This window comes from Rhinoderma darwinii, chromosome 5, assembly GCF_050947455.1.
Source record: "Rhinoderma darwinii isolate aRhiDar2 chromosome 5, aRhiDar2.hap1, whole genome shotgun sequence".
NCBI lineage: Eukaryota > Metazoa > Chordata > Amphibia > Anura > Rhinodermatidae > Rhinoderma > Rhinoderma darwinii.
Genome location: NC_134691.1, coordinates 148,866,768 through 148,938,856, shown reverse-complemented (window position 1 = coordinate 148,938,856; position 72,089 = coordinate 148,866,768).

The window sequence follows — 72,089 nt, the reverse complement described above, 5'->3', positions numbered from 1 at the left end:
GGGAGCTGTGTGGTGCTATTTACAAGGGGGCAGTGTGGCGCTATTTACAAGGGAGTCTGTGTGGTGCTATTTACAAGGGGGCAGTGTGGCACTATTTACAAGGGGGAGCTGTGTGGTGCTATTTACAAGGGGGCAGTGTGGTGCTATTTACAAGGGGGGCTGTGTGGTGCTCTTTACAAGGGGGAGCTGTGTAGCTCTCTTTACGAGGGGGAGCTATGTGCCGCTATTTAAAAGGGAGGCTGTGTGGCGCTATTTATAAGGGGGAGCTGTGTGGCGCTATTTACAAGGGGGGTTTTGTGGCACTATTTACAAGAGGGCTGTGTGGTGCTATTTACAAGGGGGGGCAGTGTGGCGCTAATTACAAGGGGGCTGTTTGGCGCTCTTTACAAGGGGGAGCTGTATGGCGCTATTTAGAAGGGGGAGCTGTGTGGTGCTATTTACAAGGGGGGCAGTGTGGCACTATTTACAAGCAGGGCTCTGTGGCTCTCTTTACGAGGGGAAGCTATGTGCCGCTATTTACAAGGGGGGCTGTGTGGCGCTATTTACAAGGGGGAGCTGTGTGGCGCTATTTACAAGGGGGAGCTGTGTGGCACTCTTTACAATGGGGAGCTGTGTGGCGCTACCTACAAGGGGGAGCTGTGTGACACTACTTACAAGGGGGGCTGTGTGGTGCTATTTACAAGGGGGGCTGTGTGGCGATATTTACAAGGGGGAGCTCTGTGGCACTATTTACAAGGGGGAGCTGTGTGGTGCTATTTACAAGGTAGCAGTGTGGCGCTATTTACAAGGGACGCTGTGTGGCGCTATTTACAAGGGGGAGCTGTGTGGTGCTATTTACAAGGGGGCAGTGTGGCGCTATTTACAAGGGGGGCTGTGTGGTGCTATTTACAAGGGGGCAGTGTGGCACTATTTACGAGGGGGAGCTATGTGCCGCTATTTACAAGGGGGCAGTGTGGTGCTATTTACAAGGGGGAGCTGTGTGGCTCTCTTTACGAGGGGGAGCTATGTGCCGCTATTTAAAAGGGGGGCTGTGTGGCGCTATTTACAAGGGGGAGCTGTGTGGCGCTATTTACAAGGGGGGCTGTGTGGTGCTATTTACAAGGGGGGCTGTGTGGCGCTACCTACAAGGGGGAGCTGTGTGACACTATTTACAAGGGGGGCTGTGTGGTTCTATTTACAAGGGGGAGCTGTGTGGCGCTATTCACAAGGGGGAGCTGTGTGGTGCTATTTACAAGGGGGCAGTGTGGCGCTATTTACAAGGGAGGCTGTGTGGTGCTATTTACAAGTGGGCAGTGTGGCGCTATTTACAAGGGGGAGCTGTGTGGTGCTATTTACAAGGGGGCAGTGTGGCGCTATTTACAAGGGGGGCTGTGTGGTGCTATTTACAAGGGGGAGCTGTGTGGTGCTCTTTAAAAGGGGGAGCTGTGTTGCACTCTTTACAATGGGGAGCTGTGTGGCGCTATCTACAAGGGGGAGCTGTGTGACACTATTTACAAGGGGGGCTGTGTGGTGCTATTTACAAGGGGAGCTGTGTGGCGCTATTTACAAAGGGGAGCTGTGTGGCGCTATTTACAAGGGACGCTGTGTGGCGCTATTTACAAGGGGGAGCTGTGTGGTGCTATTTACAAGGGGGCAGTGTGGCGCTATTTACAAGGGGGGCTGTGTGGTGCTATTTACAAGGGGGCAGTGTGGCACTATTTACGAGGGGGAGCTATGTGCCGCTATTTACAAGGGGGCAGTGTGGTGCTATTTACAAGGGGGAGCTGTGTGGCTCTCTTTACGAGGGGGAGCTATGTGCCGCTATTTAAAAGGGGGGCTGTGTGGCGCTATTTACAAGGGGGAGCTGTGTGGCGCTATTTACAAGGGGGGCTGTGTGGTGCTATTTACAAGGGGGGCTGTGTGGCGCTACCTACAAGGGGGAGCTGTGTGACACTATTTACAAGGGGGGCTGTGTGGTGCTATTTACAAGGGGGAGCTGTGTGGCGCTATTCACAAGGGGGAGCTGTGTGGTGCTATTTACAAGGGGGCAGTGTGGCGCTATTTACAAGGGAGGCTGTGTGGTGCTATTTACAAGTGGGCAGTGTGGCGCTATTTACAAGGGGGAGCTGTGTGGTGCTATTTACAAGGGGGCAGTGTGGCGCTATTTACAAGGGGGGCTGTGTGGTGCTATTTACAAGGGGGAGCTGTGTGGTGCTCTTTAAAAGGGGGAGCTGTGTTGCACTCTTTACAATGGGGAGCTGTGTGGCGCTATCTACAAGGGGGAGCTGTGTGACACTATTTACAAGGGGGGCTGTGTGGTGCTATTTACAAGGGGAGCTGTGTGGCGCTATTTACAAAGGGGAGCTGTGTGGCGCTATTTACAAGGGGGAGCTGTGTGGTGCTATTTACAAGGGGGCAGTGTGGCGCTATTTACAAGGGAGTCTGTGTGGTGCTATTTACAAGGGGGCAGTGTGGCACTATTTACAAGGGGGAGCTGTGTGGTGCTATTTACAAGGGGGCAGTGTGGTGCTATTTACAAGGGGGGCTGTGTGGTGCTCTTTACAAGGGGGAGCTGTGTAGCTCTCTTTACGAGGGGGAGCTATGTGCCGCTATTTAAAAGGGAGGCTGTGTGGCGCTATTTACAAGGGGGAGCTGTGTGGCGCTATTTACAAGGGGGAGCTGTGTGGCGCTATTTACAAGGGGGGTTTTGTGGCACTATTTACAAGAGGGCTGTGTGGTGCTATTTACAAGGGGGGGGCAGTGTGGCGCTAATTACAAGGGGGTTGTTTGGCGCTCTTTACAAGGGGGAGCTGTATGGCGCTATTTAGAAGGGGGAGCTGTGTGGTGCTATTTACAAGGGGGGCAGTGTGGCACTATTTACAAGCAGGGCTCTGTGGCTCTCTTTACGAGGGGAAGCTATGTGCCGCTATTTACAAGGGGGGCTGTGTGGCGCTATTTACAAGGGGGAGCTGTGTGGCGCTATTTACAAGGGAGGCTGTGTGGTGCTATTTACAAGTGGGCAGTGTGGCGCTATTTACAAGGGAGGCTGTGTGGTGCTATTTACAAGTGGGCAGTGTGGCGCTATTTACAAGGGGGAGCTGTGTGGTGCTATTTACAAGGGGGCAGTGTGGCGCTATTTACAAGGGGGGCTGTGTGGTGCTATTTACAAGGGGGAGCTGTGTGGTGCTCTTTAAAAGGGGGAGCTGTGTGGCACTCTTTACAATGGGGAGCTGTGTGGCGCTATCTACAAGGGGGAGCTGTGTGACACTATTTACAAGGGGGGCTGTGTGGTGCTATTTACAAGGGGAGCTGTGTGGCGCTATTTACAAGGGGGAGCTGTGTGGTGCTATTTACAAGGGGGCAGTGTGGCGCTATTTACAAGGGAGTCTGTGTGGTGCTATTTACAAGGGGGCAGTGTGGCACTATTTACAAGGGGGAGCTGTGTGGTGCTATTTACAAGGGGGCAGTGTGGTGCTATTTACAAGGGGGGCTGTGTGGTGCTCTTTACAAGGGGGAGCTGTGTAGCTCTCTTTACGAGGGGGAGCTATGTGCCGCTATTTAAAAGGGAGGCTGTGTGGCGCTATTTACAAGGGGGAGCTGTGTGGCGCTATTTACAAGGGGGAGCTGTGTGGCGCTATTTACAAGGGGGGTTTTGTGGCACTATTTACAAGAGGGCTGTGTGGTGCTATTTACAAGGGGGGGGCAGTGTGGCGCTAATTACAAGGGGGCTGTTTGGCGCTCTTTACAAGGGGGAGCTGTATGGCGCTATTTAGAAGGGGGAGCTGTGTGCTGCTATTTACAAGGGGGGCAGTGTGGCACTATTTACAAGCAGGGCTCTGTGGCTCTCTTTACGAGGGGAAGCTATGTGCCGCTATTTACAAGGGGGGCTGTGTGGCGCTATTTACAAGGGGGAGCTGTGTGGCGCTATTTACAAGGGGGAGCTGTGTGGCGCTATTTACAAGGGGGGCTGTGTGGTGCTATTTACAAGGGGGCAGTGTGGCACTATTTACGAGGGGGAGCTATGTGCCGCTATTTACAAGGGGGCAGTGTGGTGCTATTTACAAGGGGGAGCTGTGTGGCTCTCTTTACGAGGGGGAGCTATGTGCCGCTATTTAAAAGGGGGGCTGTGTGGCGCTATTTACAAGGGGGAGCTGTGTGGCGCTATTTACAAGGGGGGCTGTGTGGTGCTATTTACAAGGGGGGCTGTGTGGCGCTACCTACAAGGGGGAGCTGTGTGACACTATTTACAAGGGGGGCTGTGTGGTGCTATTTACAAGGGGGAGCTGTGTGGCGCTATTTACAAGGGGGAGCTGTGTGGTGCTATTTACAAGGGGGCAGTGTGGCGCTATTTACAAGGGAGGCTGTGTGGTGCTATTTACAAGTGGGCAGTGTGGCGCTATTTACAAGGGGGAGCTGTGTGGTGCTATTTACAAGGGGGCAGTGTGGCGCTATTTACAAGGGGGGCTGTGTGGTGCTATTTACAAGGGGGAGCTGTGTGGTGCTCTTTAAAAGGGGGAGCTGTGTGGCACTCTTTACAATGGGGAGCTGTGTGGCGCTATCTACAAGGGGGAGCTGTGTGACACTATTTACAAAGGGGAGCTGTGTGGCGCTATTTACAAGGGGGAGCTGTGTGGTGCTATTTACAAGGGGGCATTGTGGCGCTATTTACAAGGGAGTCTGTGTGGTGCTATTTACAAGGGGGCAGTGTGGCACTATTTACAAGGGGGAGCTGTGTGGTGCTATTTACAAGGGGGCAGTGTGGTGCTATTTACAAGGGGGGCTGTGTGGTGCTATTTACAAGGGGGCAGTGTGGCACTATTTACAAGGGGGAGCTGTGTGGTGCTATTTACAAGGGGGAGCTGTGTGGCTCTCTTTACGAGGGGGAGCTATGTGCCGCTATTTAAAAGGGGGGCTGTGTGGCGCTATTTACAAGGGGGAGCTGTGTGGCGCTATTTACAAGGGGGGCTGTGTGGTGCTATTTACAAGGGGGGCTGTGTGGCGCTACCTACAAGGGGGAGCTGTGTGACACTATTTACAAGGGGGGCTGTGTGGTGCTATTTACAAGGGGGAGCTGTGTGGCGCTATTCACAAGGGGGAGCTGTGTGGTGCTATTTACAAGGGGGCAGTGTGGCGCTATTTACAAGGGAGGCTGTGTGGTGCTATTTACAAGTGGGCAGTGTGGCGCTATTTACAAGGGGGAGCTGTGTGGTGCTATTTACAAGGGGGCAGTGTGGCGCTATTTACAAGGGGGGCTGTGTGGTGCTATTTACAAGGGGGAGCTGTGTGGTGCTCTTTAAAAGGGGGAGCTGTGTTGCACTCTTTACAATGGGGAGCTGTGTGGCGCTATCTACAAGGGGGAGCTGTGTGACACTATTTACAAGGGGGGCTGTGTGGTGCTATTTACAAGGGGAGCTGTGTGGCGCTATTTACAAAGGGGAGCTGTGTGGCGCTATTTACAAGGGGGAGCTGTGTGGTGCTATTTACAAGGGGGCAGTGTGGCGCTATTTACAAGGGAGTCTGTGTGGTGCTATTTACAAGGGGGCAGTGTGGCACTATTTACAAGGGGGAGCTGTGTGGTGCTATTTACAAGGGGGCAGTGTGGTGCTATTTACAAGGGGGGCTGTGTGGTGCTCTTTACAAGGGGGAGCTGTGTAGCTCTCTTTACGAGGGGGAGCTATGTGCCGCTATTTAAAAGGGAGGCTGTGTGGCGCTATTTACAAGGGGGAGCTGTGTGGCGCTATTTACAAGGGGGGTTTTGTGGCACTATTTACAAGGGGGGTTTTGTGGCACTATTTACAAGAGGGCTGTGTGGTGCTATTTACAAGGGGGGGCAGTGTGGCGCTAATTACAAGGGGGCTGTTTGGCGCTCTTTACAAGGGGGAGCTGTATGGCGCTATTTAGAAGGGGGAGCTGTGTGGTGCTATTTACAAGGGGGGCAGTGTGGCACTATTTACAAGCAGGGCTCTGTGGCTCTCTTTACGAGGGGAAGCTATGTGCCGCTATTTACAAGGGGGGCTGTGTGGCGCTATTTACAAGGGGGAGCTGTGTGGCGCTATTTACAAGGGGGAGCTGTGTGGCACTCTTTACAATGGGGAGCTGTGTGGCGCTACCTACAAGGGGGAGCTGTGTGACACTACTTACAAGGGGGGCTGTGTGGTGCTATTTACAAGGGGGGCTGTGTGGCGATATTTACAAGGGGGAGCTCTGTGGCACTATTTACAAGGGGGAGCTGTGTGGTGCTATTTACAAGGTAGCAGTGTGGCGCTATTTACAAGGGACGCTGTGTGGCGCTATTTACAAGGGGGAGCTGTGTGGTGCTATTTACAAGGGGGCAGTGTGGCGCTATTTACAAGGGGGGCTGTGTGGTGCTATTTACAAGGGGGCAGTGTGGCACTATTTACGAGGGGGAGCTATGTGCCGCTATTTACAAGGGGGCAGTGTGGTGCTATTTACAAGGGGGAGCTGTGTGGCTCTCTTTACGAGGGGGAGCTATGTGCCGCTATTTAAAAGGGGGGCTGTGTGGCGCTATTTACAAGGGGGAGCTGTGTGGCGCTATTTACAAGGGGGGCTGTGTGGTGCTATTTACAAGGGGGGCTGTGTGGCGCTACCTACAAGGGGGATCTGTGTGACACTATTTACAAGGGGGGCTGTGTGGTGCTATTTACAAGGGGGAGCTGTGTGGCGCTATTTACAAGGGGGAGCTGTGTGGTGCTATTTACAAGGGGGCAGTGTGGCGCTATTTACAAGGGAGGCTGTGTGGTGCTATTTACAAGTGGGCAGTGTGGCGCTATTTACAAGGGGGAGCTGTGTGGTGCTATTTACAAGGGGGCAGTGTGGCGCTATTTACAAGGGGGGCTGTGTGGTGCTATTTACAAGGGGGAGCTGTGTGGTGCTCTTTAAAAGGGGGAGCTGTGTGGCACTCTTTACAATGGGGAGCTGTGTGGCGCTATCTACAAGGGGGAGCTGTGTGACACTATTTACAAGGGGGGCTGTGTGGTGCTATTTACAAGGGGAGCTGTGTGGCGCTATTTACAAGGGGGAGCTGTGTGGTGCTATTTACAAGGGGGCAGTGTGGCGCTATTTACAAGGGAGTCTGTGTGGTGCTATTTACAAGGGGGCAGTGTGGCGCTATTTACAAGGGAGTCTGTGTGGTGCTATTTACAAGGGGGCAGTGTGGCACTATTTACAAGGGGGAGCTGTGTGGTGCTATTTACAAGGGGGCAGTGTGGTGCTATTTACAAGGGGGGCTGTGTGGTGCTCTTTACAAGGGGGAGCTGTGTAGCTCTCTTTACGAGGGGGAGCTATGTGCCGCTATTTAAAAGGGAGGCTGTGTGGCGCTATTTACAAGGGGGAGCTGTGTGGCGCTATTTACAAGGGGGAGCTGTGTGGCGCTATTTACAAGGGGGGTTTTGTGGCACTATTTACAAGAGGGCTGTGTGGTGCTATTTACAAGGGGGGGGCAGTGTGGCGCTAATTACAAGGGGGCTGTTTGGCGCTCTTTACAAGGGGGAGCTGTATGGCGCTATTTAGAAGGGGGAGCTGTGTGGTGCTATTTACAAGGGGGGCAGTGTGGCACTATTTACAAGCAGGGCTCTGTGGCTCTCTTTACGAGGGGAAGCTATGTGCCGCTATTTACAAGGGGGGCTGTGTGGCGCTATTTACAAGGGGGAGCTGTGTGGCGCTATTTACAAGGGGGAGCTGTGTGGCGCTATTTACAAGGGGGGCTGTGTGGTGCTATTTACAAGGGGGCAGTGTGGCACTATTTACGAGGGGGAGCTATGTGCCGCTATTTACAAGGGGGCAGTGTTGTGCTATTTACAAGGGGGAGCTGTGTGGCTCTCTTTACGAGGGGGAGCTATGTGCCGCTATTTAAAAGGGGGGCTGTGTGGCGCTATTTACAAGGGGGAGCTGTGTGGCGCTATTTACAAGGGGGGCTGTGTGGTGCTATTTACAAGGGGGGCTGTGTGGCGCTACCTACAAGGGGGAGCTGTGTGACACTATTTACAAGGGGGGCTGTGTGGTGCTATTTACAAGGGGGAGCTGTGTGGCGCTATTTACAAGGGGGAGCTGTGTGGTGCTATTTACAAGGGGGCAGTGTGGCGCTATTTACAAGGGAGGCTGTGTGGTGCTATTTACAAGTGGGCAGTGTGGCGCTATTTACAAGGGGGAGCTGTGTGGTGCTATTTACAAGGGGGCAGTGTGGCGCTATTTACAAGGGGGGCTGTGTGGTGCTATTTACAAGGGGGAGCTGTGTGGTGCTCTTTAAAAGGGGGAGCTGTGTGGCACTCTTTACAATGGGGAGCTGTGTGGCGCTATCTACAAGGGGGAGCTGTGTGACACTATTTACAAGGGGGGCTGTGTGGTGCTATTTACAAGGGGAGCTGTGTGGCGCTATTTACAAAGGGGAGCTGTGTGGCGCTATTTACAAGGGGGAGCTGTGTGGTGCTATTTACAAGGGGGCATTGTGGCGCTATTTACAAGGGAGTCTGTGTGGTGCTATTTACAAGGGGGCAGTGTGGCACTATTTACAAGGGGGAGCTGTGTGGTGCTATTTACAAGGGGGCAGTGTGGTGCTATTTACAAGGGGGGCTGTGTGGTGCTATTTACAAGGGGGCAGTGTGGCACTATTTACAAGGGGGAGCTGTGTGGTGCTATTTACAAGGGGGAGCTGTGTGGCTCTCTTTACGAGGGGGAGCTATGTGCCGCTATTTAAAAGGGGGGCTGTGTGGCGCTATTTACAAGGGGGAGCTGTGTGGCGCTATTTACAAGGGGGGCTGTGTGGTGCTATTTACAAGGGGGGCTGTGTGGCGCTACCTACAAGGGGGAGCTGTGTGACACTATTTACAAGGGGGGCTGTGTGGTGCTATTTACAAGGGGGAGCTGTGTGGCGCTATTCACAAGGGGGAGCTGTGTGGTGCTATTTACAAGGGGGCAGTGTGGCGCTATTTACAAGGGAGGCTGTGTGGTGCTATTTACAAGTGGGCAGTGTGGCGCTATTTACAAGGGGGAGCTGTGTGGTGCTATTTACAAGGGGGCAGTGTGGCGCTATTTACAAGGGGGGCTGTGTGGTGCTATTTACAAGGGGGAGCTGTGTGGTGCTCTTTAAAAGGGGGAGCTGTGTTGCACTCTTTACAATGGGGAGCTGTGTGGCGCTATCTACAAGGGGGAGCTGTGTGACACTATTTACAAGGGGGGCTGTGTGGTGCTATTTACAAGGGGAGCTGTGTGGCGCTATTTACAAAGGGGAGCTGTGTGGCGCTATTTACAAGGGGGAGCTGTGTGGTGCTATTTACAAGGGGGCAGTGTGGCGCTATTTACAAGGGAGTCTGTGTGGTGCTATTTACAAGGGGGCAGTGTGGCACTATTTACAAGGGGGAGCTGTGTGGTGCTATTTACAAGGGGGCAGTGTGGTGCTATTTACAAGGGGGGCTGTGTGGTGCTCTTTACAAGGGGGAGCTGTGTAGCTCTCTTTACGAGGGGGAGCTATGTGCCGCTATTTAAAAGGGAGGCTGTGTGGCGCTATTTACAAGGGGGAGCTGTGTGGCGCTATTTACAAGGGGGGTTTTGTGGCACTATTTACAAGAGGGCTGTGTGGTGCTATTTACAAGGGGGGGCAGTGTGGCGCTAATTACAAGGGGGCTGTTTGGCGCTCTTTACAAGGGGGAGCTGTATGGCGCTATTTAGAAGGGGGAGCTGTGTGGTGCTATTTACAAGGGGGGCAGTGTGGCACTATTTACAAGCAGGGCTCTGTGGCTCTCTTTACGAGGGGAAGCTATGTGCCGCTATTTACAAGGGGGGCTGTGTGGCGCTATTTACAAGGGGGAGCTGTGTGGCGCTATTTACAAGGGGGAGCTGTGTGGCACTCTTTACAATGGGGAGCTGTGTGGCGCTACCTACAAGGGGGAGCTGTGTGACACTACTTACAAGGGGGGCTGTGTGGTGCTATTTACAAGGGGGGCTGTGTGGCGATATTTACAAGGGGGAGCTCTGTGGCACTATTTACAAGGGGGAGCTGTGTGGTGCTATTTACAAGGTAGCAGTGTGGCGCTATTTACAAGGGACGCTGTGTGGCGCTATTTACAAGGGGGAGCTGTGTGGTGCTATTTACAAGGGGGCAGTGTGGCGCTATTTACAAGGGGGGCTGTGTGGTGCTATTTACAAGGGGGCAGTGTGGCACTATTTACGAGGGGGAGCTATGTGCCGCTATTTACAAGGGGGCAGTGTGGTGCTATTTACAAGGGGGAGCTGTGTGGCTCTCTTTACGAGGGGGAGCTATGTGCCGCTATTTAAAAGGGGGGCTGTGTGGCGCTATTTACAAGGGGGAGCTGTGTGGCGCTATTTACAAGGGGGGCTGTGTGGTGCTATTTACAAGGGGGGCTGTGTGGCGCTACCTACAAGGGGGAGCTGTGTGACACTATTTACAATGGGGGGCTGTGTGGTGCTATTTACAAGGGGGAGCTGTGTGGCGCTATTCACAAGGGGGAGCTGTGTGGTGCTATTTACAAGGGGGCAGTGTGGCGCTATTTACAAGGGAGGCTGTGTGGTGCTATTTACAAGTGGGCAGTGTGGCGCTATTTACAAGGGGGAGCTGTGTGGTGCTATTTACAAGGGGGCAGTGTGGCGCTATTTACAAGGGGGGCTGTGTGGTGCTATTTACAAGGGGGAGCTGTGTGGTGCTCTTTAAAAGGGGGAGCTGTGTTGCACTCTTTACAATGGGGAGCTGTGTGGCGCTATCTACAAGGGGGAGCTGTGTGACACTATTTACAAGGGGGGCTGTGTGGTGCTATTTACAAGGGGAGCTGTGTGGCGCTATTTACAAAGGGGAGCTGTGTGGCGCTATTTACAAGGGACGCTGTGTGGCGCTATTTACAAGGGGGAGCTGTGTGGTGCTATTTACAAGGGGGCAGTGTGGCGCTATTTACAAGGGGGGCTGTGTGGTGCTATTTACAAGGGGGCAGTGTGGCACTATTTACGAGGGGGAGCTATGTGCCGCTATTTACAAGGGGGCAGTGTGGTGCTATTTACAAGGGGGAGCTGTGTGGCTCTCTTTACGAGGGGGAGCTATGTGCCGCTATTTAAAAGGGGGGCTGTGTGGCGCTATTTACAAGGGGGAGCTGTGTGGCGCTATTTACAAGGGGGGCTGTGTGGTGCTATTTACAAGGGGGGCTGTGTGGCGCTACCTACAAGGGGGAGCTGTGTGACACTATTTACAAGGGGGGCTGTGTGGTGCTATTTACAAGGGGGAGCTGTGTGGCGCTATTCACAAGGGGGAGCTGTGTGGTGCTATTTACAAGGGGGCAGTGTGGCGCTATTTACAAGGGAGGCTGTGTGGTGCTATTTACAAGTGGGCAGTGTGGCGCTATTTACAAGGGGGAGCTGTGTGGTGCTATTTACAAGGGGGCAGTGTGGCGCTATTTACAAGGGGGGCTGTGTGGTGCTATTTACAAGGGGGAGCTGTGTGGTGCTCTTTAAAAGGGGGAGCTGTGTTGCACTCTTTACAATGGGGAGCTGTGTGGCGCTATCTACAAGGGGGAGCTGTGTGACACTATTTACAAGGGGGGCTGTGTGGTGCTATTTACAAGGGGAGCTGTGTGGCGCTATTTACAAAGGGGAGCTGTGTGGCGCTATTTACAAGGGGGAGCTGTGTGGTGCTATTTACAAGGGGGCAGTGTGGCGCTATTTACAAGGGAGTCTGTGTGGTGCTATTTACAAGGGGGCAGTGTGGCACTATTTACAAGGGGGAGCTGTGTGGTGCTATTTACAAGGGGGCAGTGTGGTGCTATTTACAAGGGGGGCTGTGTGGTGCTCTTTACAAGGGGGAGCTGTGTAGCTCTCTTTACGAGGGGGAGCTATGTGCCGCTATTTAAAAGGGAGGCTGTGTGGCGCTATTTACAAGGGGGAGCTGTGTGGCGCTATTTACAAGGGGGAGCTGTGTGGCGCTATTTACAAGGGGGGTTTTGTGGCACTATTTACAAGAGGGCTGTGTGGTGCTATTTACAAGGGGGGGGCAGTGTGGCGCTAATTACAAGGGGGTTGTTTGGCGCTCTTTACAAGGGGGAGCTGTATGGCGCTATTTAGAAGGGGGAGCTGTGTGGTGCTATTTACAAGGGGGGCAGTGTGGCACTATTTACAAGCAGGGCTCTGTGGCTCTCTTTACGAGGGGAAGCTATGTGCCGCTATTTACAAGGGGGGCTGTGTGGCGCTATTTACAAGGGGGAGCTGTGTGGCGCTATTTACAAGGGGGAGCTGTGTGGCACTCTTTACAATGGAGAGCTGTGTGGCGCTACCTACAAGGGGGAGCTGTGTGACACTACTTACAAGGGGGGCTGTGTGGTGCTATTTACAAGGGGGGCTGTGTGGCGATATTTACAAGGGGGAGCTGTGTGGCACTATTTACAAGGGGGAGCTGTGTGGTGCTATTTACAAGGTAGCAGTGTGGCGCTATTTACAAGGGAGGCTGTGTGGCGCTATTTACAAGGGGGAGCTGTGTGGTGCTATTTACAAGGGGGCAGTGTGGCGCTATTTACAAGGGGGGCTGTGTGGTGCTATTTACAAGGGGGCAGTGTGGCACTATTTACGAGGGGGAGCTATGTGCCGCTATTTACAAGGGGGCAGTGTGGTGCTATTTACAAGGGGGAGCTGTGTGGCTCTCTTTACGAGGGGGAGCTATGTGCCGCTATTTAAAAGGGGGGCTGTGTGGCGCTATTTACAAGGGGGAGCTGTGTGGCGCTATTCACAAGGGAGGCTGTGTGGTGCTATTTACAAGTGGGCAGTGTGGCGCTATTTACAAGGGGGAGCTGTGTGGTGCTATTTACAAGGGGGCAGTGTGGCGCTATTTACAAGGGGGGCTGTGTGGTGCTATTTACAAGGGGGCAGTGTGGCACCATTTACGAGGGGGAGCTATGTGCCGCTATTTACAAGGGGGCAGTGTGGTGCTATTTACAAGGGGGAGCTGTGTGGTGCTCTTTACAAGGGGGAGCTGTGTGGCTCTCTTTACGAGAGGGAGCTATGTGCCGCTATTTAAAAGGGGGGCTGTGTGGCGCTATTCACAAGGGGGAGCTGTGTGGCGCTATTTACAAGTGGGAGCTGTGTGGCGCTATTTACAAGGGGGGTTGTGTGGCACTATTTACAAGGGGGGCTGTGTGGCGCTATTTACAAGGGGGGTTGTGTGGCACTATTTACAAGGGGGGCTGTGTGGTGCTATTTACAAGGGGGGGCAGTGTGGTGCTATTTACAAGGGGGCTGTGTGGTGCTATTTACAAGGGGGGCTGTGTAGCGCTATTTAGAAGGGGGAGCTATGTGGCGCTATTTACAAGGGGGAGCTGTGTGGTGCTATTTACAAGGGGGCAGTGTGGCGCTATTTACAAGCGAGGCTGTGTGGTGCTATTTACAAGGGGGAGCTGTGTGGCTCTCTTTACGAGGGGGAGCTATGTGCCGCTATTTAAAAGGGGGGCTGTGTGGCGCTATTCACAAAGGGGAGCTGTGTGGCGCTATTTACAAGGGGGAGCTGTGTGGCGCTATTTACAAGGGGGGTTGTGTGGCACTATTTACAAGGGGGGCTGTGTGGTGCTATTTACAAGGGGGGGAAGTGTGGTGCTATTTACAAGGGGGCTGTGTGGTGCTATTTACAAGGGGGGCTGTGTAGCGCTATTTACAATGCAGGCTGTGTGGTGCTATTTACAAGGGGGGCTGTGTAGCGCTATTTAGAAGGGGGAGCTATGTGGCGCTATTTACAAGGGGGAGCTGTGTGGTGCCATATACAAGGGGGCAGTGTGGCGCTATTTACAAGGGAGGCTGTGTGGTGCTATTTACAAGGGGGCAGTGTGGCGCTATTTACAAGGGGGGCTGTTTGGTGCTATTTACAAGGGGGCAGTGTGGCGCTATTTACAAGGGGGGCTGTCTGGTGCTCTTTACAAGGGGGAGCTGTGTGGCTCTCTTTACGAGGGGGAGCTATGTGCCGCTATTTAAAAGGGGGGGCTGTGTGGCGCTATTCACAAGGGGGAGCTGTGTGGCGCTATTTACAAGGGGGAGCTGTGTGGCGCTATTTACAAGGGGGGTAGTGTGGCATTATTTACAAGGGGGGGCTGTGTGGTGCTATTTACAAGGGGGGGCAGTGTGGCACTATTTACAAGGGGGAGCTGTGTGCCGCTATTTACAAGGGGGGCAGTGTGGCACTATTTACAAGCAGGGCTGTGTGGCGATATTTACAAGGCAGGCTGTGTGGCACTATTTACAAGGCAGGCTGTGTGTGGTGCTATCTGCAGGGAGCACGGTTACTGAGGGGGCACTTTTATTAAGTCGAGCACTGAGGTATCATTATTACTGTCTGGGGCACTATGGGTTACAAGTTTGTTTAGACTGGGATGGGGTATAGGTGTGGAGGGTGCTGAAAAAGCGAGAAACCAACTTGTCTGTGTCAAATTCTGCAGATACGAGTCGTGACTGGAATAAATCGTCACAGTGGTCTGGGCCGGATGGAGAAAAAAAGGGAAAGTGAATGTCTCTAATCAGAAAAAAACATCACTTGAGTTAGGGCCGGTTCACATCAGCGCTTGCTTTCCATCAGGGGTTCCGTCGGAAGTTTCCGTCGGGTGAACCCCTCAACGGAAAGTCATACGGAAACCTTAACTTCCGTTCGCATCACCATTGATATCAATGGTGACGGAAACATTGCTAATGGTTTCCGTTTGTCACCATTCCGGCAGGTTTCCGTTTTTGTGACGGAATCAATAGCGCAGTCGACTGCCGTTTGACTTTCCGTTGAGGGGTTCACCTGAAGGAAACCTCCGATGGAACACCTGAACGGAAAGCGAACGCTGATGTGAACCGGCGCTTAGTGGGGGAAAGCTACAAGCGGAGCTGTGATTTTTGAGTCACTCCTAGCACACTGCACAGTGCACAGGAAATGATTTTGTAATTTGTCCGTAAAAATTTTGGTCTGTACGTGATTTTTAGCTCAGTTGTCCATAACTTTCTGAAGTGGAGGTTGGCAACCCTGATCACTGTCTATATATGGACAGTGAGTTAAAAGGCTTCCCCTGGCTCAGTGCTTAAAGTAGCGCTGTGCCCAGGTAGTCCTCAACGAGTGGACATCGAATGCTGAAGCAGGGAGCTGACAGTTACTTGTTACAGCATTAGTTTCAACTGTATCTGCGTCCTGAGGATGCAAATACAGTTAACTCTGGGACACAGCAACGGCTGCCCGGGACATCGGGACACCGCCCGGAATGCGGGACTGACCCGCTGAATCCGGGACGGTTGGAAGGTATGATATTATACTATAGGTTAAGGCCAGTTTCACATGAGCATGTATCACATCTGTATCGGTACAGTACGCGATCAGAGCCGATTTGTATCTATGGGGCTTTTCACATGCTTGCATAGAAAATGCATACGTATGAAATACACGCCATGTGATACCTTCATCCATTTTGCGGACTTAAAACTCCCATTGAATTCTATGGAGAGTGATCAAAATACAGATGCATCCATATGTTAGCTGTATTATGGTTCTGAAGGAGAACTTAAATACAAGCCTTATTCAAAATCACAAGTTTCTAATAAATACACATAGTTCTCCAGCTCAATGGCATAAAAAAAAACATTTAGAGGTTAACATGGGGCCACGACCGATTGGAATCTTTGGCACACTAAATGCAGAATCTTGTCTTGCAAAATCAATTCATTTTGGCACAATAACACATGACTTTGCACAGTAAGGAAGCCAGGAAAACTTTCTTGGAATCATAAATGACTTCTCTACCCAAAAGCTCTTATATTGTTTTAATTAGTCTGTTGTCATCAACGTGTTATTTGCTGTTTGAGTGAACACAGTAAAGTGTAGCTAAGGCTCACTTCACACCACGTTTATGCCCTACGTTTAGCGTGTATGTCGGGAAGGCTCCCAGCGTACATGCTTAACATGTCTATAGAGCTCTATTATCCCGACGAAGGCCAAAAGACTGTAGTTTTGTTCCCCGTCAGACTAGTAAGACATCGCTGTACATATACGGATAGAGATGTCAGGAACTTCCCCAGGCACAGAGCTTCATGTAGTGCTCAGCCAGGGGGATTTGGGCGACATATTATAGTGTATGCCACTGCAGCCTTTCGTCGGTATACGTTCTCCTGACTTATATCTCCAACGGAAAGTATTACGCTGATGTGAAAAGGGCCTAATATTCTTTTCTTCTCTTAATCTAAATCTGCAATATAGTAATATTGGAAATCCTTAAAGTAGCACAAGATGACATTACTGTGTGGATATTTGCATATGCATGATTTATGAAAATTACAAAAGTACAGGCAGAATTCCTCTCTATGGGGTCTTCTGTAGGAGTAATATCTAGAAGACAGTTAATTAAGTAAAGAATTTGCTAACATAACCTTTTCATGAGAGAAAAATTCCAAAATCTTGTAACATTTTGTTAGTTGAAAATTTATGATTTATACATTTAAGTATGAGAGTCAATATGATCTGATGATGAGGACAATAATGTAGAATGTTTTTACATAAATATAGCAATATAATAATAGATGAGAGGAGCTTTGTATTACAAGTCTCACATGCATTTGTTCCTGACACTGGTCATGGTTCCTGATAACAAAGCCATGGACCAAAATAAGATCTTGCTCCTCTTTTATGCCAGGTACACACAGAAGGGTGTAACTATAGGAGGTACAGAGGTGGCACGCAGGCCCTAAAGCCTAATGGGGCCCGTAAAGTCCTAATGCCTCATCTGAGGGGACCAGCACTATAAACTAGGGGTTACTGTTATAAATTTGGTATTGGTGCACAGGATCTTCAAGTTACACCTCTGTTACACACCCTGTAGGTGGGTGCTGTAGTAGTGGACAATAGATACGACACCGATGTTGGGTTAACTTTTTTTACTGTAGACAATTAGAATCGGATCCCTTCCTTGGGATAAAACATTGACTTCAGATAACACGTCTTCGTAAATGGGTGCCGGAACCCGGGCATGAAGTAGCCACGGGCGGGAGGTTGGGACGTGGAAGTGCGTGGCTCAATGTCTCTTTCGTCTTTTCCGTGTGGGAAAGTCCCTGGTGCACAACTATGGGATTTAGGCGTCCTTGTCCTCACCCAGGGGAAACAAGTCCAGTACCTGTGCTCCTCAGCGTCGTCTCCCTCGTCCTTGGGGCTGCTTCCAAAGTCTGGCTGCTGCACCTCTGCACGGCTGGACCTCGGCACGGCTGGACCTCTGTACAGCTGAAACACTGGACACTGCACCGCTGGACGTCTGCACGGCTGGACCTCTGCACGGTGGGACCTCTGCCCGGCTGGACCTCTGCCCGGCTGGACCTCTGCACGGCTGGATCTCTGCACGACTGGACCGCTGGACACCGCACGGCTGGACCTCTGCCCGGCTGGACCTCTGCACGGCTGGATCGCTGGATGGCTGGACCGCTGGACACCGCACGGCTGGACCTCTTCCCTCTAAATTGTAAAGTGCTGCGAAATATGTTGGCGCTATATAAATAAAGATTATTATTATTATTATTATTATTACTTGTCTTTCTTAGGCCCCATGCACACAAACGTACTTTTGCGGCCGCAATTCCCCCGAAAATCCACGGGAGAATTGCGGCCCCATTCATTTCTATGGGCCCATGCAACCGACCGTGGTTTCTACGGTCCGTGCATGGCCCAGGAGCCTGGACCGCAGAAAGAACGGACATGTCTTATTACGGCCGTGTTCTGCGGGCCAGGCTCATAGGAAATAATGGACGCGGCCATGTGCACGGCCCGCGATTTGCGGGTGGCTCGCGGGTGAGACTCCGCAGCCGGCCGACCCGAAAATCACGGCCGTGCACATGGCTACGGTCGTGTGCATGAGGCCTTAGAAAAAGCAGGCTGCGTATTAAGCAGTTGAAGTGAATGTTAGGGTATGTTCACACGGCCTATTTACGGACGTAAATCGGGCGTTTTTGCCCCGAATTACGCCCGAAAATAGCGCCTCAATAGCGCTGACAAACATCTGCCCATTGAAAGCAATGGGCAGACGTTTGTCTGTTCACACGAGGCGTATATTTACGCGCCGCTGTCAAATGACGGCGCGTAAATAGACGCCCGCGTCAAAGAAGTGACCTGTCACTTCTTTGGCCGTAATTGGAGCCGTTATTCATTCACTCCAATGAATAGCAGCGCCAATTACGGCCGTAATTGACGCGGCGTTCAAGCGCCTGCACATGACGGTACGGCTGAAATTACGGGGATGTTTTCAGGCTGAAAATTCCCTGTAATTTCAGCCGTAACGGACGCCCTCGTGTGAACATACCCTAAGCTCTAAGTGGAAGAATTTGTATTGCTATGTGCTGTCATGTGGATGCTCCATCTCAGTATCCCTTTCACTTGTGTACTAATGAAAATAGACACATTGGGCCACATGTATCCAGACTGTCCAACAGTAAAACTGCCTTTGTTGCCCATAGCAACCAATCAGATATCACCCTTCATTTTTAAGAAATGAAAGCTCACCTTTGATTGGTTTGCTATGAGTAAGGCCTGATTTACAGGAGCGTGTGTGTTTTGCACACGCAAAAAAACACAGTGTTTGGCGTGCGCAAAAGGCACTTGACAGCTCCGTGTGTCATCAGTGTATGATGCGCGGCTGCGTGATTTTCGCGCAGCCGCCATCATAGAGATGAGGCTAGTCGACGTCAGTCACTGTCCAGGGTGCTGAAAGAGTTAACTGATCGGCAGTAACTCTTTCAGCACCCTCGACAGTGAATTCCAATCACCATATCGAGTAACCTGTTTAAAAAAAAAAGAGGTTCGTACTTACCGAGAACTTCCCGGCCGTTGCCTTGGTGACGCGTCCTTGGTGACGCGTCCTTGGTGACGCGCCTCTCTTGACATCTGGCCCCACCTCCCTGGATGACGCGGCAGTCCATGTGACCGCGGCAGCCTGTGCTTGGCTTGTGATTGGCTGCAGCTGTCACTTGGACTGAATTGTCATCCCGGGAGGTCAGACTGGAGGAAGAAGCCGGGAGTTATCGGTAAGTCAGAACTTTTTTTTTTTTTACACGTTCACGTATATTGGGATCGGAAGTCACTGTCCAGGGTGCTGAACCAGTTTAACTCTTTCAGCACCCTGGACAGTGACTGTCTCCTGCCGGGTTCGGTCAAAACGAGTTCGGCCGAACCCGGTGAAGTTCGGTTCGCTCATCTCTAAGACACTCCGTTCGGATGTTTGTAAACAGAAAAGCACGTGGTGCTTTTCTGTTTACATTCAGTTTGACAGCTCTTGCGCGAATCACGCAGTTCGCACGGAAGTGCTTCCGTGCGACCTTCGTGGTTTTCACGCACCCATTGACTACAATGGGTGCGTGATGCGCGAAAAACGCACGATTATAGAACATGTCGTGAGTTTTACGCAACGCAAAATTCATGCATTGTCTGCACTGCCCCATAGAGTAATATAGGTGCGTACGACACACGTGAAAAGCATAATACGCTCGTGTAAATGAGGCCTAACAAGGACAGTTTTACTGTAAGGGCTAGTTCACACTGAGTTTGTTGGCGCTATTTTTGAGGCGGAAACCACGTCGCAAACAGAGCCAAAAACCATATGAAATAACCTCACATTAATTTCAATGGGAGGTGGAGGCGTTTTTTTTACCGCGAGCGGAAAAAACGCTTGTGGGGGAAAAAAAGCATCATGTTCTTTTTTTCCGCGTTTCCGTCTCTGATCTCACCCCTTTGACATCAATAGGAGGCAAAGAAAGCGGTTTTCGCAGCATTTTTTTTACCCGAGGTGCTCAACAATCGTGACCCAAAAACGTTGCAAAAAACACTGCAAAAAAAGTTCAGGCAGGTCAAAATCTGCCTCAAAATATCCTTCAGGAAAAAACTCTGTGTGAACATACCATTATACAGTTTTGATAAATGAGGCCCATTGACTCACTTGGAGAGAAGAGAGGTGGAGCAGGGAGGAGAGAGCAGGGATGTGTTTTTGTATGCTAGGATGCATCTTGGAGACAAAGATAGCCCCTCACATGTAATATAACTTGCTGATCTTTAATAAAACATGTTAATAAACTGTAGTACAACGTTACTTATAATTTGCTTATGTTGGTATATATAACAATTAGGGTATGTGCACACGTAGTGACCAAACAGTCTGAAAATACGGAGCTGTTTTCAAGAGAAAACAGCCCCTGATTTTCAGACGTTTTTTGAGCAACTCGCGTTTTTCGCGACGTTTTCGCGGCGTTTTTTTTACATCCGTTTTTGGAGCTATTTTCATTGGAGTCTATGAGAAAACGGCTCCAAAAACGTCCAAAGAAGTGTCCTGCACTTCTTTGACGAGGCAGTCATTTTACGCGTCGTCGTTTGACAGCTGTCAAACGACGACGCGTAAATTACAGGTCGTCGGCACTGTACGTCGGCAAACCCATTCAAATGAATGGGCAGTTGTTTACCGACGTATTGGAGCGTTATTTTCAGGCGTAAATCGAGGCATAATACGCCTCGTTTACGCCTGAAAATAGGTTGTGTGAACCCAGCCTTATACTGTGCTCAGAGAATATAAAGAGAAAGATAAATAGATAAAAAAAAATTATTTGGTAAATTTGGATTAAAGGTGTTGTCCAGTCCCAAGAAATGAATGGCCTATCCTCAGGATAGGCCATCAATATATGAACGTTCGGTATCCAACTCCCGGCAACCCCGTTGATCAGCTGTTTTGAAGGGGCCGCAATACTTGTATGAGCGCTGCTTCCCCTTCATTTCCTTTACTGCTTACACCGTGAATCGGTGACACACTTGTAATGGCGGTTCACAGTATTACAGCCTTCTCCCATTGAAGTGAATGGGAGAAGGCTGCAATACAGTACTGTGAACTGCTGCTACAAGTGTGTCACCGATTCACGGTGTGAGGAGTAAAGGAAATGAAGGGGAAGCAGCACTCATACAAGTATTTCGGCCCCTTCAAAACAGCTGATCGGCGGGGGTGTCAGGAGTTGGACCACAACCGATGAGATATTGATGGCCTATCCGAATCATAGGCCATCAATTTCTTAGGACTGGACAACCCCTTTGACACGCATGCATTTATGTTATGAGAAAGCTTATAGTAAAAGGTAAATAATCATCTAAAAGAAAATAAGAAAAAAAAATTTGATCCAGAATTTTCTGTAATTATTTCTTCTTTTGTTTCTTTATTTTACTCATTTGATCAATATCCTACAGATTTGTACCCCTACAAGAAACAGGTGGAAACGCCTTTTAAAGTACATCAGAAAAATGTTGCAATGTAACAGATGAATGATAGAGGTATGCATAAAATGTTTTTTTTCCTATTTTCCTGTCGGCTTCACCAGACGCAAATCATCAAACAACTGACAGAAGAACGACATAGCTGATTTGTACTGACCATGAAGCGCAATCATTCCTTATGATTGTGAATTTTCAAACAACATGGCTACCTTAAACAAATCTTGAAGCTTTTACTAATATATTGTTATGCTGGATAGGTTTGTAAATCCAGATTTCACTGATTGTTCCAAAGTACAAAAATAGTTATGTCAATCGCCCGTAACAGACAATTATCATAGAGAAACTCCATTATTTAAAGCTTTATCTAATTGCCTTTGCTAAAAATCTATTTTTGTGTATGCAACATATTTATTTTTGGTTATATGTCCTCTTAAGAAATACGGAAACAGACGTTTGTATAAACAGAAACCGAGCAGTGCCCTCTTACAAAAACATTCTGAATGAATCTATTTATTCCTGCCTTACTATACAGACACAAAGAGACAGCTTGTGGAGTGTATGAATTTCAAAATAGTTTGTAAAGTAAATTACAGCATTTCATAAGAAGGGAATTTCTGTCATTGTTGGTTCTGGTTCAACTGATAGTTATCTAAAAAACACATTATTGTCTGATTCTTAGGAATTTACCAAAGACTTGCAAATGTACGAGACTAGTGTCTTACAGGTGGCGCTGTCTAAACATATTCTAATGTGGCTACTGTACCCGCCAAATGTCACGTACTCTTTTGCCTTTCTTAAAGGGAAACTCTGGGGAATACTTAGGTTTCCTTCAGACTCACTAATGACTAGTTGCTGGCCCCACTGAATGTTTGACCCAATGCTTAGCTACACAAGTGATTCATCATGGTCTCTGCGGTCTTGTGGACATCTAGATGTGTACTCCACATTCACTGCAGGTGCTGGGAATGCATTTTGACGGTGCATATTCTGGCCATTGCTCCCCAGCGCTAGAACCTGGATATTTCTAGGTATTTACTGGTTATATAATTAAAGGCACACATTTAAGTGGGTATAAGGGATCTGACAAAGGACTTCTTGAGTTCTCAAATTTGAATTCTTTAGAGCTGCTGTCTAGGGACATAGTCTTCCCTGTGTTCTATTGTCTTGTAATATCTAAAGGTCCCTTTACATGGGACAACTTTTCAAACTACTCAAAATGTTCGGTGGTTTGAAAAGTTATGTAGCAAGGTTTTGATGGTCATTTTCATCATGTCGATCCTCCCTGTCGTTGGAGTGGAAACTGTCATGAGAGCAGTGTCCTAGGAAGAAATCCCTATTGTAAATTTAAATGTCACCACACGTTTTATTTTAGATTTAGCCAATTGCAATAGTTATATTGTTTGTCGTAGATCTTTTTCTTCATACTGGTCAAATAGATAACGCTCTCCAAATATGATGTGCTAATATTACATCATATGATGACGATGAGGTTAGAGATGAGGATATCATCGAGAAGTTAACTTTACTAAAAGTATTCTCCAGAAGTCTTGTCCAACAATGTTAATTTAACCAGGGAAATTATTTTGCATTTTACTTTACACCATTATCCATATCATGCTGCCCTAGATGTGATTCCTCTGAGGGCCATTTCTCTCATATGGTCTGGCAGTGGCCATATTGCTGTGCTTTGTGTAAAATTCTATACTAGACTTAAAACTAAAGTTGGTCTAACCTGTTACTTCATACCAAACCCTCCCTTCAGTTGATTGTCCCCCCAAAAATGACTACGCCTGAATTTTTGCATATCTAATCTTTTCTATAGTAGGAAACCTATCCTCCTAAGGTTTCCATGAAAACAGTCTGATCTAACCTATTAAAATACTCAACCAAAAGTATTAACTCACTTATATGGCTAGAGGTGTCATAGGGTGGAGGAAATGTTGGTAGGTAACCCAAGACTGGAACCAGTACTTCCTTTTCAGCGTAGGTTCATCAGGGGTTTTGCACCCCTGCTCTTTCATTAAAAAGACCCCCTGGGCAAAGGATTAAAAATCCAGCTTTTGCCCAAAGTGGCGGTGACACCCTATGGCCAAAGTGATTCTTACTATCAATAAGCATAGCATTAGAGGGGGAAAAAGTTACTAAATTCCTTATTAATTACATAATAAATGCTATGATGCTGTGGAGTGGACACAATATTTTAATTTCTTCTCACCTAGACAACTTATCTACTTGAGACAGAAGAAGAATTTAGTTTTCTTTCACTGCATTGTCCTAATAAAATGTTCTTGTTTTTGCCATAAAAAATCTTGATGTGACTTACAGTGCAAGGCATACTATAGTGCCAAAACACGGTAATTATTAGACAGTGATATACTATACTGTACATACCTACAAAACCAGAGAAACATAAAAGTCATGATGTTGAATATTTCCAGAATTGTTCTGAAACTAATGTTAAAGTCTTAGAGATGATTTACCAGAAAAAAAATTCTACCAACACATTTCAAAACCTTACGGGAGGTGGTAGTAACTTCACTTTTTTCTCACTTCCTCTCATGTACTTTATACCAAGAAGAAAAACTAAATTTGTGAATGATACTTCCACATGCAAAATATTATTATTCAGCAAAATGGAAACTATTACTCATAGAAATATGTGAATTCCATGGATCACATTGTCAAAAACTGAATCAAATTTTTAACATATGGCATACAACCTTAGGTATACAGTATAACAGCCATAGATTGGTATTTGTTTTTGTCAAATTCCTTCTTCATCCTTGATAGGAATCCCAAGCACCTAAATTCCCTTTTTACTGAACAGGGACGGCAGCGTTTATTAAATATGTATCATGGTTTCTGCAAATTAAAGGAGTTGTCCAGGCAGGGAGTGGTTTTTCATACTGATGACCTATCCACAGGTCATCAGTATAAGAACGGTGGGAGTCCGATCATATACTTTCAGGGCATAACTAGGAAAGACTGGGGCCCATAGCAAACTTTTGACTAGGGCCACCCCCTAGGTGCCACACGCAGCCCCCCTTATAGATAGTGCCCCCTGCAGATTGTGCCATATAGCCCCCTGTAGACAGTGTCACATCCCACTTGTAGATAGTGCCCCCACCTCCCAGTTGTAGATAGTGCCATACAGCCCCCCTGTAGATATCGCCATAAAGCCCCCTGTAGATAACACCATACAGCTCCCCCTGTATATAGTGCCACACAGCCCCCTCCCTTGTATATAGTGCCACACAGTCCCCTTAGTAGATAGCGCCACACAGCCCCCTGTTAGTAAATAGTGCCACACACAGACCCCTGTAGATTGGGCCACACACAGCCCCTTGTAGATAGCGCCACAACCCTCCCCTTGTAAATAGTGCTATACAACCCCCCTATTAGATAGTGCCACACAGCCCCCCTTAGTAGTGCCACACAGCCCCCTTAGTAGTGCCACACAGCCCCCCTTAGTAATTGCCACACAGCCCCCTCTTAGTAGTGCCACACAGCCCCCCTGTATATAGTGCCACATAGCCCCCCTAGTATAAAGTGCCACCCTGCCCCTTTGTATATAGTGCCACCCTGCTCCCCCCTTGTAAATAGTGCCACCCTGCTCCCCCCTTGTAAATAGGGCAACCCTGCTCCCCCTTGTATATAGTGCCACCCTGCTCCCCCCTTGTATATAGTGCCACCCTGCTCCCCCCTTGTATATAGTGCCACCCTGCTCCCCCTTGTATATAGTGCCCCTGCCACCCTTGTATATAGTGCCACCCACTCCCCCTTGTATATAGTGCCACACAGCCCCCCCAAAAAATATACTGTACTTAACTTGCCCCGTTCTTGTGACAGACGGGGTGCTGCACAGGCTCCGGTCAGGACACATGCGCAGTCTTCCCAGCACCTTATAGGCTGCAGGCCTAAGGTGGCCTGCAGCCTCAGGGCCGATTATAGCTTTTTCTGCTGCCTGAGGTGAAAATTGCAATGGCGCCCCCCAGATTTTGATTGACATCCCCCTGGCTATTCTACATCACTACCAGCCTCCTCAGACTCTTGCGGATGCGCTGTAGCCTTGTACTTTCCTGGCATGCGTGGTGCAGTGATGAAGCTGGGCAGAGTACAACTCGCTACAGGGTGCGTGCCCAAGTAGTACAAGGCAATGGCGCATCCGAGAAATGTAGCAGCCAGGGGGATGTCAATCAAACATGGAATGGTGGTTTTGGAGGCAGGACTATGTGACTCTTCAGGATAACGGCACTGCCCCATGTCCCTTTAATGAGTAAATAGCATATAGTGTGCACCATTTTAAAAGTTAATTTTATAGATTTTGCTGCATCTGAAAAAAACATACATTTAGAAATATTGTCAGGTCATGTATTACCCCATGATGGCGGTTCAAGGGGTTAAAACTACCAGACAGGTTCCCATTAAATATACACTTATATATGCAACTACTATATGCAATTTTGTTATTATAAATATATAATATATAATTACAGCATCAGAACCAAGCACATACATATATACAGCACAAGAACCAAGCTCAATACATATATACAGCACCAGAACAAACCTCAGTACATATATACAACACCGGAACAAAGCTCAGTACATAAATACAGCATTAGAACCAAGCTCTGACATATATACAGTACCAGAACCAAGCGCAATACATATAAACAATACCAGAACCAAACTCAGAACATATCTACAGCCGCAGAAGCAAGCTCAGTACATAAATACAGCACTAGAACCAACCTCAGTACATAAATACAGCACCATAACAAAGCTCAGTACATAAATGCAGCACCAGAACAAATCTCATTACATATATACGGCCCCAGAACCAAGCTCAGTACATATATACAGCCCCAGAACAAAGCTCAGTACGTAAATACGGAACCAGAACCAAGCACTGTACATAAATACAGCACCAGACCCAAGCTCAGTACATATATACAGCACCAGAACAAAGCTCAGTACATATATATACAGCACCAGAACAAAGCTAAGTACATAAATACAGCCACAGAAAAAAGCTCAGTACATATATACAGCACCAGAACAACTACAGCTCAATTTAGTGCAACCCCTGCCGTATAGGATTGTACGGTGGAAAACAACAGCTCCCAGCATGACCTGAACAATGTTAAGGATATGCTGGGAGATGCTGTTTTACAAAAAAAATAATAATTTCATAATCAAACCACCCATCATTTCGCTGCAGATCATACAGTGACTACATTACTGATTAGAGGCAGAATAAACAGTTACATTAAGTAACTCACCAGTGATGTCTCAGATTCTAGTTCTTTTTCTGTTTTCTTCTCCATCCGGTCCAGACCTCTATGATGAATTCTCCCGGCCACAACCGATTTCTGCAGTTTTCCGCTCAGATGTCTTCAGCTTCTCACTTTTAAAAAATTTCTGCACCTATAAACGCAGATAAAATTCGCAACACCCCTAAGCATAATAGCGCCATACACTGCACCTCTAATTATAATAGTGCCATACACTGTGTCCCTGATTATGATAGTACCATACACTGTGTCCCACATACATACACACACACACACACACACACACACACACACACACACACCGTGCCCCCTGTCGATACTGACCCCGATAGAGCCTCTGTAGATAGTGCCCTACATAGACGCCCCTGTAGATAGTGCCCCACATATAGCCCCCTGTAGATAGTGCCCACATATGGACTCCAGAGCTGCAAGGCAATAGTGCTAACCACTGAGTCACCGTGCTGTCCTACATATAGCTCCCCCTATAGCTAGTGCTCGATATATAGCCCACCTCTATAGATAGTGCCTCACATATAGCTCCCCCTGAATATAGTGTACTACATATAGCCCACCCCTGTAGATAGAGCCCTACATATAGCCCCCTGTAGATAGTTCCCCACAGGTAACCTACCCCTGTATATAGTGTCCCACATATAGCCCACCACTGTGGATAGTGCCCTACAAATAGCTCCCCCTATAGATAGTGCTTCACATATAGCCCAATCCTGTATATAGTGTCCCACATATAGCCCACCCCTGTAGATAGTGCCCTGCAAATAGCTCCCCCTATAGATAGTGCTCTACATATAGCCCACCCCTGTATATAGTGTCCCACATATAGCTCACCCCTGTAGATAGTGCCCTGCATATAGCTCCCCCTGTATATAGTACTCCAGATCCCCACATATAGACCCCCTTTATATAATGCCACTCACAGTTTTATTAGAAGAAAAAAACAAAAAACGTTACAATACTCACATGATCCCGTTCCCGCGCTGTCTGATGGCAATGCAGGCCTACTCTCTTCCGAGCAGCTCTGCTGGGGCTGAACGAGGCAAATGGCGCGATGACATCATCGGGATGCTAGCATCATTGAAAGACGCTGATTGGCAGGGCAAATCATTTTGCCCTGCCAATTAGCGTCATTGCAAGGCGCTGAATGGTCGGGCACGTGCCCAGCCATTCAGCGCTAATGCATGTATTTGTATCTGCGTGCTACAGATTCAGGTACAATTAGTGCAAGAGGGGGTGGCGGCGGCTGGTTTCAGTGGCGCCGCTGACCCCTCAGAGAGGCAGCAGCAGCCTATAATATTCATTTGTATCTACGTCCAGAGGATGCAAATACATGTGAATGTGGCTGTCGCTAGCATCGGAGCCCCCTCATGCCGCGGGCCCCGTAGCAGCCGCTACAGCTGCTACGGCGACAGTTACGCCACTGTATACTTTAGTTTCACAGTATAACGGCCGTGCCGCAGTACTGCAGCTCTGCTCCTATTCAAGTGAATCAGAGCAGAGCTGCAGTAACCCAGCACGGCCATCTGCTTCCGGCAATGACCGCTGTATAACTTCTGGCGTCCGGACGCAGCCGAAACAGCTGAGGCTCTTGATGAGTATTGGGAGACTAACTTCTTGCACCCAGACACCATGATTCTGTGGGATGCTTATAAGGCTTGGATTAGGGGAGCCTTTATAGCGGGAGTGGCGGGGCAGAGGCGCTTTCACAGAGATAGAGAGGCTGCACTGGTTACAGTGGTACGAAAGGCAGAGCAGGAGTACTTAGCTAACCCTCAGACCACCTCTAAAGCGGTATCTGCAAAGCCCCATAGTGATCTTCTTACCCTGGTCACAGAACCAACCCAGAAAAGCTTGCTGTCCGTTGAAGCCGCTCAGTTTGAATTTGGGGACAAAAATGGTAAATTGCTGGCATACTTGGCATGGCACGCTCTGAGCGATCATGTTCCACTATCCCTTCTGTAATGTCGGTGGAAGGTCGTATGTGTACTGCACCTAAGGAGATTACCCAGATCTTTTACCAGTTTTACTCTACTCTCTATAGCTTGCAGAGTTCTACTCCCTCCTCGGTGACTCGGGAATTCCTGGATAGCTTGCCCCTGTAGAGTCTCTCGGATCTCCTTACCCTGGTCACAGAACAAACCCAGAAACGCTTGCTGTCCGTTGAAGCCGCTCAGTTTGAATATGGGGACAAAAATTGAAAATTGCTGGCATACTTGGCACGTTCCGAGCGACCATGTTCCTCTATCCCTTCTGTAATGTCAGTGGATGGTCGTATGTGTACTGCACCTAATAAGATTGACCAGATCTTTTACCAGTTTTACTCTACCCTCTATAGCAGTGGTTTCCAACCGGGGTGCCTCGGCACCCTGGGGTGCCGCGAGAACCATCTATGGGTGCCGCGACACTTCCCACATTCACTGCAAAAAAAAAGTTAACAAAAAAAATTCGTTTTTTTTGCTACAAGCTCCGCCCCCGACGTTGTAGCAGACGTGATGCGCGGACGTCTGTTACATGTACGGCCCACCGCTTCCCACTAGAAGCCTGACGGAGGGAGAGGAGCCATTAACGCTGGGCAGGGTAAGTATTTTTTTTCTTTAGTTTGTTAGCAATTGTGTGAGAAATGGAGCCAGGGGAATGCTGGGAACCTCCTCCATGTAATGTCCTCTGATATCCCATAATATCAGTCTGGACATGCTGGGAGTTATAATCCTCTCCTCTTACACCTCCTCCCTGTAATGTCCTCTGATATCCCATAATAACATCCTGGACATGTTGGGAGTTGTAGTTCTCTCCTCTTATACCCCCTCCCTGTAATGTCCTCTGATATCCCTTAATAACAATCTGGGCATGCTGTAAGTTGTAGTTCTCGCCACTTATACCTCCTCCCTGTAATGTCCTCTGATATCTCATAATTACAGCTTGGACATGCTGGGAGTTGTAGTTCTCTCCTCTTCTACCTCCTCCTCCTGTAAAGTCCTCTGATATCACATAATAACAGCTTGGACATGCTGGGAGTTGTAGTTCTCTCCTCTTCTACCTCCTTCTCCTCCTGTAAACTTTCTCTGATATCACATAACATCCTGGACATGCTGGGAGTTGTAGTTCTCTCCTCTTATATCTCCTCCCTGTAATGTCCATTGATATTACATAACAACAGCCTGGACATGTCAGGAGTTGTTGTTCTTATAACTCATTTATTCCTTCCCCAGGAGTAAGTACACTTTAGTAAAGTGACCATCACAGACAGAGAGGGGCAGATGGTCATTTTAGGGGGGAGGAGGGACTGAGGCTGATGGTGGCTTTACTGGAGGGGGCTGATGGTCATTTTACTGGGGGGGGACTGAGGCTGATGGTCACTTTACTGGAGGGGGCTTATGGTCTCTTTACTGGGGGGCTGATGGTAATTACTGTGAGTGGGGGCCTGATGGTCATTACTGTGAGTGGGGGGCTGATGGTAATTTTACTGTAAGTGGGGGCTGACGGTCATTACTGTGAGTGGGGGGCTGATGGTCTTCGAGTGGTTTCCGCCTCTGACCTCCCATTGAAATTAATAGGAGGCAGAAAAAACCTGCAGCTCTCGTTTGGTGCTTTTTTGCCTGCGGTTTTTGCATTCGCTTCAACGGCTTAAAAAAAAAAATTGGGCAGAAAACACAGAAAAAAAAACAACGCTGTCAATTCAAAATCTGCCTCAAAAAGGAATTTTGAGGCAGATTTTTATTTTCTGCCTTACAAAAAATGCTGTGTGAACATACCCTAAGAGTGTAGTGCTTGTTTTTAGCCGTTTTTGCCCTGAGAATTTTATTGTTTTCCTGGGGTGCCTCGAGCCTGAAAAGGTTGGGAAACTCTGTTTTATAGCTTGCGGAGTTCTACTCCCTCCTCGGTGACTCGGGAATTCCTGGATAGCTTGCCCTTGTGGAGTCTCTCGGCTGCTCAAGCCTCGGAACTGGATGCCCCGATCACCGTGGAAAATATTACAGGTTCCTTTCAGTCCTTGTCCACGGGCAAGACTCCTGGTCTTGATAGTTTGGGGGGCAATTGATACAAGGCTGATTCAGATAAGATGGTACCCCGTCTTCTGGATTTGTACTCAGCGGCTATGGATTGCGGTATCCTGCCAGCCTCTATGCGTGAGGCACTTATAGTTGTCCTGTTGAAGCTAGGGAAGGACCCTACTCTTCCTGATTCTTATAGGCCCATTTCTCTCCTTGACACGGATATCAAAATTCTTGCTAAAATATTGGCCACTAGACTGAATAGAGTTATCCTGCCTCTTATTCATCTGGACCAAACAGTCTTTATGCCAGGTAAGAGCACAGACATTAATAGCCAACGTGTGTTCCTTAATATTGCGGCTGCCAGTCATGATCCTATCCCAGGTTTCGTTCTTTCTCTGGATATATGTAAGGCTTTTGACTCAGTTGAATGGCAATACCTTTGGATTCTTTTGACCAAATTGAACTTTGGCCCTAAATTTATTGCCCTTGTTAGACTACACTGTACAAGTCCCCTAATGCTCGAGTTAGAACAAACCTGGATATCTCCAAACCCTTTCCTCTTGGGCGTGTAACTCGTTAAGGGTGTCCATTTCCCTCGCTTATATTTGCTCTTGCCATGGAGCCTCTTGCGTTGGCCATCTGCCAAGCTCTTAATGTGAGGGGCATTGTTAGGGGCTCCATTATGGAAAAAAATTCTCTATATGCGGAGAACGCATTGGTTTATTTGGCGGACGATGGTCCTTCCCTGGCTTCTTTTTTGGATCTTGTTGGGACCTTTGGGGTGTTTTCGTGATTGTTGGTGAATTTGTCCAAGTCTGTGCTGTTCCCTCTGTTGATTACCCCTCAGTTTAGGTGTTTGGGGATCCTCATTTCGCTTAATTTATTGGATTATCCTTTGCTTAACTTGGATCCTTTGATGGTATTTACTGAGCGTCAGTTGGACTCTTGGCGTAATCCCCCTCTATCATTATGGTAGAATTTATTTATTTAAGATGATATATCTGCCTAATTTCTTGTACATATTTAATGCCTGCCTGATAATATTGAAAAAGTCATTATTTTCCCCGTTTAGACCGGGTCCTACGCTCCTTTTATTAGTGTGGCAGACCCCCCAGATTTGCCCTTACTCTCCTACAGGCACCAAAAACCCTGGGTGGGATGGCAGCGCCCCATATATATTTTAATTACTTAGCCTCCCAATTGGTGTATGCCCGCTGGTGGAATGATGTGGATCTGGGCAACGCGGCAAAGGCAATTGGAAAGTACCCTCATGATCTCATATGAGAGTCTCACTAATCTTCTGTATAGATACAAATTGCCCTGCTCGGTGGCCCTTCCACACCAAATGGTTGCTCGGATTTGGCAGGTTGCTCAGGCCATTTTTAAATGTCCGGTCGCTATTTCCCACTCTCCCAGAACCCCCTTGTGGGGTAATCCGCACTTGCCGCATTTGGAGTCTTTGCCGGGGGCGATGCTTTGGGCGGGGGCTGGGCTTAAGTTTGTGGGTCAGCTTTATGCCTCTGATTCTGGGTTTGTATCTTTCTCTGACTTGGGTGACCGATATGGAGTGCTGAATACTGCCTTCTTTCACTACCTACAGCTTCGCCGTGCATGTGCAGCACAGTTTGGTTCCAGTCAACTTAAGTTCTCTTTCTCCAAACTAGGGAGCCTCATGACTTCTCCGGATCTCTCCAAACCCTTGACACAAATTTACACTCTATTGCAATCTACTGGTCCCCGGCCCTTTGACAGGGCTTTCTCTGGGTGGAGGGGGGATGTTCTGGATTTGACGAATGAAGACTGGAGGGAAGTAGAACTCTCCTTTTTTTTTTACTACTGTCAGTGCTAGGAATTACTTTATTCAATCCAGATTTCTACATAGGATATATAGCGTACATGCCCGCAGACCGTCGGGATTACTTACCCAATGGCGGCCGCAGCCATGGATCTGTGAGCACTGGCCCACATCTCCTTCCCAGGAGACGCCAGAGCTCACTTCCGCTCCAGTCCGCTGTGTTCCGTAGGGAAAAAAAAGCGACATGCCCTATCTTCGGGCGTTTAAGTCTCTGACCTCCCATTGACATCAATGGGAGGCAGAGAACGCGTCTTTCGCTGTGTTTTTGCCTGCGGCACTCAACGGCCGTGGGCGAAAAACGCAGCGAAAAATGCGGCAAACGGCGTGCAAAAAACAATGTGTGAAAAACAATGTATACATCTTCGTATATTTCTGTATATTTGTTACATTGTTGGAAAAGCAGTAAATAAAAACCTTTTAAAAACAAGAAATGACAAAAAAAGGGCTTTTAAAAATGCTAATCTGAGGCTTTTAAAATCACAAAGGGCTTAATAAAATCTTTAAGAATGTAATAAAATTTATTTTTTATTTTAAAAAATCTATTTAAATCTGAATGTGGTTATCCATTACATCTACTAAGTTCATATCTTAGATGTGATAGATTACAGGTGGATCCTGCATGTCAGAGGCACGAGGACCCGCTGACACTGAACCCGTCACTTCTGCAGAACTGAAAGATAGACGTCTTAGTGAACTAAACAGCTTCTCTGTATGCTTAATACAGAGCAGCGGTATCTCAAAAAGTACACTTTTTTTTTTACTAAAAACTAATTATAAAGTTTCACCAAACACACTGATTGAGATTTTTATTTAAAAAAAAATCCCTTTCAAAGGTTTATATAGACTTTAATTTGGATTTGGAAGCAGATGACATTATCTAAGAGAGGTTTGGAATTAGGCCCCATGTACATGGCCGTGCCCGTGATTTTTTTTCGCCGCTGATTCCAACACAGTTTCTCCGTCAAAAACTCTATGTGAACTGAGCCTAAGGCTGGATTCACACGAGCGTGACGGTTTTGCGTGTGTTTTTCCTGAGTTGCAGCTCCGTATGCCATCAGTGTTTGTTTCGTGTGGCATTAGTTTTTGATGTCAGTGTTGGTGCACATTTTTTTATGTATTTATTTTTTTCTCTGCGTTTCTTTAGAAGACGTCCGTGTGCTGTCCGTGATTTTCACGTACCCATTGACTTCAATGGGTGTGTGGTGGGTAAAAACGCACCAAAGTAGGACATGCAGTAAGTTTCATGCAACGGACAAACGCAGCATGAAAAAAAACGCATGTCTCAATAGCCCCATTGAATTTCCTAGGTTTGTGTGCTGCCCGTGAAAAAAAACGGACCGCACACCGATGTGAAATATGCTCCTCCGAATAAGGCCTTACTCTTCAATCTTTATATCATCTTCATTGTAAGCAGAAAGTCACTTCCTATAATCTTTAATGTGAATTTTGAGTTTTAGTAATTGCTAATCTGTACACTTTTACAGGTTACTGTCGTGAAAAATGGTACAGACAGGACCGAAAGGTTGGCAGATTTACTGTACTTTGGTATTACAATGATAATAAGTTTATGCAAAATATGTTTGAAAATATATATATGAAGTTTATTCATCATTAAATATTTTTTACATGAGTGGAAATGAGTGACGTGGTTTCACTATTTCGACATAACTAAAATAACCTAATGAGAACCAACACAACCTTGTTGTATAAAATTCAAATATAAACTTTATTAATGAACATGATTAAAATAAGTGAATTTTAAAATAAAGCATACAACCTTCTCAAAAAGAGAGGGAGACAGGGAAAGCACAGTAGGTAAACTGGATATACAGACTGTGTCAAGGTCTTTCTTGACGGGCATACAAAATGGACAAGATTGTTGATACATGCCAACAGAGGTAAATCATGGTAAACATAGACATTGGTCAAGTAAATGGGTATGAATGCATAATGTAACAAACAAATGTATATAATCAATCCTAAGTAGGAAATACATACATCGTACACTAAAAGGATGCCAACGCCAAGGAAAGATATCTTGCCTGATAGACCACCCCTATGTGGACAGTGGTGTCAGGGGCTACTCCTTGAGGCAATCCCCGGCCACAGCATCGACAATGCTGTGGCCCGGGAATTCGCTTCAGGAGTTGCCCCTGATGTAACTGTCCATATATGGACAGTGACGTCAGGGGCTTCTACTGGAGTGGAATCCCCAGCCAGCAGAGTGTCGGCAACACTCTAGCCGGAGATTCGACTTCTAGAGGTAACCGCTGATGTCACTGTCCTTATATGGATTGTGGCATTAGGGGCCTCCTCCTGGATAGAGGGCTCTTCAGTGGAGCTATCTACAGGGGGCGCTGTGTGGTGCTATCTACAGGGGGCGCTGTGGGACACTATCTACAGGGGGCTCTGTGTGGTGCTATCTACGGGGGGGGCTGTGTGGTGCTATGTATAGGGGACGCTGTGTGGCACTATGTACAGGGGGAGCTGTGCGGCACTATCTAAAAGGGGCTGTGTAACATTATCTAAAGAGGGCACTGCGGCATTATCTACAGGGGGTGTGTGGCACTATCTACAGAGAGCACTGCAGTATTATCTAAAGGGGGTGTGTGGTACTATATACAGAGGGCACTGCAGCATTATCTACAGATGGCACTGTTTCATTATATACACATGAAATTCATTTGTTTTTAATAATTCACCAAAAATGGACACGGACATTGAACGTATACAAAACAGATGCGAAACAACCGTCAAAAACGGACCGAGACCGTAATTTTTAACGGCCGATACACGGACCCTGTTGTGTGAATAGATACAACAGAAATCCCAGTGTGGTGTGGGGTTGGGTAGGAGATGCAGGGTGGGATTTGGTAGCTCTAAAGGCAACAAAAACTAGCTACTCCCTGAAGATTTGATCTGAGGTTTGGTCAGTGGACAGCAGCTGCCTTCTGGGCTTAGACCAAAGGGCCACCTTGGAACTACAATGTATTACGATGGTGGGGGACATAAGCAGAATTCTCACAATATATACCTTTTAAACGCATTCTGCTTATGATTCCTGATATATGACCTTTCAACTTCAGCATATTCAGTTCACATTATGACCTGGGCAATAGCTTGGGAAATATCTTAGATTGCAGTTATTTCTTGCTAAATTCAACACCAACTGGAATAAACTAACGTTAAAGGATTACAATGGTAAAAGTCCTATTGATATATTATTTTTTTGCTTTATCTTACACTTTGCTTGGGGCAATAATGTAAAACATAAAGATAAACTATGAGAATATGTCAGTAAGAAAGACTTTTTCTTTTGCTATTTATTAATATGTCCTAAAGTGGGAGGTTAGGTGGATTCCAATTTTGAAAAGTTACTCCAACTTCCAGGCACATTCATATGAATGTATATGTATGAACATGTTAATTTGAATTATTAACTGTAAAATATGTAAATCTATCAAATATAAAAAAAATAGCTAGAACTCGATTTTAATATATCTCTCAGCCACATAGAGAAAGTTTGAAATTGGTGAAATTCACAATTTCACATTCTGGTTGTGGTGTTCCACCTGGCATTGAAGGACAATACAACTTTGCTCCATGTCAGGGTACATTAGTCCCACTAGACTAAATAATTCTGAGGGCCCACCCATTGGCGATAGAGAAAAAGTTTATACGCATTATTTATTGCATTGTAAACTGCTATATTCATTACACACAGGTCAAATCAACAGGAAGGACTAATAGTGTTATATACCTACCCAGGATCTTTTGTCGTCCTACCCTTGCTGCTTGATCACACCCTATTGCGGCAGCAAAGTAGTGCTTTTCTATCTATTCCTGTTCCTGTGCCCCATCTTTATGCTTTTCCATAGAATGCTAACTCCTGGCCTGCTTATGATGATGTCCAAAGGGCCTACTATTTGAACCCAGCAAGGTCTTTTGCTCATTGCCTGAGCAAGCAAGCCTTTTTTGCCAATGTTTTAAAGCATCCTATTGACTTAAATGGGATAATTTGGCTTGTAAAATGGGCTGAGAGTTGACATGACGCTATTGTATGCACTTACGGTGTATATACCCAATTGAAGTAAATTGTAAACCTCCGCATCTCACTCTAGACTGGCTGTAGACTCAAGGTTCCACTTTCTTTTTATCTTAAATGTATTTATTGACATTTTTCAATATAACAAATGGAAAGTTGTGGGGGGGGGGGGTAGTAGTGGGAAGGTGTAGGTGGGGAATGAGAATAGGATGCCAAGTCATCCAGAGTACCTCCATTCAGTTGCAGATGTTTCAATATACAGGGCAGTAGTGAAATGGAAGACAGTAATATGCTTAAAAGGAACCTGTCACTGACTTTATGCTGCCTTCTCTAAGGGCAGCAAAAAGTAGTGAAATACAGACTGATTTCAGCGGTCTGTCACTCATGTCTAATAGTTTTGTGATTTAAGAGATCTAGAGCGCTGGGAGAACGGAGTCCGGCATATTCATAAGCTCCCACTCCCCTGCCCCAGCCGCCGATTTTTGACAGCTTTCTCCCTATGCACAGTAATAAACGTCAGTAACAGATTCCCTTTAAGATAATCAATAACATCAGAAACATCTTGAAGGTGTACGAGGATTCATTGCAATCTATTTCAGAGTACTAATAAAGAGTCCATCAATTCCTGGGTTGAAGAGTGGGTTGGGGAAGGAAAAATTAGAGGTAATGAGGAGGTCGACGCGCAAGCCACTTACAGAGAGCTAAAAGAGTTTGACTAGTAGGGTTTAAATTAAAGACAATACTATAGGTCTACCATGAAATAGGCAAATGTCCTTCTAATGTTTGTTCTAGATACCAGGCGGTAGTTTAGACTCATGTTTGCAGTTTTTGTTTTATTCATGGTGGAAGTGTGTCAATAAAGGACTCCCATAGGGGAAAAAAACTTGGCTTCTACCCAATCCATCCTGAATAGATTGGAAAATTTTTGCAAAAAAAGTCGCAAAGATGGTTGTTGCGAAGAGAGCCTTGTAGAGAGTCTTGTAAAATGAAGTTTCGGATCACAATTATAATTTATAATTTTCATTTGGAGCATCTAGATCAAGTGCTAGCATATAGATATCGAAAGATAGCCCAGGATTGTGTCAGTGGTGCGTAATTGTCTAAGGGCAAAGGATTCCACTCACTTTCAAAATTATTACATGCGAGAGCTTTCCCAGAAACAATGGTAGAGGTCCACATTAAATTAGTGAAATGTAGGCCCTATGGGTAATTTAGAGTGTGATGTCCCAATAAGAAAACAGCTAAATTCCAATAAAAAAGAAGAATATTGCGCACATAGTGCATCAAACAATATAGTGACGTGAAAGAAAGTAGGTAGTCAATTGGGCTAACTTGATAGAGTTGTGATCAGATCACAACATCCACTGAGGCAATTTTGGATGAGCCCGGCTGGGCTATAGGTATGTATTTGTTGCACCAAAAAGAAGAACCAAGGAGTCTCTAAGTCAAAAATTACATAATCTTTTTATTAGACAATATTACACTGTTTACAAAAAACAAGTTTCTAAAAATGAATCACAAATAAAAGCATGGCCGCCACATGGGTCAATATACATCAGATATGGTCATATATGTAAAGACACATTACAGTATACCTCAAAGACAACAATATAGGTAGTGTGATGTAGATGGAGTGAGGTATACAGGCTACAGGTAATATGTTAAACTGCTTCAGGAAAACGGTAAGAGGGATGTTACTCCCATGTATATAATGCTTTCACCTGGCCAATCATTTTTTGATTGGTCCTTAGGCTAGATAAATAGGAGGGACATACTTGTAGATGTCACCCCCAGACGAAGGCGGAAGCCGAAACGCGTTGGGGCCGGCCGCCATTCTTGGAGTCTCAGCTACATGGGTTAGTACTTTGATAGTGCTCCTTGGTTCATTGTTTGCTGGTTCATGGTATTTGGGCTCTCTTATATATGTATGAACAACTCCCCGGTATTTATATACACTTGAACTTTCCTTTTTTGGACATTATAACACGTTGTTTCCTAGTCCTGTTCTCTATTGTATTTTTTCATACATGGGAGTCTCATCCCTCTTACCGTTTTCCTGAAGCAGTTTAACATATTACCTGTAGCCTGTATACCTCACTCCATCTACATCACACTACCTATATTGTTGTCTTTGAGGTATACTGTAATGTGTCTTTACATATATGACCATATCTGATGTATATTGACCCTTGTGGCGGCCATGCTTTTATTTGTGATTCATTTTTAGAAACTTGTTTTTTGTAAACAGTGTAATATTGTCTAATAAAAAGATTATGTAATTTTTGACTTAGAGACTCCTTGGTTCTTCTTTTTGGTGCAATATATTTTGGGAGTACAGTCGTAAGTTATAAGGGATGATATACATAATTTGTGCCAGATGATGCAGCATGTATGCCCTATATATAGGATTTATTGTATTTTTGTCTGTATTTATTACAGAATTGGGCATCACAATCCCGATGGACTACAAAGCCAGAGAACGTGCCTGGCAGTCCAAGATTGAATCTGTTTTTAACAATGAGTCCACAGATACTAGCACCAGTGATCAGAGAAATAGTTTAGACATACAAAGGAAACTCAAGAATTTACTTCATAGACGAACAAAAACCTGGTGGAACAGAGCTTTTCTTGAACAATACATACATAAAGGGTTAATACCTAGGGGGCTGCGTATACAGCTATTTCCCTCCTTCCCTATAGATAATGAGAGTTTCATCTCTGATTGGGAAGAAGCCTGTAATATATGTTCTAAAAAGTTTATGAATCTATTGATAGGTCTCAATAAAGGAACATTAGAAACAATAGATGTTGAAATTGAGGCACTAAATATTGAATTGAAAGAGATCACTACACCAGAAAATCTCTCACTTTTTAGCCATGATTTGGATAAACAGTTTGAGATTTGGGAGAAGGAGATACAAGTCATGAAGACCAAAAAACTTTCAAGAGATCAAAATGATGCATCTCAACACAGAGTGTATCGTTGGAGACGAAAAGAACGTCAGGGAAATTTGAGCAGATCATCCTCTATGTCATCTACTTCACTTCAAAGTGAGAATGAAGTAACAACACTACAGTCCCTCACACTTAGTCAAAGACCCACTAGATCCAAACGTAAATTTGATTACAAAGATAGTGGCTATAATAAAAGGAGAGCTAATAGACCTGCTGAATCCTTGGATCGAAATCCCAAGGTAATCAATTTGTCAGAACATATACTTTCTGTAACTGATATAAATGTATTAAGCAGAGGTTTGACTTTCTCACCGACTGCACCATTTGATGCTTTTACAGCCATAAAAGATCTGAACCTGTTTGCCAGAACCTTGATGTTCAAGAGATGGCACTATAAGGAAGAGGATCAGATCTTTGACACTGTTGAGGAAAGGACTACACTAAGAGATCTTGAAACACTTATGGGCGAACAAGATGACATACAGGTAAGAGCCATTCCTGACTGTATAAAAAGAAAATCGGCCAAATTTCCACCTCTATTCCTATGCCCAGCAATTGATACATTCGTGAAAACAGTGTCCAAAGAATTTGATAGAATACCAACAACTTTGGTTAATGACAATTTATCTAAAAATGAAAGAGAAAGTCTCTATAAGTTAAAAAATCTTAGAGACGTCATTTACAAACCCGCCGATAAAGGGGGAAACATTGTTGTGTGGCCGAGGACGATGTACGTAAACGAAGCGAATCGTCAGTTAAGAGACAAAAAATGCTACAAAAAATTAACATTCAACCCTATCTCTTCTTATAGTGAACAACTGGCCAAAATTCTAAAACAAGCGATGGATGATGGAGTTGTGACTAAGGATTTATATGATGCACTCCTTGTTCCAATACCTGTAGTAGCGACATTGTACCTTTTGCCAAAAGTACATAAAAATATAAAGACTCCACCAGGAAGACCGATTATTTCTGGCCAAGGTAACTTTACAGAGAACATCTGTAAATTTATAGATTATTATCTTAAGCCACTAGTGGAATGCTTACCCTCCTATATCAGGGACTCATCAGATCTCTTACAGAAATTGGAATGCACCCATCTAGATGTCGACATGTGGTTAGTCACCTGCGATGTTGAATCGCTTTATACCAGCATTAGACACCACGATGGGATAAAAGCTACCAATTTTTTCTTGAGTACGAGCAATTTGGAGGAAGGGCTCATTAAACTGCTTGGTGTACTATTAGATTTTGCCTTGACACACAATGTGTTCACGTTCAATGAGTCATTCTACCTACAGCTCCAGGGAACGGCAATGGGGGCATCTTGTGCACCCTCATATGCCAATTTGTTCCTGGGGCTGTGGGAGAGAAATTTGTTCCTGTCAGATCACGGTACGTCAATGAACCGAGTCATTTTTTGGGCCCGCTTCATTGACGATATCTTCTTGATCTGGCAGGGGACTCTTGAACAATTACAGCAATTTATGGCAGAATTAAATCTGAATGATCAGAATATCAAACTCACATACAAATGTGACAAAAAACAAGTAGATTTTTTGGACATTAAAATCCAATGTGATGAAAATGGTGATGTCCAAACTGATCTTTTCAGGAAAGAGACATCTGTGAATTCTCTTTTACACGCTACCTCTGCACATCCTAAACAAACTATTGCTGCCATTCCCACAGGTCAATTCCTTAGACTAAAGCGTACGTGTTCCAGAGAGGAAGATTTTAGGAAACAGGCTAAGGATTTAGAATATAGGTTTATGGATCGGGGCTACAGCAATCGGTGCATCAGGAAAGCGAAAAAAAGAGCTCAGGAAACGGAGAGAAACAAACTTTTACAACCAGCGGTTCGAGAAAATAAAATTAACGAGGTGAGATTTATCACGCCATATCATTCCCGGTGGGAAGAGATGAAAGATCATTTAAAGAGATATTGGCCGATCCTGAAAGCTGACCCGATACTCAATAAGATATTGCCTATACAGCCATCTGTAACCTATCGTCGTGCCAAAAACTTGAAAGACCATTTGGTCCGAAGTTTTTATACCCCAGTTGCACAGGGAACTAGATTCTTTGGGACCAAAGGCCCAAAATGGGGGTGTTCCCCTTGTGGAGGATGCATTTCATGTCCCAATATTGAACGTGCAGAAGAGTTTACTGATTCTGAGAATAGTAAAATATTCAAAATTGTATGGCACATTACATGTGCTACACGCGGGGTGGTATATTATGCAGTGTGTCCATGTAATAAAATATACATAGGATTGACGACACGCGATTTTCGAATCAGAGTACGTGAACATGTGCGGGATATTGAATCTGCAAAGGAGGTCCATGATACTGATAAAATAGAAAAATTGAAAACGATTCCACGCCATTTTAAACAGTATCACAATTGTAATTCTAGACTACTAAAGGTACGAGGAATAGACCATGTGGAATTAAATATAAGAGGTGGAGATTTGATGAAGAAATTATTACGATTGGAAAGTAAATGGATTTGGACTTTGAAGACCATGCAGCCGAGAGGCTTAAACGAATCGCATGGGTATGCCGCGTTTCTCTGATCACTGTGTATGTGTTTGTGTGGCATCATTTTTTAACTAATTTCGTGATGTATTATTATTTTGTGTGATTTTAACATATGTTCCTTTTTCTCTCTCCTAGTTTCTCTTCCCTAGTCTACTAGATGTAGACGTGTATGAAATACCATCGATATACAGTGATGCATTGTTTATACAGTGAAAGACAACAATGTATGCTGAAGCGTTGTGTTACAGTGATTGATATATATAGAACAATTTGTTCTTCAGATGTTGTTTTACTTCTATAGGAATCTATATATGGCAGCGTAGAATAATAATAAAATAATGAAATGTATAATTTTTAAACAATTTTGTAGATTTTATGAATTTTTTTGCACTATTGCACTTTAGTATTGAAATATATATTTCTATACTCCTAAGTACTTATTATGTTAGCACTCCTACACACAGAAAATTTATATACATATATACATATATATATATCCTTTCACCTGACTATATGTGCTTATGATTTATGCACATACAGATATATGAGCATGACAATAAACGCTTATTACTATAGAGTATATATATTTATCTCTATTTTTACTTTATATGGTATGGTGTTATGCGTTTGAGATATATACTTGGATGTATGTGGATGTATGTGTATATAATTTTTGTCTGTTATATATAACACTTACTTATTTATTTATCTTCTTTTTTCACTACAAAAGATATATGTATATACACTAATTTGTATTGTTTAACACAGTATATTTTGTGACATAATGGTCTAATTCACGTTTAATTTCTTTTTTATGTCTTAATATAAAATCATGTATTTTAATATTAATCCATTATGCATTTTCTTGAAGATTTTGTGCGATATATCATATGGGTATTCCCTCTGGGTCAAAAACCATATATATTCATAGATTACTATGGTTTTTGTATAATTATAAACATTTATGAACATTGAACATCTAATTCTCACTGCACAATGTGTAATCTTTCTCTATACGTACATACTACACTTGGTGGATTTATTATCAACATGCCTCAATCTAGTGCGCATGCGCTGGCGTCCTTGGCAACTCACTAGGAGTCGGCATCTTGATGTGCGCGGGATGAAGGGCGCCGCTGTGACATCATCACGCGGCGCACTCATCGCGTATCACATGATGCCCACACCATGTGATGTTTGTCTATTGACAAACGCGGACATGACGCCACAGCTGATTGAGGTATTTATATTATATAATGCTTTCACCTGGCCAATCATTTTTTGATTGGTCCTTAGGCTAGATAAATAGGAGGGACATACTTGTAGATGTCACCCCCAGACGAAGGCGGAAGCCGAAACGCGTTGGGGCCGGCCGCCATTCTTGGAGTCTCAGCTACATGGGTTAGTACTTTGATAGTGCTCCTTGGTTCATTGTTTGCTGGTTCATGGTATTTGGGCTCTCTTATATATGTATGAACAACTCCCCGGTATTTATATACACTTGAACTTTCCTTTTTTGGACATTATAACACGTTGTTTCCTAGTCCTGTTCTCTATTGTATTTTTTCATACATGGGAGTCTCATCCCTCTTACCGTTTTCCTGAAGCAGTTTAACATATTACCTGTAGCCTGTATACCTCACTCCATCTACATCACACTACCTATATTGTTGTCTTTGAGGTATACTGTAATGTGTCTTTACATATATGACCATATCTGATGTATATTGACCCATGTGGCGGCCATGCTTTTATTTGTGATTCATTTTTAGAAACTTGTTTTTTGTAAACAGTGTAATATTGTCTAATAAAAAGATTATGTAATTTTTGACTTAGAGACTCCTTGGTTCTTCTTTTTGGTGCAATATATTTTGGGAGTACAGTCGTAAGTTATAAGGGATGATATACATAATTTGTGCCAGATGATGCAGCATGTATGCCCTATATATAGGATTTATTGTATTTTTGTCTGTATTTATTACAGAATTGGGCATCACAATCCCGATGGACTACAAAGCCAGAGAACGTGCCTGGCAGTCCAAGATTGAATCTGTTTTTAACAATGAGTCCACAGATACTAGCACCAGTGATCAGAGAAATAGTTTAGACATACAAAGGAAACTCAAGAATTTACTTCATAGACGAACAAAAACCTGGTGGAACAGAGCTTTTCTTGAACAATACATACATAAAGGGTTAATACCTAGGGGGCTGCGTATACAGCTATTTCCCTCCTTCCCTATAGATAATGAGAGTTTCATCTCTGATTGGGAAGAAGCCTGTAATATATGTTCTAAAAAGTTTATGAATCTATTGATAGGTCTCAATAAAGGAACATTAGAAACAATAGATGTTGAAATTGAGGCACTAAATATTGAATTGAAAGAGATCACTACACCAGAAAATCTCTCACTTTTTAGCCATGATTTGGATAAACAGTTTGAGATTTGGGAGAAGGAGATACAAGTCATGAAGACCAAAAAACTTTCAAGAGATCAAAATGATGCATCTCAACACAGAGTGTATCGTTGGAGACGAAAAGAACGTCAGGGAAATTTGAGCAGATCATCCTCTATGTCATCTACTTCACTTCAAAGTGAGAATGAAGTAACAACACTACAGTCCCTCACACTTAGTCAAAGACCCACTAGATCCAAACGTAAATTTGATTACAAAGATAGTGGCTATAATAAAAGGAGAGCTAATAGACCTGCTGAATCCTTGGATCGAAATCCCAAGGTAATCAATTTGTCAGAACATATACTTTCTGTAACTGATATAAATGTATTAAGCAGAGGTTTGACTTTCTCACCGACTGCACCATTTGATGCTTTTACAGCCATAAAAGATCTGAACCTGTTTGCCAGAACCTTGATGTTCAAGAGATGGCACTATAAGGAAGAGGATCAGATCTTTGACACTGTTGAGGAAAGGACTACACTAAGAGATCTTGAAACACTTATGGGCGAACAAGATGACATACAGGTAAGAGCCATTCCTGACTGTATAAAAAGAAAATCGGCCAAATTTCCACCTCTATTCCTATGCCCAGCAATTGATACATTCGTGAAAACAGTGTCCAAAGAATTTGATAGAATACCAACAACTTTGGTTAATGACAATTTATCTAAAAATGAAAGAGAAAGTCTCTATAAGTTAAAAAATCTTAGAGACGTCATTTACAAACCCGCCGATAAAGGGGGAAACATTGTTGTGTGGCCGAGGACGATGTACGTAAACGAAGCGAATCGTCAGTTAAGAGACAAAAAATGCTACAAAAAATTAACATTCAACCCTATCTCTTCTTATAGTGAACAACTGGCCAAAATTCTAAAACAAGCGATGGATGATGGAGTTGTGACTAAGGATTTATATGATGCACTCCTTGTTCCAATACCTGTAGTAGCGACATTGTACCTTTTGCCAAAAGTACATAAAAATATAAAGACTCCACCAGGAAGACCGATTATTTCTGGCCAAGGTAACTTTACAGAGAACATCTGTAAATTTATAGATTATTATCTTAAGCCACTAGTGGAATGCTTACCCTCCTATATCAGGGACTCATCAGATCTCTTACAGAAATTGGAATGCACCCATCTAGATGTCGACATGTGGTTAGTCACCTGCGATGTTGAATCGCTTTATACCAGCATTAGACACCACGATGGGATAAAAGCTACCAATTTTTTCTTGAGTACGAGCAATTTGGAGGAAGGGCTCATTAAACTGCTTGGTGTACTATTAGATTTTGCCTTGACACACAATGTGTTCACGTTCAATGAGTCATTCTACCTACAGCTCCAGGGAACGGCAATGGGGGCATCTTGTGCACCCTCATATGCCAATTTGTTCCTGGGGCTGTGGGAGAGAAATTTGTTCCTGTCAGATCACGGTACGTCAATGAACCGAGTCATTTTTTGGGCCCGCTTCATTGACGATATCTTCTTGATCTGGCAGGGGACTCTTGAACAATTACAGCAATTTATGGCAGAATTAAATCTGAATGATCAGAATATCAAACTCACATACAAATGTGACAAAAAACAAGTAGATTTTTTGGACATTAAAATCCAATGTGATGAAAATGGTGATGTCCAAACTGATCTTTTCAGGAAAGAGACATCTGTGAATTCTCTTTTACACGCTACCTCTGCACATCCTAAACAAACTATTGCTGCCATTCCCACAGGTCAATTCCTTAGACTAAAGCGTACGTGTTCCAGAGAGGAAGATTTTAGGAAACAGGCTAAGGATTTAGAATATAGGTTTATGGATCAGGGCTACAGCAATCGGTGCATCAGGAAAGCGAAAAAAAGAGCTCAGGAAACGGAGAGAAACAAACTTTTACAACCAGCGGTTCGAGAAAATAAAATTAACGAGGTGAGATTTATCACGCCATATCATTCCCGGTGGGAAGAGATGAAAGATCATTTAAAGAGATATTGGCCGATCCTGAAAGCTGACCCGATACTCAATAAGATATTGCCTATACAGCCATCTGTAACCTATCGTCGTGCCAAAAACTTGAAAGACCATTTGGTCCGAAGTTTTTATACCCCAGTTGCACAGGGAACTAGATTCTTTGGGACCAAAGGCCCAAAATGGGGGTGTTCCCCTTGTGGAGGATGCATTTCATGTCCCAATATTGAACGTGCAGAAGAGTTTACTGATTCTGAGAATAGTAAAATATTCAAAATTGTATGGCACATTACATGTGCTACACGCGGGGTGGTATATTATGCAGTGTGTCCATGTAATAAAATATACATAGGATTGACGACACGCGATTTTCGAATCAGAGTACGTGAACATGTGCGGGATATTGAATCTGCAAAGGAGGTCCATGATACTGATAAAATAGAAAAATTGAAAACGATTCCACGCCATTTTAAACAGTATCACAATTGTAATTCTAGACTACTAAAGGTACGAGGAATAGACCATGTGGAATTAAATATAAGAGGTGGAGATTTGATGAAGAAATTATTACGATTGGAAAGTAAATGGATTTGGACTTTGAAGACCATGCAGCCGAGAGGCTTAAACGAATCGCATGGGTATGCCGCGTTTCTCTGATCACTGTGTATGTGTTTGTGTGGCATCATTTTTTAACTAATTTCGTGATGTATTATTATTTTGTGTGATTTTAACATATGTTCCTTTTTCTCTCTCCTAGTTTCTCTTCCCTAGTCTACTAGATGTAGACGTGTATGAAATACCATCGATATACAGTGATGCATTGTTTATACAGTGAAAGACAACAATGTATGCTGAAGCGTTGTGTTACAGTGATTGATATATATAGAACAATTTGTTCTTCAGATGTTGTTTTACTTCTATAGGAATCTATATATGGCAGCGTAGAATAATAATAAAATAATGAAATGTATAATTTTTAAACAATTTTGTAGATTTTATGAATTTTTTTGCACTATTGCACTTTAGTATTGAAATATATATTTCTATACTCCTAAGTACTTATTATGTTAGCACTCCTACACACAGAAAATTTATATACATATATACATATATATATATCCTTTCACCTGACTATATGTGCTTATGATTTATGCACATACAGATATATGAGCATGACAATAAACGCTTATTACTATAGAGTATATATATTTATCTCTATTTTTACTTTATATGGTATGGTGTTATGCGTTTGAGATATATACTTGGATGTATGTGGATGTATGTGTATATAATTTTTGTCTGTTATATATAACACTTACTTATTTATTTATCTTCTTTTTTCACTACAAAAGATATATGTATATACACTAATTTGTATTGTTTAACACAGTATATTTTGTGACATAATGGTCTAATTCACGTTTAATTTCTTTTTTATGTCTTAATATAAAATCATGTATTTTAATATTAATCCATTATGCATTTTCTTGAAGATTTTGTGCGATATATCATATGGGTATTCCCTCTGGGTCAAAAACCATATATATTCATAGATTACTATGGTTTTTGTATAATTATAAACATTTATGAACATTGAACATCTAATTCTCACTGCACAATGTGTAATCTTTCTCTATACGTACATACTACACTTGGTGGATTTATTATCAACATGCCTCAATCTAGTGCGCATGCGCTGGCGTCCTTGGCAACTCACTAGGAGTCGGCATCTTGATGTGCGCGGGATGAAGGGCGCCGCTGTGACATCATCACGCGGCGCACTCATCGCGTATCACATGATGCCCACACCATGTGATGTTTGTCTATTGACAAACGCGGACATGACGCCACAGCTGATTGAGGTATTTATATTATATAATGCTTTCACCTGGCCAATCATTTTTTGATTGGTCCTTAGGCTAGATAAATAGGAGGGACATACTTGTAGATGTCACCCCCAGACGAAGGCGGAAGCCGAAACGCGTTGGGGCCGGCCGCCATTCTTGGAGTCTCAGCTACATGGGTTAGTACTTTGATAGTGCTCCTTGGTTCATTGTTTGCTGGTTCATGGTATTTGGGCTCTCTTATATATGTATGAACAACTCCCCGGTATTTATATACACTTGAACTTTCCTTTTTTGGACATTATAACACGTTGTTTCCTAGTCCTGTTCTCTATTGTATTTTTTCATACATGGGAGTCTCATCCCTCTTACCGTTTTCCTGAAGCAGTTTAACATATTACCTGTAGCCTGTATACCTCACTCCATCTACATCACACTACCTATATTGTTGTCTTTGAGGTATACTGTAATGTGTCTTTACATATATGACCATATCTGATGTATATTGACCCATGTGGCGGCCATGCTTTTATTTGTGATTCATTTTTAGAAACTTGTTTTTTGTAAACAGTGTAATATTGTCTAATAAAAAGATTATGTAATTTTTGACTTAGAGACTCCTTGGTTCTTCTTTTTGGTGCAATATATTTTGGGAGTACAGTCGTAAGTTATAAGGGATGATATACATAATTTGTGCCAGATGATGCAGCATGTATGCCCTATATATAGGATTTAATGTATTTGTTGCAGCCTGGGTTCCTAGAGCGAGTATGTTCAGAGATATCACAGAGAAAGCAGTAGTAGAAAACCGGATGGTTCCCTGGTGCAGCCGAATACTGTGAGTGTCTGTCCCTGTTCAAGGTGAAAGACCAAATAGTAGGGAAAATAATCCAAGTTAAAGACTCCACCCAGCTTATACAAGATCTTAATTCAGTTCATTATAAAGATAACCTACTTCTGATAACCTTGGATGTTAGTGCACTATACACTAACATCGAACAGACCTTGGGTCTGAATAGTGTCAGACTTGCCCTGAAAAAAGATCGTAATTTACTACTAACACAAATAGAGTTAATTTACAAGAGCATGGAATTTATTCTAAATAATAATATATTTTCATTTATACCACCAAATTAATGGTACGGCCATGGGGACTAGGGTAGCACCCAGCTACACAGATATTTTTTATGGGGCTTTTGAAGATGCTCATATCTGGAAACACCCATGGGCATCTGAACACATCTGCCTTTTCAGGAGATATATTGATGATTTATTTTTTTTATCTGGGATGGAGATCTTTCTAATGCCACCAATTTCTGCTTATCACTCAACAACAACTCTTGGGGCCTTAGTTTCACTCATGATATTAAGAATGATGAAATTGCGCATTTAAAAATAGTGGATACGAATAGTTACTTAGACTTTCAGAGCGGCCACTATATCGTTTAGCCAATATAAAAGGAACAGGAAGAATTGCACCCTACAGACAGATTTTCACAGAGTCAGGTTTTATACAAACGCTTCAGAGAAAAGGGTTATCCGAAAGAACTCCTATCTCATGCATACAGAAGGACCACAAACTTATGCCAACAAGACTGTTTAATGACCATCAATAAACCAAAGACACAAATCTGTTACCCCTCTGACCCCAAGAGTGACTCTAAGTTCAGTTTTAACTTTGTCACGACATACAACTTTGTACATTAAAAAAATCAGGGACTGCCTGGCCAAACATTGGTATATTCTGGAAGAAGACCCCTTCCTTCAGGCTATTATTCCCTCTAAACCTTTGGCCACTATTTGGTCTTTCACCTTGGACGGGGACAGACACTCACAGTATTTGGCTGCGCCAGGGAACCATCCGGTTTTCTATTACTGCTTTCTCTATGTCCCAATAAGAGGCTGATGGAACAAACTGTGATGCCATATTAATTGTTCTATAATGTATTTAACCGATAAGCTTGAAAAGTGTTGGAAACCTGGTTAATACTCCTTTTTAGGGGGGTTAGTGTGATCAGAGAAAATTATAATACAGCAATTATTTCCAGGGATTATCTTTGGTTTTTAGCAGTAGGTAGACCATCAAATCAGCTTGCAATAATGTTAAGAAGTTAGTAAAACTGGGCCCAAAATTCTATAATGTAAGGGATGTGTTCAGGAAGGTCCAGGAAATGTTATCAAACGCTTTCTCAGCATCCAGGCTGAGGTGCATTGTTTGTAAGGACAAGCGCAATTGCCCTATATTAGTGGCAGCCACCGCTAGGCGAATTCCTTAGGACGAATAGCAATGTTGTACAAAGCTGAGTTGTGAAATAGTAAGAATGGAGGGGAGAATTTGTTGTCACATATAACCAGTTATAAGGATATTTTAATTTGGCTAGGATGTGAGGTTTAGGATATTATAATATTCTTCCAACATTCCATCCGGACCCGAAGTTTTGTTGTTTGGCAAGTGTAAAATCACAAATTGTATTTGAAAAATATGTTGATACGGAGTTAATTTAGGGAGTTGGGTAGCACTGAGCAATTCCCATGTATTTTGGGAGTTGTGTGGTGGGGCTGTTAATAGTGTGGTATAATAATCAATAAATTCCTCTTTTATAATGAAAGACTGTTGTGATAATGCCATTATTGGGATGTCTCCATTTTGGTATTCGGTAGAGTAATTTGAGTGGATTGGTGAGATTAAAAAGGAATTTCCCCATATTAATTTCCTATCTAAAAAAAATTTTTTTGATTGAGTCATTGGACCACTGTGCCTGACCTAAGAATAATATTTGAGAAGATGTCTGGTTTCAAGGTAATTTTTTTTTTCTGTGGTGGGCATTGAAATGTATTGAACATGGGCTTTTGTGAGGGTTTTATGTAATGATTCATAATGGAATGTTTCTGATGTGAGACATATGCATGACCGCTTTAGCAGAGGCGTAGCTAGGTTCTCCTGCACCCGGGGCAAAGAGTCAGTATGGCACCCCCGAACCTCTTTCCAAAAATCTCCTTCCCCCTCACCATGTTTGTTTTCTCTACCAATCAATGAGGTGTAATTTTTTTCCCCACATATTTTGCATAAAACCAATTGTAGAATTTACAAGCAATATAGTTCCATATACAACACCAGAACCAAGCTAATTACATATATACAGCACCAGAACAAAGCTCAGTACATGTATACAACACCAGAACAAAGCTCAGTATATATACAGCACCAGAACAAAGCTCATACATATATACAGCACCAGAACCAAGCTCAATATATATATACATAACACCAGAAACAAGCTCAGTACATATATACACTACCATTCAAATGTTTGGGGTCACCCAGACAATTTTGTGTTTTCCATTAAAACTCACACTTATATTTATCAAATGAGTTGCAAAATGACTAGAAAATATAGTCAAGACATTGACAAGGTTAGAAATAATGATTTTTATTTGAAATAATAATTTTCTCCTTCAAACTTTGCTTTCGTCAAAGAATGCTCCATTTGCAGCAATTACAGCATTGCAGACCTTTGGCATTCTAGCTGTTAATTTGCTGAGGTAATTGGGAGAAATTTCACCCCATGCTTCCAGAAGCCCCTCCCACAAGTTGTATTGGATTGATGGGAACTTCTTGCATACCATACGGTCAAGCTGCTCCCACAACAGCTCTATGGGGTTGAGATCTAGTGACTGTGCTGGCCACTCCATTACAGATAGAATACCATCTGCCGGTCCTTCCCTAAATAGTTCTTGCATAATTTGGAGGTGTGCTTTTGGTCATTGTCCTGTTGTAGGATGAAATTGGCTCCAATCAAGCGCTGTCCACAGGGTATGGCATGGCGTTGCAAAATGGAATGATAGCCTTCCTTATTCAAAATCCCTTTTACCTTGTACAAATCTCCCACTTTACCAGCACCAAAGCAATCCCAGACCATCACATTACCTCCACCATGCTTGACAGATGGCGTCAGGCACTCTTCCAGCATCTTTTCAGTTGTTCTGCGTCTTACAAATGTTCTTCTGTGTGATCCAAACACCTCAAACTTCGATTCGTCTGTCCATAACACTTTTTTCCAATCTTCCCCTGTCCAATGTCTGTGTGCTTTTGCCCATATTAATCTTTTTCTTTTATTAGCCAGTCTCAGATATGGCTTTTTCTTTGCCACTCGGCCCTGAAGGCCAGCATCCCAGAGTCGCCTCTTCACTGTAGACGTTGACACTGGCGTTTTGCGGGTACTATTTAATGAAGCTGCCAGTTGAGAACCTGTGAGGCGTCTATTTCTCAAACTAGAGACTCTAATGTACTTGTCTTGTTGCTCAGTTGTGCAGCGGGGTCTCCCACTTCTCTTTCTACTCTGGTTAGAGCCTGTTTGTGCTGTCCTCTGAAGGGAGTAGTACACACCGTTGTAGGAAATCTTCAGTTTCTTGGCAATTTCTTGCATGGAATAGCCTTCATTTCTAAGAACAAGAATAATCTGTCGAGTTTCACATGAAAGCTCTCTGTTTCTAGCCATTTTGAGAGTTTAATCGAACCCACAAATGTAATGCTCCAGATTCTCAACTAGCTCAAAGGAAGGTCAGTTTTAGAGCTCCTCTAAACAGCAAAACTGTTTACAGCGGTGCTAACATAATTGCACAAGTGTTTTCAAATGTTTTCTAATCATCCATTAGCCTTCTAACACAGTTAGCAAACACAATGTACCATTAGAACACTGGAGTGATGGTTGCTGGAAATGGGCCTCTATACACCTATGTAGATATTGCATTAAAAAACAGACGTTTGCAGCTAGAATAGTCATTTAGCACATTAACAATGTATAGAGTGTATTTCTGATTAATTTAATGTTATCTTCATTGAAAAAAACTGTGCTTTTCTTTCAAAAATAAGGAAATTTCTAAGTGACCCTAAACTTTTAAACGGTAGTGTACAACAGCAGAACCAAGCTCATACATATATACAGCACTAGAACACAGCTCATACATATATACAGCACCAGAACTAAGCTCAATATATATATACACAACACGAGAACAAAGTTCAGTACATATATACAACACCAGAACCAAGCTCAATACATATATGCAGTACCAGAACAAAGCTCACTACATAAATACAGCACAAGAACCCAGCCTATTATATATATACACAGTACCAGAACCAAGCTTAGCACATATATACAACACCAAGCTCAGTACATATATACCATACCAGAACCAAGCTCAGTACTTAAGTATAACACCAGCACAAATACAGCTCAATTTAGTGCAACCCCTGTCTGTATGTTTGCACTAAATTGTATACAGCTCCAAGCATGGCCCAAACACTGGTAAGGATATGCTGGGAGATGCTGTTTCACGGGAAAAAAAAATCATACCACCCATTATCTTGCTGCAGATCATACAGTGTCTACAGTATAGATTAGAGGCAGAATAAACATTTACATTAAGTGACTCATCGGTGACGTCTCAGATTCTAGTTGTTCTCTTTCTCTTTTCTTCTCTATCCGGTCCAGACCACTATGGCGACTTCTTCCGGCCACAGACCATTTCTGCAGTTTGTCGCTCAGATGTCTTCAGCTTGCCACTTATCAAACATTCCTGCACCTATAAACGAAGATAAAATTCTCATGGTGCCAGACACTGTGCCCCTAAATATAATAGCACCAAATACTGTGTCCCACACACATACACACACACACACACACGCACACACACACACACACACACACACACACACACACACAAACACACACACACCGTGCCCCCATAGAGCCCCCTGTAGATAGTACCCTACAAAGATCACCCTGTAGTTAGTGCCTCACATACAGCCCCCTGTAAATAGTGCCCGTCATATACCCCCCTGTAGATAGTGCCCTACATATAGCACCCCTGTATATGGTGCCCCACATATAGCCCCATCCGAAAATAGTGCCCCACATATAGCCCCCCTGTAGATAGTGCCCCACATATAGCTCACCCCTGTAGATAGAGCCCCACTTTTAGCCCCCCTGTATACAGTGCCTCACATACAGCTTTCCCTGTAGTGCCCCCATAGAGCCCCCTGTAGATAGTGCCCTACAAAGATCACCCTGTAGTTAGTGCCCCACATACAGCCCCCTGTAAATAGTGCCCGACATATACCCCCTGTAGATAGTGCTCCACATATAGCCCACCCCTATATATAGTGCCCAACATATAGCCCACCCCTGTAGATAGTGCCCTACATATATATCCTCTTATAAATAGTGCTCCAAATATAGCCCACCCCTGTATTTAGTGTTTCACATATATATCCCCCTATAGTGCTCCACATAAAGCCCACCCCTGTATATAGACCCCTGTAGATAGAGCCCAACCGTGCATGTACTGTCCAACATATAGCCCACCCCTGTAGATAGTGCCCTACATATATCTCCCCCTATAAATAGTGCTCCACAGTGGCGTAATTACCGCTGTAGCAGCCGTAGCGGCTGCTACGGGGCCCGGGGCATGAGGGGGCCCGTGTTGCCCGCCGGGACGGGCCCCCACCATGGCCGGAGGCTCCGCTAGCAGCCGCTATGGCTGCTACAGCGCGACGACACTGAACACTACGGCAGAGCAGGGAGGTATCTCTCCGCTCTGCCATTAAACAAAAGACATGTATCCCCTATCCACAGGATAGGGGATACATGTGTGATCGCTGCCATTGATAGGGAGAACGGGGGACTGAAAGTCCCCTGAAGTTCTCCATCACAAACCTCGGACTTCCGGGGGCTGTGTTGGCAGCTCCGTAGAAATGAATGGAGCGCCAGTCGCGCTTGTGCGCATGTGTGACCAGCGCTCCTTTCATTTTTAGTGAGCTGTGCAGACTCCGGAAGGTCAGGTTAGCCATGGAGAACTTCAGGGGACTTTTGGTCCCCCGTTCTCCCTATCGCTGCCAGCGATCACACATGTATCCCCTATACTGTGGATAGGGGATACATGTCTTTTATAGGACACACTGTAGGTCAGATTTTTGTATGGTGTTCTCTACAGGGGGGCTGTACGTCGTTCTCTACAGTGGGAGCTGTATGGCGTTCTCTATAGTGGGGGCTGTATGGCGTTATCTACAGGGGGGCTGTATGGTGCTATCTACAGGAGGGCTGTATGGCGTTATCTACAGGGGGGCTGTAAGAGATTATATACAGGGGGGCTGTATGGCGTTATCTACAGGGGGATGTATGGCGCTATCTACAGAGGGGACTGTATGGCGTTATCTACAGGGGGCTGTATGGCGTTATCTACAGGGGGGCTGTATGGCGTTATCTACAGGGGGGCTGTAAAAAAGGCACGATCTACAAGGGGGGGGGGGTTGTGTGACACCCAGGGGAGGGGGGGCCCCATTCAAAAGTTTGCTATGGGGTCCAGTCTTTCCTAGTTACGCCCCTGGTGCTCCATATATAGCCCACCCCTGTATATAGTGCTCCACATATAGCTCCCTCTATAGCGCTCCACATATAGCCCACCCCTGTATATAGGGCCCCCCTGTAGCTAGAGCCCCCCTATAGATGATGCCACTCACATTTTTATTAGGATAAAAATATATATTTTTAACATACCTTAATCCTGTTCCCACGCCATCCGGTGGCAATGCAGAACTATCATCTACATAATTTACCCATACCCGGGTTAGGAACTTTTTTAAGTCGTCTGAATTTACTAGATATGCAGGAAAGCGACAGTTTCTGCTGATGGTGCGTGTGGATTTGAGATCTAATGTATTAGGGATGTCATGGACTCTGGTTTAGAAGGTATAGTCCAGGGCTTTCGAGTTGTTTAGCCCCCATGGGTCACATAGGTCTAGTCAGGTTAACATAGAAGCAATTATTTCAGCGTAAGGTATGTTGTGTGTCGAAGTGGTAGAGCGGTCCAGGGAAATGTCTATTGCCATATTATAATCTCCTCCCCATTGAATTGTGTCATAAGGGGTTTGGAAAGGAAAAATTGGAGCAATTCTGAGCACAATTCTGCATTGGGTACATTGGTAATATAAATGTTGAGGAGTGAGTGTATCTAAGTGTATCTTTATTGTTATGTCCAAATAAATGTATCTGGCCTCAGGGTCACAGTGTATATTGTGTGTGTTGTAATCAATATATTTGTTTATTAATATGGCTACCCCTCTAGATTTTGGATAGTAGGAAGCCGATATCCAGTGTCCTATCCAATGGGCTATCGTTGTGTGTGTGTTGGTCTTCTTTTTTCCAGCACTTGTGAAGATGGGAGAAGACCCTCTTCCTCTATATCAGAATATTCATCCCAGCTATGTTCCAGGAAACCACTTTCAGTGTACTGTGGTTGTTTTCGTGTGCCGTGGTTGTGTTTGTGGTTGCATGCATTGTAGATTTCATTCTATACCTGTTTTGGGTCATATGGAGACTGTTAGCAAGGGTGCATTCTGCACGAGATGCCTGTCCCATTAGTATCTCCATTTGTTAAGAATGAGAAGTGTCTTTCACGTTGGCCTAGGAAAATAGTGGAGGGAACAAAAACATTTTTAATAACTGGTTAAGATGAGCAGAAGGAGCCATTTGGGCTCATAAATGAATAAAAAACATAGTGATATCAAGGTAGAACGTATAATTCACAGTACTACAGTTCGATCCATTATTAATAACATTAGTACTGTAACGATACTGACAGAATACCAGTCCAAGCAAAAAGTTCACCCACAACCAGACTTGGTGCAAGCTGTCAGACTAGGCAAGTGGTGGCAAACTCACCCTGCGACATCCCTGATGACTGGGGCCCTGCCTGCAGCAGAACTACCACCCTGATAAGGGCGATCCCACTGTCTGGAACCTGCTAACAGACCCTGAGTGCTCCTGCAGGTGAAAGGGAAACTTGCTTTCGCCTGACACCTGCAGGTAGGTGGAGCGGACAGGTGGAGAGGACAGGTAGAGTAGTCAGACAAGCAGAGGTAATAACAGAGAGGTAACGTAGTACACCAAGGAAATATCAAACAGAGCTCACAGATGCCAAAGAACAAACGAGCCACAGGAAGTTAATCTTTGGTAAAGAGGTCTAGCACCAGGGGTGTTATATATGAGGCTGATTGGATGATTAAGAGTGACAGCAAGCGAACCACTCAAGATTTTAACACTCACCTACCTCTCAGACCAGCTCTGAGAACAGGGAATGTGACAGTACCCCCCCCCCCCTTTTCAGGACGAGGTTCGAGAGGCTGGTCAGTGTGGAACTTCTTTACCAACCTGGGAGCACTCACAGAGTTGGCAGCTACCGTTGGCCTCTCCTTGGGACCATATCCCTTCCGGTGTAGTAAGTACTGGAGGGAACCTCTAACCCATCCACAATTTTTGCCACTTTGTTCTCTAGGTTACCTCTGACTATGACAGGTGGCGGTGGGGGTTCCACAACATGGACCAGAGATTGATATTGTTTAAGCAGTGATTTATGAAAAACATTAGGAATTTTGAACGATGGAGGAAGTTTAAGACAGTAAGCAGATGTGTGAATGACTTGAATAATTTCATAAGGGCCAATGAACTTAGGTCCAAGCTTGGCAGAAGGCACCCTAACTTTCTCGCCAGTAGAGAAAACTGGACCAGGACAGTGTTTCCTATCAGCTGCCCTCTTCTGTCAGCTGACACAACCCTCAATATTATGTTTAACCTGAACCCAAACCTGTCTCAACTGATCAACATAGGACTCAAGTTCAGGACAATTGGAATCACTGGAAGAACAAGTACCAAAACGCGGATTAAAACCATAATTACAAAAAAAAGGAGAAGTCAGGTTAGATTCATGAACCCGGTTGTTAAGTGCAAATTCAGCTAGAGGAAGGAATGACACCAAGTCAGTCTGACAGTCAGGGACGTAACACCTGAGGATTTTCACTGAAAAATGATTGATACGTTCAGTTTGCCCATTGGATTGAGAGTGATAAGCAGATGAAAATGCCAAACCAACCTCAAGTTTGGCGCAGAACGCTGTCCAAAATTTGGACACAAACAGCATTCCTCTATCTGAAACAATATTATCCGGAACACTGTGCAGTCTCACTATATGTTGGATAAACAACCTAGACAGGGTCACAGAGTTAAGTAACTTAGTAAGTGGAACGAGGTGACACTGCTTAGAAAACCGATCCGATACCATTCAAATGACTGTTTTATTCTCGGTGGGAGGGAGATCCATAAGGAAATCCATTGATACGTGTCCAGGGATGGATCAATATAAGGAGGCGCAGAAGTTCTCCAGCAGGTAGAGAACTAGGCCATTTTTCTTGAGCACACACCCCACAGGCTCGGACATATGCTTTAACATCATGCATGTACGAAGGCCACCAGTAGTTACGGGACACCAGACGTCCAGTATTAGCAACATTCCCCGGAGGCAGAGCATCGGGAGCCGAGGACCGAGCACCCCTAATCTCCTCTGCTAACACCAGAGAGACAGCAGAAATTACAATACCTGAGGGAAGTATAGAGTCGGGAACATAATTGCATAACTGAATAGGACTAAAACATCTGGACAAAGCGTCCGCTCTGACATTCTTAGACCCAGTAACTACAAAATGTAATCTGACAAAAAACAGAGCCCATCTTCCCTGTCTAGGATTCAACCTTTTAGCAGATTCTAAATACATGATTTTTATGGTCAGTCACAACTGTAACAATATGAGCTGCCCCCTCGAGGAAATGGCGCCACTCCTCAAATGCCCACTTTATTGCCAACATTTCTCGGTTACCAATGTTAGATTTGGCTTCAGCAGGTGAAAATTTACTTGAAAAGAAAGCACAGGGTCGCAAGTTGGTGAGACTCGACGGACCCTGGGATAAGACAGCTCCCACTTCTGAAGCTTCAACCTCAACAATGAAAGGCTGGACCAGAACAGGCGCAGAAATAAAGCACCTCTTTAAAGAGTCAAAGGCCATCACTGTCACTTGACTCCAGTTAGTCACATCAGCCCCTTCTTAGTAAGGTCAGTAAGAGGTTTTGCCAGTTTAGAAAAGCCACAAATACATTTTCTATAATAGTTTGCAAAATCTAGAAAGCTCAGGAGAGCCTTAAGGGTTTTAGGCTGAACCCAGTCAACAATGGTCTGCCGCGAGAACACACACAGGCTGGTGGTTCTGCAGAGAGCACTCTCTCAGTCTGTGTGTGTTCTCGCGGGAGGGAACACAGCGCAAGCCGCCCTGACACTGTCTGTAGCTGATTGGACAGTGTCAGAGCGAAGAGATCATGACCCCTTGTCATTTAGTTAGCAACGCCCCATTGACAGTTCAGGGGCTTATTTACATATCAGGCGGCAAATATAACGGCACCGATATGTAAATAACAGTGGGAGTTAGAAAAATTATTTCAAGTGAGACAGTGTTTGTGAAGCCCTGCCTATTACATGCTGCACTCAGCTGCACGTGTATGGGCAGGTGAAAGGTTCTCTTTAAACAACTGCAGGGATTTCAGTACTTTACTGAACTAGACCTTAGAGAGGCATAATAATAATATTATCCAGATCCGACAGGGGGATGAGTGGAATACTGCTTTTAATACTCCTAATGGGCATTCTGAATATGCGGTTATGCCTTTTGGGTTATGTAATGCCCCAGAAGCATTCCAGGATTTCGTGAATTACAATTTCAGAGATTTTATTGGTACATTTATGGGGGTATATCTTGATGACATTTTTATTTTTTTACTCTGATCTGGTCACTCATCTGTCACATGTTCGTTCTGTGATTTTGAAATTGCGTAAGAATCCTTAGTTTGCCAAGCTAAAAAAATGTGTATTTAAGATACAGGAGGTCACTTTCTTTGGATATATTGTCTCAGATGCAGGGTTTCCCATGGATAATGTAAAAATAACGAAATTTCTGAAAGGGCTACAATTTTTTTGGGTGGTTGCCAACTATTACAGAAAATTTATTACAGACTTCTCACTGATTTTGTAAAGGATCTGCCAGGCACAACTTCTGTGTATACTCCCATAGGTAATCAGTCTGCACCTGAGTCTGTGTCTCTGAGACTGACTCCATCTTCCACCACTCAGGATGGCAGGCTTAGGAGTGGGAGAGCCTATCGCAGCCTGGCCAGACAGAGCTAGCTCCCGCCCTCTGTCTATTTATACCTGCCTTTCCTGTTCCTCCTTTGCTTGTGATTCTTCTCGTGTGGTTTCCTGGCCCAGCTACAGCTTTTGACTATTTGATCCTGCTCCATACTGACCCTGGCTTACTGTCTACTCTCCTGCTCTGCGTTTGGTACCTCGTGCACTCCTGGTTTTGACTCGGCTCGTTCACCATTCTTGTTGCTCACGGTGTTGCCGTGGGCAACTGCCCCTTTCCCTTTGCTTTGTGTTCCCTTGTCTGTTTGTCTCGTGCACTTACTGAGCGTAGGGACCGCCGCCAAGTTGTACCCCGTCGCCTAGGGCGGGTCGTTGCAAGAAGCAGGGACAGATTGGCGGGTAGATTAGGGCTCACTTGTCCGTTTCCCTACCCCCGTCATTACATAATCACAAGCCCATATGCCTAGTCTCCCTGCTCCCTGACACTACTATGGACCCCCTTGAGACCCTGACCCAGCAAATGCAGGGTCTCTCCCTACAGGTCCAGGCCCTGGCTCAGAGGGTCAACCAGCCTGACGCTACCATGGTAGTGCCCCTCACCTCACCTCTTGAACCCCACCTCAAGTTGCCTGACCGGTTCTCTGGGGATCGGAGGACTTTTCTCTCCTTTCGGGAGAGTTGTAGGCTCTACTTCCGCTTAAAGCCTCATTCCTCAGGTTCTGAGAGCCAGCGGGTGGGTATAATTATGTCCCGGCTCCAGGAAGGGCCCCAAGAGTGGGCCTTCTCCTTGGCTCCTGACACCCCTGAACTTTCCTCCGTTGATCGTTTCTTTTCTGCTCTCGGACTCATTTATGACGAGACTGACAGGAGATACCATTTTTGGGTCAAATCCTCACTCCTCATGAATTCCGCATGGACCCCGCCAAGGTCCAGGCTGTGGCGGAATGGGTCCAACCTGCCTCCCTGAAGGCGTTACAGTGTTTTTTTGGGTTCGCTAATTATTACAGGAGATTTATTGCTAACTTCTCGGTCATCGCTAAGCCTCTTACGGACCTCACTCGCAAAGGTGCTGATCTCCTCCACTGGCCTCCTGAGGCTGTAAAGGCTTTTGAGGTCCTTAAGAAGTGCTTTATCTCGGCCCCTGTGCTGGTTCAGCCCAACCAAATGGAGCCATTTATCGTGGAAGTTGACGCATCCGAGGTGGGAGTGGGGGCTGTCTTGTCCCAGGGTACCAGTTCCCTCACCCATCTCCGCTCCTGTGCCTACTTCTCCAGGAAGTTTTCGCCCACTGAGAGTAACTATAATATTGGCAACCGCAAACTCTTAGCCATTAAATGGGCATTTGAAGAGTGGCGCCACTTCCTGGAGGGGGCTAGGCACCAGGTAACGGTCCTTACCGACCACAAGAATCTGGTTTTCCTAGAATCTGCCCGGAGGCTCAACCCGAGACAAGCCCGATGGGCGCTATTTTTTACCAGATTCAACTTTTTGGTTACCTATATGGCTGGGTCTAATAATATTAAGGCCGATGCACTGTCGCATAGCTTCATGGCTAGCCCTCCTTCGAAGGAAGATCCTGCTTGTATTTTGCCTCCTGGTATAATCATTTCTTCCATTGATTCTGATTTAGTCTCTGATATTGCAGCTGATCAAGGTTCAGTTCCCGGGAACCTTCCTGAGGACAAGCTGTTTGTTCCCCTGCAATACCGGCTAAGGGTACTTAGGGAAAATCATGACTCCGCACTGTCTGGTCATCCAGGCATCCTGGGTACCAAACACCTCATTGCCAGAAACTATTGGTGGCCTGGGTTGCCTAAAGATGTTAAGGCCTACGTCGCCGCTTGTGAGGTTTGTGCTAGGTCCAAGACTCCCAGGTCCCGACCAGCGGGCTTACTACTTCTTTGCCCATTCCCCAGAGACCTTGGACCCATATCTCCATGGATTTTATCACCGATTTGCCTCCATCTCAAGGCAAGTCGGTGGTGTGGGTGGTAGTAGGCCGCTTCAGTAAGATGTGCCACTTTGTGCCCCTCAAGAAACTACCCAACGCCAAGACGTTAGCTACCTTGTTTGTCAAACACATCCTGCGTCTCCATGGGGTCCCTGTAAATATTGTTTCGGACAGAGGGGTACAATTTGTTTCATTGTTTTGGAGAGCCTTCTGTAAAAAGTTGGAGATTGATCTGTCCTTCTCCTCTGCCTTCCATCCTGAAACTAATGGCCAAACGGAGAGGACTAATCAATCTCTAGAACAATATTTAAGGTGTTTCATCTCTGACTGTCAATATGATTGGGTCTCATTCATTCCCCTCGCCGAATTTTCCCTTAATAACCGGGTCAGTAACTCGTCAGGGGTCTCCCCCTTTTTCTGTAATTTTGGGTTTAATCCACGGTTCTCCTCCGTTTCACCTGGTAGTTCCAACAATCCCGAGGTAGAGGTCGTTCATCGGGAACTGTGCACAGTCTGGGCCCAGGTTCAGAAGAACCTAGAGGCGTCCCAGAGGGTACAAAAAACTCAGGCTGATAGAAGACGTTCTGCTAACCCCTTGTTTATGGTCGGGGATCTGGTGTGGTTATCGTCTAGGAACTTGCGCCTTAAGGTCCCATCCAAGAAGTTTGCTCCCCGGTTTATTGGGCCGTATAAGGTAATTGAAGTCCTCAATCCTGTCTCCTTCCGACTGGAGTTGCCCCCATCTTTTCGAATACACGACGTGTTTCATGCCTCCCTCCTTAAACGCTGCTCCCCGTCCTTGGCTCCCTCGAGGAAACCTCCTGTTCCCGTTCTCACCCCTGAGGGGGTGGAATTCGAGGTGGCCAAGATTGTGGACAGCAGGATGGTCCAAGGCTCCCTCCAGTACCTGGTCCATTGGAGAGGATACGGGCCTGAAGAGAGGACTTGGGTACCCGCCCGGGATGTTCACGCTGGGGTATTGGTCAGGAAGTTCCACCTTCGTTTCCCCAATAAACCAGGTCCACTTAGAAAGGGTCCGGTGGCCCCTCATAAAAGGGGGGGGTACTGTAAAGGATCTGCCAGGCACAACTTCTGTGTATACTCCCATAGGTAATCAGTCTGCACCTGAGTCTGTGTCTCTGAGACTGACTCCATCTTCCACCACTCAGGATGGCAGGCTTAGGAGTGGGAGAGCCTATCGCAGCCTGGCCAGACGGAGCTAGCTCCCGCCCTCTGTCTATTTATACCTGCCTTTCCTGTTCCTCCTTTGCTTGTGATTCTTCTCGTGTGGTTTCCTGGCCCAGCTACAGCTTATGACTATTTGATCCTGCTCCATACTGACCCTGGCTTACTGACTACTCTCCTGCTCTGCGTTTGGTACCTCGTGCACTCCTGGTTTTGACTCGGCTCGTTCACCATTCTTGTTGCTCACGGTGTTGCCGTGGGCAACTGCCCCTTTCCCTTTGCTTTGTGTTCCCTTGTCTGTTTGTCTCGTGCACTTACTGAGCGTAGGGACCGCCGCCAAGTTGTACCCCGTCGCCTAGGGCGGGTCGTTGCAAGTAGGCAGGGACAGAGTGGCGGGTAGATTAGGGCTCACTTGTCCGTTTCCCTACCACCGTCATTACAGATTTCACTGGAAAAGGAGCAAACGTGTGGAAGCCGAAGGCCGTAAAGTCCTTATAGAAATTGAAAGTTTCTTTCATGCCAGTTCCTGTGCTTGTACAGCCAGACCCACACAAGCCTTTGATCATTGAAGTAGATGCCTCTGAGGTAGGGTGCAGTCTTGTACCATGGTCCTCCCACATTGACTAAGTGGCGTCCTGTGCCTATTTCTCCCATTTGACCTCTTGCTACATATGAAACTAAGAGTTGTTGGCCATAAAATAGACGTTTGAGTAAAGGCATTTTTTGGAGGGGGTTACACATCAAGTAATTGTCATCACTGTCATCACTGACTATAAAAACCTTTTGTATATTAAATCTGCGAGATTTAATCCGAGAAATTAATTTTCAGACAGGCTAGGTTCATGCTATTTTTCACCTTGTTTATTTCAATGTCACGTTTAGACCAGGTAGCAAGAATGTGAAAGGCAGATGCGTTGTCCAGAAATTTAGTTCCAGAGCAATCCAATGGCCTAAAGAAGGTTCAAATTTTGCCTAATGGAGTTGCGGTTTCTGCTATTTCTCGTCAACTAGCTAGGTTAATTGAGGCCTCCAAGCAGCTTATCCCTAAATCTACTCTTTCAATAATTTTTTTGTGCCTTCTCAACTTAGGCTACAGGTACTTCAAGAAGTACATAACTCTTTGATGGCTGGGAATTTTGGCATATGGAATACTTGTAGAATAGTATCACATTAGTTTTGGTGTCCTACAAATTTGCAGGATATTAAGGCATGTATACTCGGTGCAAACCAATTGTCACGTTGCGGGTTTGTGGACCCACTAGGCCGTACCACTGTAGCGGGGAGGCAGCTAGCCAAACAACAGGGAACCCCAGCAATACAATGTCCCGCACAAGGGTACCTGGATAGTCCAGACAGTGGCCGCAGCTCTGGCACTGATGGAGATGGGTGCAGCAAGTAACGCCAAACGTGGTGGATGACACAGATACCACAGGTTGCGCCAGACGTGTCGAATTTCTCTGGACGTGGCAGATGACACAGGACGTGACACGACTCTGACACTAGTAGGCACAGGAACAAGAACAGCACGGGATACAGGAACAGGTAACAGGGCACGGGTAACAACTGGAACGGAAAACACTAAGGGACCGTTTGCAGACAGACTTGGGATAACTAACAACGCTCAGGCAAGGATCAGATGGGTTGGGGCCTTCTTATAGACCAGGAAATCATGGGCAGTTGATGATGATTTCCTCTTGGCGCGCGCTGGCCCTTTAAGGCTGGGCACATGCGTGCGCGTACACCCTGCGGGACACAGCAGACCGGAGCGGAAGTGAGCGCTGGCGTCCCCTAGGAAGGAGATGGGGACCAGCGCTCACGGATCCATGGCTGCGGGCATCGGGAGATGAGTAAACCCGACGGCCCGCGGCCATGGACGCTACACAAATGGCCTCGAGGAGGTTCAAATTTTGCCTGATGGAGTTACGTTTTCTGATATTTCTGGTGAACTGGCTGGAAAAATTAAGGCCTCCAAGTAGCTTATCCCTATATCTACTCATGCAAGAGATTTGTGGTGCCTTCTCAACTTAGACTACGGGTATTACAAGAAGTGCATGACTCTGTGTTGACTGGGTATCAGGGCATCTCAGATATTGAAAACTAGTATCACGTTTCTTTGGGTGTCCTACATACAGTGAAGGAAATAAGTATTTGATCCCTTGCTGATTTTGTAAGTTTGCCCACTGTCAAAGACATGAACAGTCTAGAATTTTTAGGCTAGGTTAATTTTACCAGTGAGAGATAGAGTATATATAAAAAAAAAAAAAAAAAAATCACATTGTCAAAATTATATATATTTATTTGCATTGTGCACAGAGAAATAAGTATTTGATCCCCTACGAACCATTAAGAGTTCAGCCTCCTCCAGACCAGTTACACGCTCCAAATCAACTTGGTGCCTGCATTAAAGACAGCTGTCTTAAATGGTCACCTGTATAAAAGACTCCTGTCCACAGACTCAATTAATCAGTCTGACTCTAACCTCTACAACATGGGCAAGACCAAAGAGCTTTCTAAGGATGTCAGGGACAAGATCATAGACCTGCACAAGCCTGGAATGGGCTACAAAACCATAAGTAAGACGCTGGGTGAGAAGAAGACATCTGTTGGTGCAATAGTAAGAAAATGGAAGACATACAAAATGACTGTCAATCGACATCGATCTGGGGCTCCATGCAAAATCTCACCTCGTGGGGTATCCTTTATCCTGAGGAAGGTGAGAGCTCAGCCGAAAACTACACGGGCGGAACTTGTTAATGATCTCAAGGCAGCTGGGACCACAGTCACCAAGAAAACCATTGGTAACACATTACGCCGTAATGGATTAAAATCCTGCAGTGCCCGCAAGGTCCCCCTGCTCAAGAAGGCACATGTACAGGCCCGTCTGAAGTTTGCAAATGAACATCTGGATGATTCTGAGAGTGATTGGGAGAAGGTGCTGTGGTCAGATGAGACTAAAATTTAGCTCTTTGGCATTAACTCTACTCGCCGTGTTTGGAGGAAGAGAAATGCTGCCTATGACCCAAAGAACACCATCCCCACAGTAAAGCATGGAGGTGGAAACATTATGTTTTGGGGGTGTTTCTCTGCTAAGGGCACAGGACTACTTCAGCGCATCAATGGGAGAATGGATGGAGCCATGTACCGTCAAATCCTGAGTGACAACCTCTTTCCCTCCACCAGGACATTAAAAATGGCTCGTGGCTGGGTCTTCCAGCACGACAATGACCCGAAACATACAGCTAAGGCAACAAAGGAGTGGCTCAAAAAGAAGCACATTAAGGTCATGTAGTGGCCTAGCCAGTCTCCAGACCTTAATCCCATCGAAAACTTATGGAGGGAGCTGAAGATCCGAGTTGCCAAGCGACAGCCTCGAAATCTTAATGATTTACAGATGATCTGCAAAGAGGAGTGGGCCAAAATTCCATCTAACATGTGTGCAAACCTCATCATCAACTACAAAAAACGTCTGACTGCTGTGCTTGCCAACAAGGGTTTTGCCACCAAGTATTAAGTCTTGTTTGCCAAAGGGATCAAATACTTATTTCTCTGTGCACAATGCAAATACATATATATAATTTTGACAATGTGATTTTCAGTTTATTTTTTTATATAATCTATCTCTCACTGGTAAAAATAACCTAGCCTAAAAATTCTAGACTGTACATGTCTTTGACAGTGGGCAAACTTACAAAATCAGCAAGGGATCAAATACTTATTTCCTTCACTGTATTTGCAGGATATTAAGACCTTTGTATACTCTTGTGAGACCTGTGCCTGTTCTAAACTACCTTAAATGCTGCCCTTAGGTTTTGTGCAGTCTCTCCCTGTGACTCATATATCCATGGATTTTATTGTGGATCTTCCCAGTTCCGATGGTGAAATTGTTATCTGGGTTGTGATTTATCGATTTAGTAAGCAATGTAATTTTACACCTCTGTCGCAATTACCTGACTCCGAGACACTAGCCAGAATCTTTATCCAACAAATCGCCAGTCTACATGGGTTTCCTGAGAATATTGTTTGAGAAAGTGGGTTTATTTCAAGGGTTTTCTGTGTTAAAATTGGCATTGACCTATCTTTCTCTTTTGCATTTTTTACTAAGACAAACTCAGGCTTTGGAGCAATATCTGCGGTCTAAACACCAAGCTGATGGGGTATGCACCCTCTCACTCCCTGAGATTGCCTTAAATAATTGGTACTAAGAAACTATTGAGACATCCCCATTTTTTTGTAATTATGTGTTCATTCTTTTTTGCCAATCGAGATTCACACTCATGAGACAATACCTGACTGTTTGAGAACAATCTGGCTGGAAGTCCAGTGAAATCTAGATAAGTTCATAGAGAAGCAAAAGAACGCTACTGATAGGGGACATTCCCCAGGACCTTTATTTAAAACTGCTGAAAACTTACCGGTCTCCACCTCTCCCATTCAAACAACTGCCTACACCTGTCATTGCAGAAGGACATCAGGAATTTAAGATACAGTAAATACCGGATTGTAGAAAGGTTATGATTTAACTTTAGCATTTGATCCATTGGAAGGGATATGGACCTGCAGAGAGGTCCTCATTTCCAGTGAAGTCAGTCCTTGCTGAGGTAATAAAAAAGAAAATTTCATTCTAAGAACCCTCAAAAACAAGTGGCCTCTTGTAGAAGGGGAGTACTGTAATGTACTTACCTCATTGTGGTTCAGTGGCCTCTTCCTGCTGGCCATTGTCGCAATTAATTTCTTGGTGGGGCTGGCAGGGATGTCGTGTGGTGAATGAGCAGGGTGCATGACTGTCCATCAGATCAGACAACTAGATTATCCACTGTACTGCAAACCCAGCTATGCTACATCACTTTTACCAAAACTTGGAATGCCTGACAACCCACCTGACTACTGTTACTGTACAGGGGCGTAACTAGGAAAGACTGAGCCCCATAGCAATTTTTTGACTGGGGCCCCCCCTCCCCTGGGAGTCACACAACCGCCCCTTGTAGATAGTGCGTTTTTTACAGACCCCCCTGTAGATAACTCCATACAGCCCCCCTGTAGATTACGCCATACAGCCCCCCTGTAGATAACACCATACAGCCCCTCCTGTAGATAACGCCGTACAGCCCCCTCTGTAGATAGCGCTATACAGCCCCCTGTAGATAGCGCCATACAGCCCCCCCTGTAGATAACGCCATACAGCCCCCCTGGAGATAGCGCCATACAGCCCTCTGTAGATAGCGCCATACAGCCCCCTGTAGATAACGCCATACAGCCCCCCTGGAGATAACGCCATACAGCCCCCTTGTAGATAGCGCCATACAGCCCCCCTGGAGATAACGCCATACAGCCCCCCTGTAGATAATGCCATACAGCCCCCCTGGAGATAACGCCATACAGCCCCCCCTGTAGATAACGCCATACAGCCCCCTCTGTAGATAACGCCTTACAGCCCCCCCTGTAGGTAACGCCATACAGCCCCCCTGTAGGTAACGCAATACAGCCCCCCTGTAGGTAAAGCTATACAGCCCCCCTGTAGGTAACGCTATACAGCCCCCCTGTAGGTAACGCTATACAGCCCCCAGTAGGTAACGCCATGCAGCCCCCCTGTAGGTAACGCTATACAGCCCCCCCTGTAGGTAACGCTATACAGCCCCCAGTAGCTAACGACATGCAGCCCCCCTGTAGGTAACACTATACAGCCCCCCTATAGGTAACGCTATACAGCCCCCAGTAGTTAACGCCATGCAGCCCCCCCTGTAGGTAACACCATACAGCCCTAAAACCCCCTGTAGGTAATGCCATGCAACCCCCCTAAAAAAGCTGACCTATAGTGTATCCTACAAAAGACATGTGTGATCGCTGGCACTGATAGGGAGAACGGGGGACCGAAAGTCCTCTGAAGTTCTCCATGACTAACCTCTGACTTCCGGCGTCTGCACAGCTCAATAAAAATGAAAGGAGCGCTGGTCACGCATGCGCACAAGCGCGACCGGCGTTCCATTAATTTCTACAGAGCTGCCAACAAAGACCCCGGAAGTCCGAGGGTTGTGATAGAGAACTTCAGGGGACTTTCGGTCCCCCGTTCTCCCTATCGCTGCCAGCGATCACACATGTATCCCCTGTCCTGTGGATAGGGGATACATGTCTTTTGTGTAATGGCAGAGCGGGGAGATACCTCCCTGCTCTGCCATAGTGTTCAGTGGCGTCACGCTGTAGCAGCCATAGCGGCTGCTAGCGGAGCCTCCGGCCATGGTGGGCCCCGTAGCAGCCGCTACGGATGCTACAGCGGTAGTTATGCCACTGTTACTGTATCATTTACCTGCTCTGCTACATCACTGTTACCAAGCCCTGGACTGCCTGGCTACCCATCTGACTACCGCTTCTGAACCTCTCAAACGGCTCTGCTACATTCTCATTGCCAAACTCTGAATTGCATGACATTGCTACTATTAGGAAACGTCCGTCCCTTTTTAAGATTACCATGACTACTAGTCTAGCTTCTGGGCGGCTCTGGTTTTAGTTGCAGAGCCTATCTCACTTCTCTGTCTTTCTTCTTATCAGATTGAAGGGTGGAGTATTTAAATCTGGGTTAGTTCTGTCTTCTTTGCTTGTGATTCTCCTTGTTTGCATGTGTTTGATCAAGTTTCTGATTATACCCTGTACCTTTGACTATTTGGACTTTTTGGAACTGGAACTCGGCTGTCTCTGGATTTACCCTTTGCTTACTGATTTGGACATTCTTCTCCCGGCTGGATTTGACCTCGGTAATTCCTGATATCCTCTAGCTTTGTGATTTGGGCTGTTTTCCATCTGGCTGTCTTGTTATCTGTTCTGGTATTACTTGCATTGCACCTCTTGTTCAACACCGTACTCTGTTAAAGCAACCTGGGTTCTATGCAGCCAATTCCAACCTGCCTTGCGGTGGGCTCTGGTGCAGACCATGGAGTAGACAACCTAAACGTGAACCACAAGGGACCAAAGCCCCCAACAAGAAATAATATGCAACAATATATGCAAAAGTAGAAAATCTTTATTAGATACAATGAACAATGATTCAATAAGGAATAAAAGGATGGACTATAAAAGGAGAAAAAGACAGTAGGGTCAGATGAAATAGACCAGTGACCTACAGAGTCAACCAACCGTCAGTTATCGGAATCCACTCAATAACCAGACCATGGAGTAGCCTTAGACTCTGCTGATCAGAGTTGTGACGGATTTGAGGTAGCAGATTTACTTGCACGCTTGTTCCAGACAGTCTCCAGCTGCCTTTGGGGAATCGCTCACATAGCAATTCCATCAACTTTCACTCTGGGAATTGCTCAACTAGTGATTCCATAACAGCTACATCCTGACTACTGACTTCTGAACCATGCACCCGACGCTGCTGCTTTCCCGTTGCCGAAACCTGAACTGCTCAATATTATTTTGGTACGTGTTATAGACTTTAACTGCTGTTACCCGTAGGAACCATATCTCCAATCTCTCTATTGTTTGCTTCTCCTCCCTCTGATGTTATCCAGAGAATTAACCACCAGGTAAGTTAGAGGCACCTAAGTCCTGGGACCAGCCGAGTACCTCAACCCTAACCAAGCTGATGGGAAAGCGTGCTATAGGTGAATTATGTTGCTGGTTTGTTCTTTCTCTGAGTGTCGAAGTAACCAGACCGTAACACACCTGTGTCCAAGTAAAATAATTGCTTCAGTCTTCTTCTGGTTTCCTGTAGCCACTACAGTACCTGTTTTCACACAGCCCTGGACAGACATATCCTTGGACTTTATTAGCAATTTACTGGTGACTGAGGGTGATATGTTTTTGTATGTGTAGTTGAGGATCCCCAGTTTGCTAAAAAATTATTTCAAGAAATATTTTGTATCTTCGGAATCCTGTCCTCCTGTTGGCCAATCCGACTCTGATTACTAGACGTAATCTATGGATTTGCTACCAGTATGGCTGCCAGGGCAGTAGGATCCCTAGAACACATTTTTGAATATCTGGGACAAATTATCGACAGCATTGAAGCATAATATTTCTCCCATGCAGATTTTCCAACATGCTAGAAAATCTCTATACATTTTAAGTTAGAAAGCGTTTATCAGCTCCCATGACAGAACCCGACTTACTGCTAGCAGTGAAAAAGGTATGAAGAGAGGAACAGCAGAGTGATAATGAAGGACGGAGTTCAGCAGCTATATCAATGCACTATAACCATCGTTCATGTAGCTTGTGACTATATAGCACTAGTATAGTATGAGATAGTATGTTTTTTTTAATTAATTTTGGAAATGAGGTCTCTTTAAGAACTATTGATGTAAAAATTCAATGTACTAATGAATTGATCGTTCATATGTGCGTGTAATTTTTAAATATTTCCATTATGAATTCCCTAATTAATCCATTTTCCATGTATTTTTGTTGCTACAACTACCATCCAAATCATGAGGTTAGGAAATGATGATGTAAATAGCAAGTAGGATTAACTGACTTAGAAAAAAAATGCTTTCACTTCTATTATGCTTGGACTTGAAGTTTTATTCTAAAGATTTCCCTCAAGGCATTTCCAATACATACAATAAATTGCTACTCAGTCTTCTTTCATAGCTATTCACTTTAAATTAAGGATAGGGCTACATGGGCGGTAGTCAGATGACAGTGTTGGGGAGCTGTGTCACTTGGCATGTTGCTTACAATGGTTTGTCTTCTTTTACATCATGTATATAACATGTTGGAGCATAACATATAACCATGGGG